The sequence below is a fragment of the Glycine soja genome, chromosome 13, assembly GCF_004193775.1.
Source record: "Glycine soja cultivar W05 chromosome 13, ASM419377v2, whole genome shotgun sequence".
Classification (NCBI taxonomy): Eukaryota; Viridiplantae; Streptophyta; class Magnoliopsida; order Fabales; family Fabaceae; genus Glycine; species Glycine soja.
Window position 1 is genome coordinate 11341127 of NC_041014.1, and position 67881 is coordinate 11409007.

Consider the following 67881-nt stretch of genomic DNA (forward strand, 5'->3'; position numbering starts at 1 on the left):
TGTCACAAATTCCAATGGTGAGAATTTTTGAAAATGCATTCTGAACCTTCTCAAATTTCACAATAATCCAATGGTTAACAAGTTCAAGATCATCATTTTGCTGAGACAGGTTTAGGTGTATGCGAAAAAAAAGTGGGTTTTGGAAGAAGAAGAAGGGAAAACGAAGTTGAGAGAATATTTGGTTTTCTCCCTTTCGACAACTCATATGGAGTTTTATTTAGAATCTTTTAATTGATGCTCTCTTTAGGATGTAGAGAGAATTGTATACAGCTTCTGCCCAAAAATATGTTTCAATGCCAATGTCTTTTAGAATTCTTTTGTCGCTAACGTGTAGCTAGGATACTCTAAGCCAATTATTTACTCTATTTTTTTATTATTTTATAAATAAGAACTCTATTTTATTTCCTATCAAATGAATAAATAAAATATATTTTTTTCTATTTTCCTTCAAACCATTATTTTAATTAATAGTTATTTCTCCTTATTTATTTAATTATAAAAACATCATCATTTTTCTAAAACTATTTATTTTTAAATAAAAAAATCATTTTTGATTTATTTTATGAAAAATTGGGTATTACATAGTGTCTCCTAAGAAGAACTTCCTAGCCATTCATGCTTCATGACATCAGAAGATGATCAATGAATCTGGCATAAGAAGGTAGGTCATGTCAATTTGAGAACTGTAGCTAAGTTAGTAAAGTTAGATCTGGTTGAAGGTTTGCCAAAAATAAAATTTGAAAAACATAAAATTTGTTAGGCATGTGTTAGAGGTAAACAAACCCAAACTTGTTTTCATAGTAAAAATGTAGTATCACACTAGACCACATGAGCTTTTGCATATGTATTTATTTGGTCTTACTAAGACTCTTAGCTCAGGAGGGAAGATATATGGTTTTGTGATAATGGATGATCACTCTAGATTTACACAGATTTTGTTTCTCTCTACAAACGATGAGGCATTGACGCCTTCATAAGCTTCTGTAGAAAGGTACAAAATGAAAAAATTTCTTTAATGAGCAAACGATGAGGCATTGATCACTCTAAATTTATGTTAGGAGTGACCATGGAGGAAAATTTGAAAATTCATCCTTCAAAGTTTTCTTTGATGAACAAGTTATTTCTCACGTCCTAGGACTCCACAATATAATCGGGTAGTAAAAAGAAAAATAGAACCTTAAAAAAGATCGACAAAACAATTCTAAAAGACATTGGCATTGAAACATATTTTTGGGCAGAAGCTATATACAATTCTCTCTACATCCTAAACAAAGCATCAATCAAAAGCATTCTAAATAAAACTCCATTATGAGTTGTGGAAAGGGAGAAAACCAAATATTTTTCATTTTCATGTCTTTGGATGTGAATGACTTATTCTAAACAATAAAAAAAATATTGGAAAATTTTGTTCAAAATTAGATAAAGCAATTTTTGTTGGTTATTCTCTTACTTCCAAAGCGTACAAAGTTTCTAATCTTAGAACTCAGGTTATGAAGGAAAGCATGCATGATGTGTTTAATGATAATAATTCTCTCAAGTTAAAGCAAGTAGTTGGTATAGATGATGAACTAGAAAGAATATATATTAGTAATAAGCATGCAGAAAAGAATGTGCTAGAAGCTAAATGACAGAATGTGACAAATGTCAAATTTACCGAATTTTCATATGCAATTTGTGATGTTTATTTAACATTTTAGTTAACTTTAGGTCTTGTTTTAAATTAAGGTGTTGTGTGTTGTGGTTTTGTGTTAAACTTCACCTCTCTCGGATGATTGTTGAGTAAATTTGGAAATTTGTATTGATTTTTGTAATAGTGATTATTCATGCTCATTCTGATCTAAAATTATTTTTGCTTGAATGAAATTGCAAACGATGCAATTTATTTCCCTGTGTGTTGATATATGGTGCATGGATGTTGTGTTTAGCAAGTTATGTATGATAATGACATGGACATTTAATTGAATAACTCATCGATTACTTCACTAAACTTTTATAGCAGTATATATGTCATTGCTTCATTGCATCTTGTCTCCATATGTTATAACTTAATTAATTAATTGAATAGCAATCCTTTTTATTTGTAACTTCAGTATATTTACTAAAAAAGTAAAATTATTGAGCTACTCTTTTTGTATATTCTGATGTTGTTCAGATTAATGAAAAATCAAGAAGGAATTTATTGGGGAAGTTCCTGGTTCAAAGGTAGTAGTTATTGTAACTTCAATATATTCAAATTAATATATTCAGTAACTTGTTATTTTGACACAGGCAGCGAATACTGCTAATGCTTTGTAGAAATGTGAAAACTTGAAGGAAGAAGGTTCAATTTCAAATTTTCTATCCACCTATTAGAATTTTTTGATTTAATTGTATTATATTTCAAAATTTTAAGCTACCTTGTTGGGATTGAATGTTAAATCTCTCTATTACTAAAATTATTCATGATAAGTTTTCTAACATTTTTTGTTCATAATTCATAAGAATGAGTTATAAAGTGAATCAAAGTTGTGTTATAGTGTTAACTTCTAAATGTAAAGCATGCATTTTGGGGATGTTTTGCTTATTATGTTTTATGTTAACTCTGGTTGCTTCCTAACACTTTCTTGATCATGTGTTTACCACCAAAGTTCCTGAGTGGACTTCAAATGTTTGTTATTACAATATGAGTAACTACTTAAGGGTCAAGCATGCAATTGATTTCAAGGTTTGTGGATCATTTTTCCAAAAAGCAACAACTTATTTTCATACGTTTAAGATAGTAGAGTTAAGCCATGTTGAAAACAAATCATGTGATCAATTGTTGTGAAGGGTTTGCAAGCCAGGAACCAAGAGCTAACCATTCATTGTTAATTGCAAGTAGGGAGCCTGTGAGGTGATAAAAGGAAGAGGTAGTCTAGTCGATATACTTTAACTTTGCATTGTTAGAGCACACAATTATAGGTATTAAAGCCAAAGCCAACAATTACAACAATCAACACAAATACTACCTACTTAAGATACAGGGTGTAAATCATAAGGTTTGTTTTTTTACCCAATGCTTTATCCGTCATTTTAATTGATCATGAATTCTCTAGTTTCCTATAAAATTTTACTTGATATCATTATCCTATTTGTGGTGTTAGTGTTTGTTTCTCATTATTAATGGTCATTTGATAATGCCTAATAATTATTTCTATTAAGCTTATAATTATTGTATAGAATAATGAGTTTCTAACTTTGTTCTCATGAATTTCTTGATTTCATTGTTTCTAACTTTGAAGGTTAAGACATTAATATACCTCTAGGTGGATGTATATTTCTCTGTGAGTAATTCATTTTTTGCCATATTATAAATTAAATTCTTTTTTCTCATTTTTTACTCACTTTTCTATTGCAGGTGCAGATAAGATTATTATCCATTATGGTGGCGACACTGCTCAAAGCCAACCACTAGGAACCTATATATGGTATACAAGTTATGCTCAAATTCATTGTGTTTTACTTTCATGGTTTTACTGCTCTTTCAGGATAATCACTAGACTTTTATTTTGCACCAGTGGTGGTTGAGAGATTTGACCAGAGGATTAGGTTGTGTTGTATGCTTGCACTCATTGTTGCTTTCTTTCTTTGTATAGTTTATGAATACTTGCTTATTCTATCTTTAATTGTTCATTCATCAAGTGAATGTGTTGAAGTGGTCAAGTTTTATGATGAATTCTATCTGCTAGTTGGTTGAAAATATTATAATGATATTAAGTTCTGCATGATGCTCCATTTGATCCAGTCTCGAGCTATTCCAGTAATAGTAGTACCACTCCAACCATATCACCCAATATGATGTAATATTTCATTTTGACATTTTGCTGGAAAAAAGCTTCTATCTGATCGCTTGTTCTTGATTTAAATGTGGGAAACTGCTTGTATGTATAAACTTTAAATGTGTGTACCCATATTGTAGTCCCATGGAACTTGTGTTGCATGCATATTTCATTTGCAACAAACATTGTCATATTAAATAGCTAATTTTGTTTCATATCTATCATCTGTTTTTCTAGTAGGATCGTGCATTTTCTATATGGGAAATAATCTTCATTTTTTAGAACAGTTAATGCTTTTCAACTATATGCTTGCCTATCATTTTTTTTCTATCTTGTTATTTTCTCATAAATTGGTCGTACTCGAATCAAATAAACATTAAAAATACAGTATCTAGGAAGTGATCTTAGGTCGTCTCCCAATGAGCAATGGTCAACCAAACATTCATAACAGATAGTATTAAAACAGTAACGAATTGGGGGGTTGTTTGTTTTTGTAATTTAAACAGCGAGCAAATTTTAATTAGAAAATAATAGAATTAAACATGTTGTTTCCCCTTGATTCACAAGCAAGTCTCTTATCCTAGGTTACGATAATTTATCCTTTATCAGTTCAACCACTTAATCCAACCCTAAATTAAATTACTAAGCGAAATTTAACATGAACGAAACTGATCATTAAGCATGAACGTAAATTAAGCGCAGAGACAATTAATCAAGCACTAAGCATGCATGGATTAATAGCAACAAATTCAGAGTAATTGGTGAAGAGGAAAAACTGATCAGAATTCAATAGTAATAATAAAACCTCAAAGAGAGTTGTGTTTGATCCTCAAGAGAAAACAACGTTGGAGACTTAGCCTTCCATTAATCAATAGAAAATGAAATTGCAGATTGAAGCAGAAAACGAATTTTATTGCTACGTGAATAGTACGCATGAACAGTAAAAACTGGAATCGCAAAACCTAAAATTATTCTCCTCTCCAAATGAAAAAAACTCCCTAAACTAAAACCTTGGTGCTGTTATATAGGTTCCCAGCCCCAAAGCTTACAAATCTGTTTTAAGTCCAAGCCCATAAATAAAATAAAATCTGGACAAGATAAGATAAGATTTGATAAAATAAAATCTAGATGAAATAAAATCTAAATAAGATAAGATAAGATAAAATCTAGATGAGATAAAAACTGGATAAGATAAGATTTGATAAAATAAAATTGTCTGTTTTCTTCAAGTCCAAGCTCAATTCCTTAAAATTCTCCTAAAATTAAATTAAAAACACAAAATTAGTCCAGTAGGCCCAAATGATAAAACTGCATAATTAATTTGACAATTAAGGCTAATCAGTAATTAAAATGGTGACAAAAAGGGTTAAGAAATAGGAGAAAATGATGACACATCACTCTCTCTCTCTCTCTCTCTCTCTCTTTATATATATATATATATATATATATATATATATATATATATATATATCAAATAGTTTACTAGTTTTGTAACTATATTTTGTCTCTCTAGTAAGGAACTTGAATCAGATGATATTCAATAACTCATTTTATTTAATACAAGCAGAGTTGCGACTGATGATGATGGTGTGCAGTTTGAGCTTTCAATTGAGTTTCAAGTCTTGAGATTTGTTTTGGAGGCTATGTGTACTTATTAGGAATCGAATGTGGCAGACCTTGAGAGAAATAATGTAATTATAGAAATAAGGAAGATCATGCATTATGTAATTATTGTATAATGCTTTAGTGGCCTATAGAGACCATTGTTTTCTTCATATTATATTAATTAGAGTTTTGTAATTCACATATTATATTTTTATATAAAACTCTCTTTGAAAATAATATAACTTTGAGTGAAATGTGCTAGACCCCATTGACTTTGATTTTCACATTTGTTCATGTGCTTTAGTTGTATGCATACATTTATACATTTATTTTCTTATTAGTAAATCCTTTATTTTACAAGTTTTAGAAGAAAAAAATATAATATGTTTTTTTCATTATACAATTTATTTTATGGTGTTAAAAGAAATTACCTCATATCTAATAAAAAAAGTATAAATCATGCATTTAAAATTATAAATTTTAAAATATTACAAAAAAAAAGACATTTTATTGTATTTTAAAAGAAAAAAAATTGTAACATTTTTTTAATGTTACAAAAGATACATATTAGCAACATTTTAAAAATGTTACTTTTGTATTGAAATATTTTTGCTAAAAACTTTTAACAACCACTACTAGAAAATAGACTTTTAACATCGATTATTTTTTACTTTCAACATTGGTTTTTAACCGATGTTTAAACCACCGATGCTACATTATCAATGTTAACATTGGTTTTCAAAAAATCAATGTTAACATACACTACACGACATCGATTATTTACGAAAACCGATGTCATATAATAAGAAATATACAAAAAAAAAACAAAAATAACATTGGTTTTTTATTAAAACTAATATTGTAAGGTACACAACATCGATTCTAAAAAAAACCAATGTTGAATTATGTATTCTAAAGTATTTTCTACATCAGTTCTTGAAAAACCAATGTAGAAAGTGTCTTTAAAGGAAACTTTCTACATTGGTTTTAGAGCAACCGATGTTGTTTTTTAAGATACTTTCTACATCGGTTTTATACCAACCAATGTTGTTTTTTGCAAAAAAAAAAATTAATATTTTGTTTATTTTTACAATGAACTAACCAGAACCTTCCATGATTTTCTCCAAAGAGAACCCTTTATGTATAGAAGATTTAAACAAAAGAATAAAAACATAGTTTTTAGATGTGCTTTCTTTTAATTGAACTTTTAAAAATTGCTTCATTATATAATAGAAGGGAGAAAAACAACAAGAAGTATAGCATTGAAATTCTAGCCAAAAATCATATTTTTAGGCAGTTAATCATTTACAAAAAAACTTGTTTTAGTTGAGTACAAAGAAAAGTCTAAAGTGAATCTCATTAGTACATTCAACTAATGGAGTAATATGTTACCTTAAACACATTACCAGAGACATGTTACTGACGTGCTAATGGAGTAATATATTTGTGCATGTATAAAAGGCCACATTTATACAAGTATAAAAGGTCATTCTAGAAGACACCAAACCATATCTAAGTTAACATTAAGTGTGTGAGATTTGGAGCTCACCATAACAACAACCCCAGTTTCACTAAAATTAGGAATACATATGAATCTCACCAACTGCCCTTCTGATCTTGTAATCAACATGCAAAATTGATTAAAATTTTAAGGAAGGGATATTATAGTAAATGCAAATCATAAATTAAGTAACTTCAATTACTGCAATGTAGATTTTAGAATGAAAATACCCTTTATGACACAAGTTTCAATTTTATCTTAATTTCCAACAAAGTAAACATGAAAACAAAGGATCATTATTAGAAGTAAAAATAAATAAATGTTCATTTTCTTAAGAAGTCTAGATTTCTTCATAAAAAGCAAGTAATCTAATTAATGTTCAAACTTCTAAAAAAATTGGTTGACCTAAGCAAAAAAATGATAGAATATTCAAAACCAAGGAAGTGTAAAAGCATTAAGGCATATATAATGTACATACCAAGAGTATTAGGTGCAGTGGGTGCCAAATGCCTCCATCTTAATGCCCTTTCCATGAATTCAAGTTTATCTTTTGCATCTGAATACTTCTCAAGATCATCTACATTTTGAACCAGTGTTCCAAGAAACCTAGAAGCAGTGTGGGGATCATGTTCAAGGTATAGTAGATTTAACATCAAAGAGAGTAATATTGAGAATAACCTACTTACCTGACATTATCAAGCTCAAAACAATGAGGATTTGTACAAGATCAAGTTACTCTTTGTCTACTACCCACGAAAAGTTTGAGTTTCCTTATGAGTTACATTTTGAGATCCACCTTTCTTTTTATAATCATAAAGAATAACATTAAAGTCATAAAGAATGACCCAAGGACCCCATTATTATGACTATATCTCTTCATAAAGTCTTAAACCATATGTTTAAGACCTGGATTTTGGTGTAATTTACTAACATTTTTTAAAGGAAATAGTAATATATTATTTGACACACTTTTTTAGCATACATTCATTATTATTATTATTATTATTGTTGTTGTTGTTGTTGTTGTTGTTGTTGTTGTTGTTGTTGTTGTTATTATTATTATTTTAAATCACATAATTTAAAACAAATTATACTAGCAGCATGATTTTATTTAAATTAAGCTACAGTATCTCATGTATCACATAAGAACATTGAATAAGGAGCCAATCACTCACAATTGTTTGTCGAATGCCAATTGATTTTCCAAGTAATTCATGCTCGTTCAAGAAGAGTTCTCCATGTATGGGTAGAAAATGTTGTGGCTTCACAATTCTTAGTACCTCCTCCTGTAGAAATACATTTGTCTTCAATAATATGTCATATCAAAGACAAAAACCATACACAAGGATACAAATAAAAAGATATCATCTTAGTACCTATCAACTTTTTTTATGATCCAGGTCCTCCTTAGTACCTATCACATGGGACTGAGTCATTGTAGTCAAATTTAATGGCCTTAGCACTTATTGTAGTGCCACTTATGTTCTAGTACATCACCTCGCTTATCTCCACTGTTGTTGTCTGAAAACATCATAAGAGTTCATGAGATCAATGTTAGAAGCGGTTGCTCTATCACCCCAAGCAATATTTTGTTGGATCAAGTGACCTCAGAATAATTAAGAATGGGGGGTTGAATTAATTATTAATGAACCTTTACTAATTAAAAATCTATCATTCTTAATGCTACTAAATTCAATTAGGCTTTTACTATAATGTTAAGAAGGTAAAGAACAGAAATAAAAACTTAACCAAAACTAAAAGCGATAATTAAAGTGCACAGTGGAAATTAAAGAGTGTAGGGAAGAAGAAGACAAAAACAAGAGTTTTATACTTGTTCAGCAACAACCCGTGCCTACATCTAGTCCCCAAGCGACCTGCAGTCCTTGAGATTTCTTTTCAGCCTTGTAAAAACCTTTACAAGCAAAGATCCACAAGGGATGTACCCTCCCTTGTTCTCTTTGAACAACCAAGTGGATGTACCCTCCACTTGAACTGATCCACAAGAGATGTACCCTCTCTTGTTCTCAGTTACAACAACCCAAGTAGATGTACCCTCTACTTGTACCACAAAGGATGTATCCTCCAATGTGTTAAGACAAGGTTCTCAGGCGGTTAGTCCTTTGAAACTTTGTGAAGAGGAAACAAAAGATATCTAGGCAGTTAGTCCTTTGAAATCTTTTGTTTAAGGGAAAGGGAAGAATCAAAAGAATTCTCAAACTGTGTCATTTTGAATTCTTTGAAAAGGGAGAAGGGAGACAAAAGAATTTAGGCGGTTAGTCCTTTGTTCTTGTGGAAAAGGGAGAAGAGAGACACAAAAAGAATTCAGGCAGTTAGTCCTTGGCGAATTCTTTTTGGCAAAGGGAGAAGAGAGACACAAAAGAATTCAGGCGGTTAGTCCTTCGTTCTTTTGGTAAAAGGGAGAAGAGAGACACAAAAAGAATTCAGGCAGTTAGTCCTTGGCGAATTCTTTTTGGCAAAAGGAGAAGGGAATGAAAAAGATGAATAGCACACTTTTGTTTTCTGTGAAAGAACAAAGTTTGGAAACCAGAAAACTCAGAAAGCTTTTGGCAAAGAAAGAAGAAGAAGTAGAAGTTCAAAGAGATGTTCAAAAGTTAATTGGAAAGGTTTTTTTAAAAACAAGTCAAGGTCTTGCTTTTATAGACTCTTCATGTCTGGTCAAGAAAACCATTGGAAGAGTTATGACCTTGAGAAAACCTGAAAACCATTGGAAGAGTTACATCTTTTGATTTTTATTCAAAACTTGTCACTGGTAATCGATTACCAAAACCATGTAATCGATTGCACAAAGCTTTTTATGAAAGGATATGACTCTTCACAATTGATTTTGAATTTCAACGTTCAGATATACTGGTAATCGATTACCAATATCTTGTAATTGATTACACCATTTTGAAATCAATTGGAACGTTGCAAATTCAGTTGAAAACTTTTGAAATCAAACTTTGCACTATTAATCAATTACGGGAAACTGGTAATCGATTACCAGAGAGTAAAAACTCTGGTAACTTAGAAAATTTTGAGAAAAACTCTTTTGAAAAACAAAACTGTGCTATGTTTGTTTTTTGAAAATTCTTTTCAATACTTCCCTTGTGAAGTCTTCTTGATTTCTTCTCTTGAATCTTGAATTCATCTTCTCTTGAATCTTGAAATCAAACTTCTCTTGAAACTTGAAATTAAACTTGATCTTAAACTTGTTGACTCAATCTTGAAATCATTCTTTGGACTTTTTGTCATCATCTTTGTCATTATCAAAACTTCTTGAATCAACTTAATTCATCATCATGAAGCTTGCTTCTACATATTTTAGACTTAAGATACTTATCAATGATTAATGGTTTTAAAATTAAAACATTATGGGTCTATGGCATTTAATTCATTAAATCTTTAAAATCTTCTATTAGTAGTTTATTAACTCATGACATTAAAGTTGTTTCAAGAAACAAAACAAAGTCGTGACATTAAAGTACTATGTAATTATCATAGTTATTGGTTCTCTGGTTAGTGTTTAAATGCAATAATCAGCTCCTTCATTTTCATTTTTTTTGTCTTGTTCAAAATACATCTTATACCAAGCACAATACTCTCATTGCATAATGTTAAAATCGTAGTATGTTTTAAATTTTAAATAAAATAAGACCAAAGTGTTTTGTGAAAAGTGCAAGAGTTTTGTGTTGTTTTTAGTTTCGCAAAATAATAAGTTCTCTCACTCTTAAATTTTATCAAACAAAACACCTAGTGTGTGTGGGAAATCCCCCAAATTTGATTCAAAGCTATCATTTAACACTTTTTAAGTCACCAAAAACTTTCAACAAAATGCTACAAAAAAATCCCAAAACAGAACCACAACATGCATCCATTTATATTCCTTTGGCATACAGATTAAAGCTTTATGGACTAAGAAATTTATCTTACCTCCATGCTTAACAAAAGCTTCTCATATTCATATTTTTGGTATAAAGATTAAAGCTTTTTGGACTAAGAGAGATTAAACTTTAAACCATACCATCCATGAAATTATGAACCATAAAAGCAAGAAAGCCAAAAGCAAGCCTAATACTAGAAGACTAAAATCGTAAAGGTTGAAACTTGGTACCCAAAACGCACATGGATCAAATGAAAAGGTAAGAGATAAAAGAAAAAGCTATTACGCCATTGTGAACACTTGGATGCAATGAAAACCTTCACTTACACTCCTACCTGGTTAAGCTTGCTTTGGTTTTGTGGAAAGTTCATGACCTTGATCTTCTCCATAGCGATTCGATGTTTTGTGAAGACTTTCTGTGGTCTAATTCTAATATATATAATAGCTCTTCCTTCTTTTTCTTGTGCCATCACGTCACAGTCAAAGTCACAGAGGGATTCAACAAGTGGTTGGCAAGTACGAGTGTGTACATGTTTTGGTTTAAAGGATTGAATGAGATTCGAGCTCGATGCTAGCAAGTAATGTGGTGGCGGTAGAGGAGGAGGAAGCGTTATCATATGCGATGAGATGCGCGAGGCGAAGAGTGCATGCATGCGCTATTTCAAAGGCGTGTGGGGCAGAGATTGTGGGAGTTCAAAGGATTTAGCGGCTTTGGTTGTGGTGCAAGATGAGAATGAGGATGTTGCAAAGAACCGCGGTGAAGGGGTTGGTTTTAAAAATTTTGGTTAACACCCAAGCAAAAGAGAGGTTTAGTATTCCAACATCGATTATTAAAAAGATGATGTTAATCAATTTTCTGGGTAATATTAACATCGATTTTTTTAAAAAGCCAATGTTAATCAATTTTTGTTAACATCATTTTTTAAAAAATTGATGTTATTATCGTAACGTTAACGTCGGTTTTTAAATAAGTGATGTTAACATCGTCATGTTAACATCAATTTTTTCAAAAACCAATATTAACAAAATCAGTTTGTTTACAAAAATACCACCATTTTTTTGTTAAAATCAATTTTATTAAAAATTGATATTAAAATAACGATGTTAAAAGTATTTTTTCTAGTAGTGAACATTTTTATAAATGTTGTTATTAGCATGATAAAATGTTGCTAAAAGTCTTTAACAACATTGGGTATACACAGCACTTAATAAAATGTTATAAAAATATATTAATAATATTTATCATGTTTTGACGATATTTTTTAAATGTTGCAAAAGACATATTTTATTGTAGTGATAGTACAAAACACAAGAGAAACTTTCTTCCAAGAGAAGCATAAAACACAAGATACTCTATACTGTGTAATTAGAGGCAATACTTCTCTCTTATGTACAAATTGACCTGAGGAGGGATCCTATTCAAAATCACCCTCCAAGAAAAAGGATATTTTTTTTAGAGGAATAGAGCTCCTCCAAAAACTTGAGCTTGAAGAAATTGTAAGTTGATTTAAGGCTTAAACTTCTTGCACTTCCGCCGTTGCTTCATACTGTGCCCTATTGTATATTAGAAAGTTCAATCCAAAATGCAATTGGATGCAACACGAAGAGTGCACGAAACAACATCCTAATTTAATTGTGGAGAGGCTTGAAGAGTCCTCCTTCCAAGCCCATTGGTCTGATGAACCTGTACAGAGAAAAAGAACCTAATATATATTTAGCCACATTCTAAAGAAAATTCATATAATAACCAAGTAACTGCATATTTTTTTTGCCCAAGTTAATTGTCCACTTCGAATAACACGGAGTAGGAAATAGTTGTTGCACGATTCGGCCTTTTCACATTGTTATACTAAGTCGACTTTTCCTGTTTCACATCTGAAATACCCGGAAAAAAAAAATAACAACGGTAGTGACTTGCACCTATTGAACAAACATTGTCTACCTGGGCGTTGATTGCTTATTCAAATTTGCATCTAACACTTCCAAAATTTCAAAGTAATTGTTACCCTGTCTAAAATAACTCTATATTAAAGAAATAATTCTATTGACTTGCAAAACTTGTACGGTTTTGTTACGTGTTGGAAAACCAATAACTCGATCCATTAACGCCCAAATTACTATATCGTTTACCTATTTTACGTTTCATTCTTTTATTATCGTTGTTGGGTGTAGATGGTGGAGATTGGGAGGTGGGGGTGAAATTTTGGGGATGTAGATATGCTCATTGACTTTGGGCTCGAAGTTGGATTTCAAATTAATGGGTTTGGATTTAGTTAGACTTGTTCTTTTATATATACTTTTCATTTTTTGTTATAAAATGTTTGGATGTTTTCTTCTCTCTCCCGCCATTATAGAATGCAATCTTATTCATATATTAAAATGTAGTTTATTAATTTGTGAAAAATTAACCCTTTCTACTAATTCTATTCCATGTAACCTATTACGGTCAGCCTAGTAGCTGAGAGCTTGAGAGTTTGGATAATATGTATAAATTTTGAGTTTTAACCTTAGCGTTGCTATTGTAAAAAAAAAAATGTTGGATAAAAAGGATTGAATTGATTGAATAATCTATATTACTTGTTTTAATTATTTAAAGTTCAAATATACTTTTTGTTCTTAAAAATATGATATTTTTTAATTTATTCTATTTTAAAAAAATTATTGCCTTTTAATTTCTCTATTTTTAAAATGTAGTAGTTCCTCAAATTTGGATGTTAAGATTACATAATTATTATACTTTTTCAGAATAAAAAACAAATAAATAACTATGGACTAGCTTGAGAGTTTCAATGTCTAAAAAGATATTTCAATCTTCATTTAATTGAATAAGATTTTTAGTTGCTACCATGGTTTCTCATGAGTCTTGGTCTAATATCCTCATGGTTTGTTTCATTTTTAACAAAATTAATATTGGCATGCTGCAGCGGAAGGATAGAGATGCCAATAGTAGGGATTCCACAACCCTATGTAAATGTTTTGCAAGTCAAAGTTTATATAAAAAAAGTCTCTAAAATATTTAATATTAAATTTATTATTATATAATAACCAAATTTATCACTGTTAGAGACAGAGGGAAAGGAAAAGTAGCGCGCCTTAGTTCGAGGTAAGGCTCCTCCTAGAAGAGAAATGGAATTCTGGAAATAGCTTTTTTTGCATGCATTTATTTACGTACATGCAACTTCTTATATACTGCATTCTTATTATATGTGTAACTGCTTAACTGCCTTAACAGAAATAACCAATTCTAACAGACTAACTAACACGCAACGGCTTAACTAACTACACGTGTGTATATTACACTTTGATGCCTCAAGCCATGCTATTTTAGGTTACGTAGTTTCGCAGGTATTTGGGTCTAGTGGTTACTCTTCTGGGCCTTTCTGTATTGGGTTCGAGTGTATTGCTAGGATTGCTATCATCACTCCCATCCCCAAGCACCACCTTGTCCTCAAGGTGGTAGGTGTCACGCAATTCCTACCATGGTTCTCAAGTTGTATCTTCTGGAGGTTGACCCATTGGGTAAGGACCAAACGGGTTGGAGGTGATGTAGAGTCATCGAACTTCGAGTCCAAGAAGCAAAAGGGTCGTGGTACGGGCTTTTGTTCAACGATTTGCAGTGGCCAGGTTTCGGATGTAGAGGGTGATGACCTGTGATGTGCACGCAAGAGGGAATAGTGAAATACTGGATGGATGTGCGCCATGTTTGGTAGATGGAGCCGATATGCGATCGGTGATCTGGAAAGGTCCAAAGAATCTCTTTGAAAGCTTTGGGTGAGTTAATCCGGCGACGGAACATTGACGAAATGGCCTGAGTTTAACATAAACCCACTGTCCAATGGTGAAAGTAACATCCTTACGCTTGGTATCAACATGCTTCTTCATTGCAGCCTGGGCCTTCGCCAATCTTCGTTGAAGTGTTTCATGAATTGTCTATCGAGAGGTGACCAATGATTCTACTGCTTCATTATTGGTCATTCCTAGGAGATAGTGGGGTAACGCCGGGGGTGGTTTGTCGTATACCACTTCAAAGGGTGTAAAACCCGAGCCAGAATGGAGGGATGTATTGTACGACTATTCAGCTAGCACAAGATAACGAAACCAACTAGCTGACTGTGAAAGGATGAACGACCGCAGGTACTGCTCCAATAGGCGATTCATCACCTCGGTTTGGCCATTGGTCTATGGGTGATATGTTGTACTCATGCATAAACGAGTGCCACTGAGTTAGAAAAGCTCACGCTAGAAGGAGCTTAAGAATATCGGATCCCTGTCGGAAACAATACTGCGGGGAAACCCGTGGTGTTTGCAGACTAAATCCAGGAACAGTGTTGCGACCTTGAAGGCGGAGTAGCTTGTGGGTAGGGCTCCAAAGTGTATGCCCTTGGAGTATCTATCCACAACGATGAGAATGACTGTAAATCCCTGGGACTGCGGAAGGTGGGTGATAAAATCCATAAACAAATCCTCCCATACCCCATTTGGGATCGATAACGGTTGCAGAAGTCTTGCCGGCCGACGAGTGCTTGACTACGTCTATTGGCAAATCTTGCATTCCCGGACAAATTGCTTAACATTTTGGCGTAGAGTGGGCCAAAAGAAGTTAGACTCAAGTCTGTGGGTGGTCTTTACGACGCCCAGATGACCGCCCAAGGGTGTACCGTGGAACTCAAATAAGAGAGTGGGAATATATGGGTTGTTCTTGTTCAACCATATACAGCCTTGGAATAATAGCAGGTCATTGTGGATGTTGTAGTCACGGTAATCAGAAGGGTTGGAGCAAACCTTGGATAATTGAGCTTGAAAGTCTGAGTTAGCATGCAACATGCGTCGTAGGTCATCGATGAAGTCGAAGTGGGGTATTGAGAGCAAGAGTAATTGCCCGTGCGACTTTGATGGCACGCGAGAGAGAGCGTCAACGATGATGTTAGAAGCACTGGGTTTATATTGAATTGTGTAGTCGAACCCTAACAATTTAGATAGGTAGTAGTATTGCTCTGGGGTCTGAATGACCTGTGACATTAGTTCTCGGAAGCTCTTGTGGTCGGTCAAGATGGTGAACGAACGTCTAAGGAGGTATTGGCGCCATTTCCTTACAGTAGTGACAATGGCGTGGAGCTCTCTTATGTAAGTTGAAGCATGAAGGAGACGAGGCCCAAAGGTTTTGCTAAAGAATGCTATGGGGTGACCTTGTTGTGCTAGGACCGCCCCCATGGTTATGCCTGAAGCGTCTGTTTCGACAATGAAAGGTTCTACAAAATTGGGTAGGGCTAAGATTAGTGCACTATTCATTGCTATTTTGAGCTGATCAAAGGCGGCCTGAGATGCTTCAATCCATACGAAAGCATCTTTGCACAGTAGTGTAGTAAGAGGGGCTGCGATGGAAGCATAGTTCTTAACGAACTTCTGATAAAACCCAATGAGTCCCAGGAACGCTCTAAGTTCCTTGGTAGAAGTTGGCGTAGGCCATTGCACTATGGCTCGAACCTTGGATGGTTCAGGCTCGACACCCTTGCCTGATACAACGTGGCCTAAGTATTCCACTTGACTTTGTGCAAATAAACATTTGGCTCGTTTGAGGTAGAATTGCCCTTGTAACAACGCTTGAAAGATTGCATCCAAATGTTTGATGTGAGATGATAAAGAATCACTATACACCAAAATATCATCGAAGAACACAACGGCAAACTGGCACAGGAACGGGGTTAAGAGGCTGTTCATGGCGGCCTGAAAGGTAGAGGGCACGTTGCACAGGTCGAATGGCATAACGCGGTATTGATAGTGTCCTTGATGTGTTATGAACGCCATCTTCTCTATGTCAGGTTCGTGCATAAGGATTTGGTGGAAACCCTGTCGAAGGTCCAACTTGGAGAACCACGAAGTGTGGCCTAACTCATCGAGCAACTCGTCGATCGTCGGAATCGGAAATAGGTCTCGAACAGTGACTGAGTTCAAGGCGCGATAATCCATGCACATTCTCCACGTACCGTCTTTCTTCTTCACTAAGAGAATCGGGGACGAGTAGGGGCTCGTACTTGGCCGTATAAGACCAGCGGAGATAAGATCGGAAATCTGCTTTTCTATTTCGGTTTTCTGGAAATGAAAATAGCGATACGGCCATACATTCACCGGGGCAGTTGAAGGTAAAAGGTTTATCCAGTGGACTACTCCTCGCGGAGGTGGTAGGTTGGTCGGAGTTTGGAAGAGGTGTTGGAACTGTTTGAGTAAAGCTTCGATGGCTGGGATCAGGTGAGGAAGACGATGTGGTGGGTCGAGTAGCTTTTCGGGCATAAGGCACAAATGGAATAAGGCTGAGGTTGACCCCGTCCGAATTAAGCGTTTTACTTGGGGTGTCGAGATTGGATTCGGCCCATTTACTACGTCTGCGTGAAGTTTGATTCATTGGCCCATATGACTGAACTTCATGATAAGGGAGGTGTAATCAGTCATTATCGGCACAAATTGCTTCAGCCATTCAATCCCCAAGACTGCATTGGCACCACTTATCGGAAGCAGATGGAAGGTGACCTTGGAGTGATAGAGAAGTGTTCAGACATAGTTGGTTGCAGTCAAGGACTAAGTTGTTGCCTACTAACACACAAAGGGGTAAGGAGGACTGAGTTGGGAGGTGGAGGAATTGTGCGATGCGAGGTTGAAGGAAATTGTGTGTGTTGTCACTATCTATGAGGATAGTGAGGCTTGCGTGGCTGATGACGCTGAAAAGGCGAAAGGTTTCAGTCAAAGGAAGGCCAGACAAAGCATGGAGGCTTATGTGAGGGTATTTGGTATCGGGTATGGGCTTAGGATCAATAGGGGGTTCAAGTTTTGTTGTGATTTCTGGGCTTGGATAATCGGTTTTCGAGACATGATTATCCACGATGAACAAGAGTACTCGACCCTTGCAGTGATGGCTAGCGTTCCACTTTTCATCGCAATTGTAGCAAAGGCCCTTCTCGCGGCGGAAGACCATCTCATCTGGAGTTCGTTGGACAAATGGTTGTTTTGGTTTTGGGTTTGGGTTGGTTGGGTGATTCGACGGTGATGGAAGGTTGGAAGAACGGTATGACGGAGGAAGTCGATCTTGCAACTTGTCCTCTTGAAGTTTTGTGAGAGTTGTTGCCTGCGGTAACGAGATTGGCTAGAGTGCTAATACTTCCCAGTGGATTTCCGGCGTCAAACCGGAAATGAAGCAACTTAGGAGGAACGGAGGAGGCAACCCTATCACATGATTTGCTAGTCGTTCAAACTCAGTCAAGTATTTGTTAACTGTTCCTGGTTGCGATAACTTGAAAAGAGCTCCCTTCGGGTCGTCGTAAAATGAAGGTGTGAATCGTGATTCGAGCGCTTGCCGAAAATCGGACCAAGAAGTGATGAACCCGTTGCGGAACATCCACTAGTACCAGCTTAAGGTGGCTCCATCGAGATAAAACGATGCCACATTGATTCATTCTTCCTCGGGTGTATTCTAATAGTCGAACAGCTACGATATTTTGAATATCCAACCTAAGGGATCGTGTCCATCGAATCTTGGGATGTCCAACATGACGGAGTTGCACTGGTGGACTTGGGTACTGGAATTGGGGTGATGATGATTAGGTGACCGTAGATGGAGGTGATTGAGGATGAAATCTACTTTGCCGGAGAGTTCAGAATATTTGTCGACGAGATCGGAATGTTTGTCGATAAGAGAAGCTTGGCTACTGGATAGACAAGTGATTGCATCTTTGCGCCTGTCGGTCGTAGTTTTACGGGTTGCATGGTCAACCATTGTGACTGCGGCAACGATAGCGGCGACAGGTTGGACCATTGTTAGAGACAGAGGGAAAGGAAAAGTAATGCGCCTTAGTTCGAGGTAAGGTTCCTCCTAGAAGAGAAATGGAATTCTGGAAATAGCTTTTTTTGCATGCATTTATTTACGTACATGCTACTTCTTATATACTGCATTCTTATTACAAGTGTAACTACGTAACTGCCTTAACAGACATAACCAACTCTAACAGACTAACTAACACGTAACAGCTCAACTAACTACACGTGCGTATATTACACTTTGGTGCCTCAAGCCATGCTATTTTAGGTTACGTAGTTTCGCAGGTATTCCGGTTTGGTGGTTACTTTTCTGGGCCTTTCTGTATTGGATTTAGGTGTATTGCTAGGATTGCTATCAATCACCAAATAATTTAAATTAATAAGAAATAATTTATTAATAATTTGTAAAGAAAATTGAGGTCTTAAATAATTAGAGTCCTAAGGACAATGCCTTAATGACCTATAGTGATTTATGTGATGTACATGTTATTAATTTGTTATTTTGGTACTCAACATATACTCTCTTTTTTATTGACTCAACATTTACTCTATTAACACCTGCAATTCTCACTTTATATCACCTCATATATCACTTTTTATGTATTCATATATCAAGTATTATATATATAAATATATATATTTTTAATATATATCATAAATATTTTTTTACCGAAAATAATCTTATTTAAACTAAACAAAATTAAAATTATTATAAGTAACAAAACTTTCACTTTAATTTTTTAACACAATCATATATTCATAACACATACTTCAATGAAGTACACATAAAAATGTCTCTGTTTTTTATACTTTCTCTTCTCTTTCGTATTAAGTAGATATTAGTGTCTAATAATATTTTTCCCTACCCAATCAGATTGAAACATCTACGGAAAATAATAAGAAATAAAACAACTAAGAAAGCAATATTTATTATTTTTTCTTTTTAATTCGTAGAAATCAAATAATGGAAAATATAAAAAAGAGAATACGTACAACACCTGCGCTAAATACGAAAAAAGGTGGGAAGGAGGATTGAATCGAATCTGGAATATAAAGGAAGCATGTACGAGTACGAAAGACCAAGCTCTCTGTCTTGGAGCTCCTCGTACTGTTCCCCCGACTTGGCATAATTTTTGCCGGCTGGTCGTTTGCCGGGAAAATGGTCTTTTCTTAGAATATCCTAAGAATATTATCTTGATACCTTCGACCGTTTTTCCCTCATCCAATGAAATCAAGAAAAAGAAGAAATAATAGTACTGTCATGCTGTAGCATCAGACACAAATTTTGATAGCGTATCATGAACCTTCTGTCTTGAAATCATTGGACATTCAGTCCCAATCCTGAATTATCAAATTATGTTACTCTTACGTTATTATGTACTTTTGTGCAACCCATGCTCTCTCAAATTCAATTCACCATACTTAAACGGCACGTACATTTCAAGGTGTGGAAGATATTGGAAGCAAATTGAAAGGGTTTTTTTTTCATGAATATGATTCGAAATTGAAATACCCTCTTGTGGGTTTGGCTTAGTTATGAGCATGGGAATTCCTCTCCCGTCTTACGTTGTAGTTGCATGTGATGCCACGAGAGCTCGCAATGAGCATGAGGTCAAGCTTGTGGTTGATCATCTTAGAAGCAGGGGTGACATTCTCTCTGAAAGTGATAGCTTGCTAGTGTTCTGTGCCTTGCACAAGGTTGCTCACCCTAGTAAGTATTCTGGAGCGTTGCACTTATAACTAGTTTGCAGACACTGAAACTCTCTTTTACTGATTTTACTTGTGTTAATTAGTACTTTCCTTTAGTTCTTTGTCAGAGAATTGCAATGCTACTGTTGTCTTTGCGTTGCATTTGTATACACACCGGATGAGTGTTTTCTAGAAATTCATTAAACGTTTTAATTAAAGAAAATGCTAACCAGAGTACTACTGATTAAGAAATGCCAACAAGGGTTGGCACAAGTACTAGCGGTCCCTTAATTAAGTAATTCAGGATTCGAATCTTGATTAATATATGAAATGAATTGTGTTGAAAGGAGAATAGTCACCTTATGTGCGCTCAAGGTCCTCGACAAAGATTTATCATTATTTTCGGCAAGGACAACGTTATACCAATACCATGGTTACGAAAAAAACAATACTGATTAAGAAATCAAAAGTGGAAAGTTTTTATTGTGATGCACTCTGATGTGATTTCCAATGTAATTCCAATACAATATTTAATAAAACTTTTTAAATATTAATTTCTTAATTAGTGTCTATAGAACACTTATTAGCGAGACTCTTTCATTAATGTTGCTTTTCTTCCCTTGGAATTGTCAGTGGGGTACCAGACATTAGCATGCCCGGAGTCCTTCGCTGGCACCAATATTCGTGCAATGGAGGAGGAAGTTAACAGAAAAGCTGCAGCATATAAAAGTGTGCTTCTGCCGACTTATGAAGAACGTGAAAATAAAGGGGTAACTTCTAATTTTCTTTTGAAAATACCGTGCCATGCACTTTGGCGTGCTCCTAAAATGAACACAATGCTTAATTATGCAGATGATAAAGATAGTAACTCTATATCTGCAGCTGCTATCGAATGACACATTGCCATTAATTACAGCATACACTTTAACTTATTTTTAATCTCATACTTGTACGATATTGTTTTCCAAATTGAGAATGTAGCATAGTGTTGTCATCTGAGACTAAGAAGGAAGCTCAATGAGTTATATTTTAATTTTGATTTGTGTTCTCTATCATTTCTTCTCATTAATGATGCAAAATCATTCTTGTACATTTATTTATTAGTTAAAGTTTTCAATTCACCATTTATAATAGTAGTAGTAGATTCTTGATACAGTATCAGTCTATAAATTCAACATATGCTGAACTATATATGAATATACTAATTGTGATATAGATATGCTCTTGTTTGTTTTTATGTATGTTATCATTGCTTTATCTGGTTAGCTAACGTTGTGGTGTCATTCTAAAGACAATATATTAATATCTTCACTTCAAGAATTCATAGGGCATGGTAGCCTCTTTGATGCTGCAAGAATTCTGCAGAAACTTAGAGCAGCCAGAATAGCTTTTGGAGCTTAACAAAACTCGTTTCTTCTTTGTTAACTATAGCAGTACATATACATGAATTTATAGATTAACTACTTAAGCTAATATTACTAGGAAGAAGGAGACAGCTAACGACTGGAATATATGTTTTCTTTAGTGTTTTCCATTTGTTTCTTACTGTGTTACAAGCCTCTCGTGAGATGGAATATATGTTTTCTTTTCAATTTTCGCTACATGCCACTTACACCATGTAGAGATTTGGGTTTTATTTGGCCATAAATCAATATAATTATATAAATCGAGTGATGGTTTTTTAAGAGTATCCGTTTTTTGTTAATCATTCTAATTAAAAATTTATGTCCAGGTAAAAATGGAGGTTAAAGTCACTGCAGGTTTTCCAATTAGACAGGTTATTTTACAACAGGTTACAAACTATAATGCATCTTGGGTTATCCTTGATAGGTAACTTTTTTATCACTTCTAAATGACCATTATCTTACATTTGTCTGATGTGGTATATGGATAGTACCAAAATTCAAAAGTGGCAAAAGCCAATAGTATAAATTAATCTGGCCAATACATTTTTTTGCCTTACTTGTATTTGATATGGAAAACTTTACCTTACAATAGCAGATAGAACAAATCATGCTAGTCTCTACATGTTAAATTGTTAATGAGTTTCCAAACAATGTTTTATTAGTTAATTTGTTTTGTCATTGAGAATAAAATATCTCAAAATGCATGGTTTAAGTTATCAATGACATGAAGAACTCTGATTTATTCTGTTTTGTCATTCATTTTGAGTCCACTTCATTTTATATAAGTAGTGCACATCACCTGGTCATTATTGGAAAGAAATCTATAGTTGCTCATCTTCCTATGGAAAGAAATCTACCCTCCCTCTATTGTCTTAAAGCTTGGACTATTCTCTACCTTACCTTACTAGTCAAGGATATGCCCATGTTTGATCTGTTGCATAATTTAAATACTTTTATGAAATCCAGCAATATCCTGCAAAACGATCAAAGAAAATTAAATTCTTCCTAAATGCTGCACCAAATTATTTTCACTTATTGGAAAATGAATATGCTCTAAAAGCTAAAACTTAAGTTTGTAGTTTGTACTACTTTTAAATGAAGAGTATAATATCACTTTTTCCTCAAGTTTTCTTATATTTTTCCTAGGATTTCTCACTGTAACGGCAAATTTTGAACAGGCATCTTCGGCAGGACATGAGATTCTACAGGAACAAGATATCATGTAAAATTGCACTGGTTAAAGATGACTTGTCGGTGGATATTTGGAGATCACATCATATACATGAAACAGATGTAACAGAACAAAAGCTTATCTATTCTTTGTCCAAGTGTGTTTCACTATCAGATTCTCATAGTATTGGAGATGAGGAGCAATCTGTTATCTTTTGCAAAAGCTATCCTCTTTCCATTGCTTCTGACACCTCTAATATGTCTAAGAGCAGTATGAAACATTCAAATGCTAACAAGTTAGGGGAGCATATTTCTTCAATAGATTTTGGATCTTCTTCAGGTAGAAACCTCTTTGAATTTTTTCTATACATACGAGTAATTCTATTCATACAATAATTCATAGGTAATAGTCTACGGGCACTTCTGAATAGCCAAGGTTCACAGCTTTAGATTAGTTAATTAGCAAATAATTTTTCCCTTTTTGTTCCTTTGATCTCCACTATGAATGAAAATTGTAAAATAAGTGATTAGACCTGAGAGGCTAATTAACTTAATTGTTGCATTTAAAAGTTAAAGGGGCAGTCCATTGAATGTCCAATAAAAGTCTACGGGCACCGTGATTAGCCCTCATTTTGTACTCTAATAAGTTATTTGTACTAAATAGGAGTGTCAAATATCTTTCAGGCAGAAGCATTCAAGTAGAATATAAGCATCCCATTAATTCTCAAATTTTGCAAAAGCAAAACAGATATGACTTCTTACCAAATTCTTCAGAGACTCCAATTCTTTGTGCTGGTTGCGGGACACAAACTGCATTATACACCAATGAGTTAAAGAGGTTCAGCTATTCTGAGATACAACTTGCAACAAATGATTTTTCAAAGGATAACTTATTAGGTGAAGGTGGATATGGTCACGTTTACAAGGGCATGCTTAAAGATGGACAACAAATTGCTGCTAAAGTAAGGAAAGAAGAAAGTAGACAAGGGTTTTCTGAATTCACTTCTGAGGTTTACGTCTTGAATTTCGCTCGGCACAAGAATATAGTAATGCTTTTGGGTTACTGTTTCAAAGATAGGCTAAACATTTTGGTATATGAGTATATTTGCAACAAGTCTCTTGATTGGCATTTAGTTGGTAAGTACTAAAGTTGTTTTTTTCTTTTTACTTGTTTTTGTTGAAATATAAATTTGATTTTGACCCTCATTTATCCAAACAGAAGATCAATTCTTAGAAACATATATAACCCAAAATCTAGGAGCATGATCTAGAGAAATCTCTATTAGAAGATAATTCTAAAGTAGCATATAGAATTAGTTAGAATATGTGAATAGGTTTGCATCAATGAAGAAAATTCTAGGAGGGTCAGTAGTATAAATCTGGATGATGTTTATGAAGAAAATTCTAGGAGGGTCAATAGATTAAATTTGTGTTCACAAAATCACACCCATTAGTTTAGGAAGAGTCGGTAGTATAAATCTGAGTGATGTCTTAGAATTTGTATTAAGCCAAATATAAAAAGTGATCAATATACAAGCAGCCCTCTTCCTCCAAAGCCTTGATCATTTCGGCTCTCCAAAAATATATTATTTCCACTGATTTATATTTTATGAATCTGGGGAAACATTTTTGTAGATAATAAAAATGCGGCTGTTCTTGAGTGGCATCAAAGATATGTCATTGCCATTGGAACTGCAAAAGGATTGCGTTTTCTACATGAGGAATGTCGTGGAGGTCCTATCATTCATCGTGACATGAGACCAAGCAATATACTCCTCACTCATGATTTTGTTCCCATGGTGAAATCTTCATTCTCTTTTGGCAATTGATGGGGATGTCATACCTATTCCTTTTACTTGGTCGTTATAAAAGATGGGTGTACGTTACTAATTGAATTATGCATACAAATGCAGCTAGGTGATTTTGGCCTTGCCAAATGGAAGACTAGTGATAATACTCTACACACAAGGATAATGGGCACATTAGGGTGAGGGTTTATTCAAGCATTTTAATATTTTCTTCCTAGAATCTATATTGTAAAAATAAAAAAAAAACTCTTTTATTATGTAGATACCTCGCCCCTGAGTATGCTGAAGATGGTATTGTTTCTGTGGGAGTGGATGTGTATGCTTTTGGCATTATTTTGTTACAATTAATAACTGGACGCAAGCCAACTTCTAGTCCAGAGCAACATCTTTCCCTTCGACAATGGGTATTTTCTAATTCTTAGCTTATTAAAGGACCTCACTAGGTTTCAATTTGACGAATTTTATGATATATTTCTAACGAAAATTTTAGGCTGAGCTCAAGATTGAGAAGTTGGCATTTGATGAACTTATAGATTCTCGTCTAGGGGATTCTTATAACTCAAATGAGTTATACACCATGGCCAAGGTAGCATACTACTGTGTGCAAAGAGATCATCAGAAGCGCCCCTCTATTGGAGAGGTAATTGGACAATTAACATTGTAGCCATTATAGTTGAATGGTACTGAATGCAATATGTAGACATATGGTTTACCAGATTATGTAACTTTCTTTGGTAATTTCTTATTAGGACAAAACTAGGGGTCTAAAACTGAACAGAAAAGTTTCAAAAGTGTGCCACGTGTAATCAACCTATTTTGTGAAAGAAATTGTTTTTTAGGACAAAAGTGGTCTAAAACTGAATAAAAATGAAACAGGTGTACTGATAAAACATATCTTAGGTGCGTCATTGCTACCTACTACTCAAATGATATAAACCTAGGTCAGACTTATGTAGACCCTTTAACTAAGTGGTTGTTCCATTAGTTTAGTCTAACTAAAGTTTTTCCTTTAGTGTTGTAGTTATATGTGGTCTTATTATTAAAATCGAGTTATAAAATTTACTTAATGATTGAACAGAAAATGAGAAAAGAAGAGATTATAAATTTAAAATTTTTTCATAAACAAAATTTAACAACTAACATTGATGGATAAAAAAAATTGATCTTACTATTCATCTTTAATTTTCTTATGAATTCATACTTTAAATTTTTATCTATTCTAAAGTGTATGATCATGTACAATGCATTAGCTACAATATTATAAATTTTTTTATTATTATAATAGTATCTGAAAATAAATATAACTCGTACATCATGGAAACGATACATAAATGTTATCAGATATAATTTAGTTCCTTTAATTTGTTAGTATATTTCAGTTGAACCAATCATAATAGATTGCTTGAAGGGATAAACTTCTTTAGAATAATTTTTAGGAGAAGCAAATAAATAAATGAATTTTTACATATAAAATTAACTTCTATCTCAACTAATTAATTTGTATAATTTCTTTCATATAAATTCTTTAAAAGATAAAAAAAATCTACAAATTAACTAATGTAGAGTTAATCTTCACTTATAGAAAGACTTATTTTGTTTTTTCTTATAATTTTTTTCTCCTAAAAGCCCTTGAAGCTTATCTAGGTTCTTAATTCAACATTCTTTTTATTGCACTTAACAGACTTCAAAAAACACATAAAATTATATTAACTCTTTTGAGTATGACCATGTTTTATGTCCTTTGTATTATGAAAATTCATAAATCACTATCGTTATGAGATCCTACTTGTATTACAAGTTTTTATTACAATATGCATCATAGAACTTTTTACCAACAAATAAATATATCATTATTAAAATTTGGGCTAACGGGTACTCTAACCCATATACAATGCAATTATAGGAGTTAACACTCCAGTTTGCAAAACAAAAAAATCACCCCCTCCCCACAAAATATCCTAGAATTGGCATTTAGTTTCCCACATCTTAATCATACTTATAGTGAACTTCATGTACTTAAAATTAAGAGATTTATTAACTCTTAATTAAAATTTGGATCTAATTTAACTCGAAAATCTAGCTTGAGTTATGAGGCCAGAGTTTGCTCACTATTTATTATATAAACTATTTTGGTTATATTATGAGTTAGTGTGGGATCTCTAACAACTATCTTAAGCTAAGGGCAGAACATAACATCTCAAAACTTTGTCACATCTTGTGCACTATTTTGTTTTCAAATAATAATAATATCTCTTTTCACTTATATATTAAACATCTCAAATGTGAAATTTGCATTGAAGAACTGGTTCATCACTAGAAGGGGGTTAAATTGTTAAACCAAAATTGATTTGACTATTTTTCGCACAAGCACATTTTGCTTTTGATTTTTCCTTTTAAGCTTGTTGCTTGGAAAGTAGAAGACTTATAGGAGTAATGTCTTTCCTTCACAAGTACTTGATAAAAAGAATATCTCAAGGTAACACATTCCAAGTAATCTTATATTTTACTGCTTCAAAATCTACTTTTAAAATCTCAAGTTCTGTTAAATAACAAATTATGGTTTTGACTTTTTGCTTAGAGTATAAACTTTAAGTATATAGTAACAAGGATAAACAAGGAGTTGTAAAGAATAAAACAATACACCAACGAATTATACATACTAGTGCACCCTAACCTAAGCTACGTTCAAAATACCTATAGGCTTTCTCCACTAAGACCAAGCACCTAATTGTGGTATTTTTTTTTCTTTCCTAAACCCTCTAGGGCTCCTACAATCAATATTATGTAAGTCTCTATAGGCTCCACTCAAGTATTACATTTGAAAAGCCTCTTCAAGTTACACCTAAGTATTCTTTCGCAAAACCTCTTTACTTTCTTCAAGTATTCTTTTAAAAATTTCTTCAGGCTTTACCACAGTATTCTCAAAGCCTCAACAAGCTCTATCCAATAATTCGTTAAAAAAGTCACTCTAGGTTTCACACCTTCAATAGCAACTAGTATTGGATTCACACAACACGTGGTATTTTGTTCACACTAAACTTCAAAAGCAACAATTATTTGTCTACTCTTCTTAGTTCTTTCCCTCTAATTCTAGGGGATTGACTCTACATCTTTTGGGTTGCCTTCTATTGAGACTCCTCTTATGAAGGTGTTTACACTCTTTTGGATTTGGCTCAACTGCCACCACCTAGAGTGTTTGGCTAAGGAAGTTCCTAGGGGTTAGCTCACCTGACATTATCCTCTCTTTTTGGCACTCCTTCCTTACAAGTTATTCCATTGAATTCAATCAATTTATAGAGTGATTTGGAGCTAGTTGTTGCTATGGCCATTGAAGGTTGAATTCAACTTTCAAAAATATGCATGAGTTGTCCAAGTTCTTGCAACTAGTCATTTTGTACACATTCAACCTCTTTTTACAACTCATTGAGTTGTTTCCTTCATCTCTACTCTTCTCCGTCAACTTGCACTCTTTGAATTTCAGATTGTATCTGTTGGGTGCTAGCTATTGGTCTTAGTGGAATTTGCACATAATTTTAAATTTCAAATAATGAGAAAGTGTTCTAAAGATTATTTTTGCAGCATGTCTTTTAGAACACTTAAAACAACTATTAATAACTAAGTTTAATCACTTGTGATTTTGGTTCATAGTGAATGTCATCATTAAAAAATAATTTCTAGAAAAACTTTGTCTCAGCATGCACAACTTAAAGTGCTCTAGTAATGACTTCATAATAGTACGCTCAATAAGTCTAGCAACAACTTTGATAGATTCTCATGTTTTCTAAGAATTTGGAATTTGGGCCTAATAAGTTCAAAAGCTAATAATGAGGTGAATTTTATAATCATATATTCTTCAGTGAGAAATTTAGACATATGAGAAATAACAAGGTAGAAAGGACCTTGGTTTTATTTGTGTGTAACTTTTCTTCATATAGGTATTCAACACTCACAAAAATTAAAGAGGTAAAACAAAAGTAACCTAATAAAAACTTCAACTACAAATAAAGTGAAGGAAAACAATCTAACTTCATCCAACCACTCATCTGCAAAACACTAAACACGAAATGAAGTGCTGTTTGAAAGCTTGATTTAACCAGCTTTTTAAATTTTGTTTAAAAACATTTGTTTTAGCCTGGTTCTCAGGTATGTATTTAAAAATCTCGCCGCTGTGTCAGTATATTTTACATGTGAATACGTAAGATATTGGAAAAATGAAATTGACGAATATATGGCTTTAGTTGCATATAATTTCTTGCTATTGGAGCATTCTAATATGTGTAGTTGCATATAATGGAAACACGTCAACGTCAAAATGTTATTGAAGTTAAATTCTAAGGGTATGTTTGAATAAATTTTTCTTTAAACACTTTTAAGAAGAAGAAAATGATCAGACTTTTTCACGTCATAAGTTAAAATTAATTTTTCATAAACTAATTTATAAAAAAATTAGTTTCTTTAAAAGATATTTTTAACATATAATAAGCTATTTTTTTCTTATAGAGAAATTATTTTATTTTTTTCCTAAAAATACTTGTAGAGAAATTTATTCAAATAGATCCTAAATACAGAAAGATTTGGACAAGTTATATAATAAGCAACAAACAGTTAGGTGCAATTATACGAGAGTCGCATTCTCAGCAAAGGATGAACCAAAGATTAAACTATGGATTTACAAGGCAATTGTGAGGGATTCCTGATTCTAACAATGATCAAATGGTTTTCTAATTAATATATCTATGATACTAAAGAGATTATTTTTCTTTCAATTCCTTTTTTTTTATCTCACCGCATTGATAGAAATTGTAGCACTATTGATATTGCATTTTATACCTTCAGCTTGTTTCTGTCCAATGCTTAATTTCAATTAATAACTTGTAATTTTAGGTTGTTCGCCTTCTTGAGGGACAAAATGACCTCTTTTGTTCCATTAACGCAGACCAATTCGTATCAAAATATAATATGTGAAGAAGAGGTGGGACTTGCATCTGCTTATTACGTTTGTATTTCTTTAATCGATCAATATCCATTAGTCATAACATGTAACTCTTGATTGTTTATTGTAGGATTTTCGCTCCAAATTCTCGCAATTTTGGTAGTTTGCCTATTGTTATTTTCACGTGGTACCTTGCAAATATATTGTAAAACTACTTTGACCCGGAAGTAATAGTTTATATTATGCACTAAAATTGTTCGCTCACATACGTAGCACACATACACATTTTATATATGGATAATTATAATTTAATATTATGTGACACCTTAAAAAAAATAGAAGCTGACTCTTCCGGGAGTGCACCTATTTTTTGTTTGTTGTTAGGAATATCTCATCCATATAAATTTGTTGCATATCTCATCAAATTTTGTGTGTAAAATGATAATTCTGAGATTAGATTAAATTAGAGATGGCTTCTAGCGTGCGAATGCTTACTAGGTCCTGCACGATGCAAAAATTTATCGCCCATCGGATCCATATATCTATTCCTCAGTGCGAGATGTAGGCTCTCTTCTCCTATATCACACCATATCACAATCTGCCTTTATTTAAATTAATTTGAAACACCACGTGAAGTTAAGCTAGAACAGTCACAGCCCCATCTGCGCATACGAGTCATGGGCTAAACAATGCGAATATGTATTTTAATATGGATTTGCATTATTTCAATCCTTTTTTTGTGTTCTCGTTATATCCTTCTATTGGTTCAATTAATTTAATTTTGAAAGTATAATCAATCAATTGTTAGACATGAGCAGTATTTTGAAATAGTTCACATTGTTAGAAAAAAATGAATAAAAATAAATAATAAGAATATATAATAGGCTTAAATAATAATTTGGTGCCTAAATTATTTAAAATACGTCAATTGAATCCTCAAAATTTTAAATGCTCTAATTTGGTCTTAAAATTTTTTTAAATACCTCAATTAGATCTCTTTCGTCCATGAACAGGTCCAAAAGTGTACTAAAGAGGACCAAGTTTTTTTTAGACAATTATTGAAATAATTATTTAATAAATAATAAGTTTAACAAAAATTATCCATGAAACAAATTCCCTCTTATTTTATAATTTTGAGTTACTACATTACAAGGATTACTATTTAAAATGTTATATTTTCTCATATTTAACTAATTATATGCAATTTATGAAATTATATTTAAAATGTAATTGAAATTTAAGTTTTTCATCACAAAGATAAAGAAGGATATTTTAATTTATTTTAATAAATTTAATAAAAAAAATATTTATGAGACTTACAACAATTCATGCACCCTTATTCAACCAACTTAGCTTAGACTCCATTGACAATATATATTTTATTTGCGTTAAATATATTTATAATTAAATTTATATAATTGTGTGTTTATATTTATTTTGCTATATATATTATCATTAAATGTATTTAATTATAAAGAATAAGTTTATATTTTAAATTAATTTAACTATTTTTTAATTATTGTTGTGATAATTTTGAATTATATATTTGTAATTAAATATATTTACTTATAAATTATAAAGAAATAATTAATTTAAGTTAATTTATGTAGTATAACAGTAGAAATTTGTGATTACTTTAAGTTGAATAAGGTTTCAGTTGAGGAAATCATGAGAAGAAAGTTTGGTGACTGACACTTCACCCACAACTTTGCATCTCATAATACTGGCAGAATTCTTATCCTCTAGAAGCAGGATAAGATTCATTTTTCTGTTTTTGAGTCAAATGCCAAATTGATTCATTGTGCTATTGATTGTAAAACCACTGCCAAGCGCTTTCAGGTTTCATTCATCTACGGTCTTCACTCCATTGTGGCAAGAAAATCTCTTTGGATAAATATGAATAGTATCAATGCTAATATGAACTGCCTCTGGCTCCTCATTGGTGACTTCAACTCCATTTTGTCTCCCACCGATCGTTTCAATGGAGCTGAGCCCAATGCTTATGAGTTGCAAGATTTTGTTGATTGTTGTTCTGACCTGGGGCTGGGGAGCATCAACACTCATGGCCCCTTGTACACGTGGACTAATGGCAGGGTGTGGAGCAAACTGGACAGAGCTTTATGTAATCAGGTCTGGTTCAATTCCTTTGGAAATTCTGCTTGTGAAGTTATGGAGTTTATTTCTATTTCAGATCATACTCCTCTAGTTGTCACCACTAAGTTGGTAGTGCCTAGAGGTAATTCTCCATTTAAATTCAACAATGCTATTGTGGATCATCCAAATTTCTCAAGAATTGTTGCAGATGGCTGGAAGCAAAATATTCATGGCTGTAGCATGTTCAAGGTCTGTAAGAAATTGAAAGTTCTTAAAGCTTCCTTGAAGAATCTTTTTAAGCAGGAGTTCAGCAACATCTCCAACCGAGTGGAGCTAGCTGAGGTTGAATATAACAGTGTGCTTAATTCTCTAAAGCAAAATCCTCAGGACCATTCCCTTCTTGCTCTAGCAAACCGCACTAGAGGGCAGACCATTATGTTTAGAAAAGTGGAGTCTATGAAGTTCGCTCAGCTCATCAAAAATAGATATCTCCTACAGGTTGATATATGCTCCAAATTTTTTCATGCTTTAATCAAGCGCAACAGACACAGTCGGTTTATTGCTGCCATAAGGCTAGAGGATGGGCATAACACTTCCTCCCAAGATGAAATTGCCCTTGCTTTTGTGAATCACTTTAGGAATTTGTTTAGTGCTCATGAGCTGACCCAAACTCCTTCCATTTCGATCTGCAACAGGGGTCTTAAGGTTCCCACCGATTGCTTTGCGACCATACTTTGTCCTACTTCTAAGCAAGAAGTTTGGAACGTTATTTTTGTGATGGATAACAATAAAGCTCCAGGGCCAAATGGTTTCAATGCTTTATTCTTCAAGAAGGCTTGGAATATCATTGGTGATGATATCTTTGAGGCGGTTAATGAATTCTTTACAACTAGAAAAATTTTAAAGCAGATCAACCATGCTATTATTGCACTTATTCCTAAGCATGATTAGGCCTCCCAGGTTAACCATTTTAGACCCATATCTTATTGTAATTTGTTATACAAGATTATGTCTAAAATTTTGGTCAACCGCATAGCCCCAGTGCTTGAGACTATTATTGGGGAAACTCAAACTGCCTTCATTAAGAACAGAAAGATGATGGACAACATCTTCCTAGTTCAAGAGATTTTGCGCAAATATGCACGGAAAAGATCCTCTCCGAGATGCCTCCTGAAAATTGACTTACATAAAGCTTATGATTCCATTTCCTGGGAATTCTTGGATTGGATGCTTAAGTCCATTGGCTTCCCAGCCCAGTTCTGTACTTGGATCATGGAATGTGTTTCTTCCACTTCCTTTAGTGTGACAGTCAATGGATCCATTTATGGCCACTTCAAAGGGCAGCAGGGTCTTAGACAAGGGAATCCTCTCTCCCCTTATTTGTTTGTGTTTTGTTTGGAGTACTTTTCCAGAGATATGAGCAGCCTCAAGGATGATGCCAATTTTAAATTTCATCCCAATTGTGCATGAATTCAGCTATTTCATTTGGCTTTTGCAGATGATATTATGCTTCTATCTAGAGGAGATATCCCTTTTGTGTCAACTATATTTGCCAAGCTTTAGCACTTTTGTAGGGTTTTAGGGCTTTCCATCAGGTTTGATAAATCTTCCATATACTCAGCCAGTATTAAGCCTCATGAGCTTTCTCATATTCAGCAGCTTACTGGATTTAGCTTGGGTGGTTTCCCTTTTAGATACTTGGGTGTTCCCCTTTTATCATCTAGATTAAATGTATGACACTATGCTCCCTTGCTTTCCAAGATTACTGGGCTGATTCAGGGATGGAACAAGAAGTCTTTATCTTATGCAGGTAAGCTAGAGTTGATCAGAGCAGTTATTCAAGGAATTGTGAATTTCTGGATGGGGATTTTTCCTTTGCCTCAATCTGTTCTGGACCGGATCAACGCTTCATATTGTAATTTTCTATGGGGCAAAGCGGATATTGGCAAAAACAAGCTCTTGGTTGCTTGGTCAGTAGTTTGTTCTCCGAAAAAAAAAAGGGGTTTAGGTCTTTTTAATCTCAAGGACTGGAACCTTGCGCTTCTTTCCCGTATCCTGTGGAACTTTCATTGTAAGAAAGATTCTCTATGGGTTCGATGGGTTCACCATTACTATTTCAGAAGGAGCGATTTGTGGAATTACAATACTTCTTCATCAGATTCAGTTTTGATAAAGAAAATCATTCAAATAAGGAACTTTATTATCTCCAAAGAGCTAAGTACGGAAGAGGCCAAAAAGAGGATTCAATCTTGGAACACCAATGAACAATTGCTTGTTGGCAAAGTCTATGAATACATTAGAGGTGTCAAGCCTACTGTTAGTTGGTGTTCCGTTATATGGAACCCAGCAATCCCCCCTAAGATGTCTTTCATTTTATGGCTTGATAAAAGGAACTGGCTGCTTACTCTTGACAAAACTATTTTTTTGAACAAGGGTTTCCTATGCCCTTTATGTTCACATGAGGCTGAGTCAAATGCTCATTTGTTCTTTTCTTGCAGGAAATCTCTCCAAGTTTGGACTCACATTCGTGATTTGGCTCCTTTTCGCAAGTCTTTCACTTCTTTGCAGCGCATTACTGACTCTTTAATTAGGGGCAGAGCCACATCAGGTGTTCGAGGAAAATTTCGTTGTTTGGCTATAGCAATTACAGTCTACTGTAATAAAGGTTATTAGCAAGATTAAGTTTCTTATGTATAGACACGTGCATTTGTTGCATTTGTTTTAACATCTTGATATAGGTCTTCTTGTATTAGGGAGACTTTTGATTTTCTCTAACTGCGAGATATGTCCCGTTTATTGTTGAATCATTTTGGGTTTAATATAATTTACATTTTTTTTAAAAAAATATATATAATTAAAAAGAACCAATCCGGTTGATTCATAAGTCGTCACGATATTATAGTCCATGGCTTTGGCTCCTTGCGCGGGTGATCACAAAATGACAAAGCATCCAGCGTAATAAATATATAGCCCATGGCACATAATCCTATGCATGGGTGAAATACAGTGCGGCAATGAATAAGAGAGTCTACACCTAATGTTAAGTATCAGATGGATCCGATGGGCGATAAAAATTTCCCACCTACACTAGAAGCCGTCTTAGATTAGAACCTAAAACCTATGCAAATTACCTAAATTTTCACCGTTAGATTGAACCTAGTGGGATTGTTAGATAAACTTGTATATACATATAATTGATCATGTATTTGTTTTCAATCAATCAAATACAATATATTCTTCAAAGCAAACACATCCGTATGTTATTTTATCTTTAAAGCATAAAACATTAATATGCAATTTTATTATAAAGATAAACAATTTTATTATAAAATTTATTTAATGTGCTAAATCCTTGATATACATTTAATTATTTTTCTTAAAAAAAGTACAAACTAATTAATGGAATAGAAAGTATTCCCTAAAGTGGGAGAAAGAATAGCAAAACATATGGGAGAACCGCAGGCTAGAAAGTATTCCATGATTGCTGCATGTCATTATATGCGTTTGAATTAATGCGTAGGACGTACCATAATATCTCTTTTTCAAAAAAAAAGAAGGACGCACCATAATATCTAGCATTCTAAATGGTTGTACTAAATTGGTTCATTAGTCCCCTCATTATTCATTTCACCAATGTAAATCAATCAGATCAATACAATTAATATTAACAAAGTTTCTTAAAAATGAGGAGGTGCCATTTTCGTGGGCGAGAATTTTTATTCTTCAGACTAATTAATATAATAATTGTCTATGCTATGGAATCTTGATTCAGTAGACCAAAACCGAAAGAAGTAAGAAGGGAAAGAGAACAACTTGATGCATGCCATATATCTAAATTCATTTGTACATAATTCATTTGAATGGAATGCATAAAATACATCGTTGTAATTGCCCAAGTTAATCATTAGTGGACTACAAGAGGCAGCCAATATTCTTATAGCCAGAATAATCGCAAGAACTTCAAAGCATGCCATATATATATAGAGAGAGAGAGAGAGTAGATTCCTTTGATAAAGTAAAAGCTATAGAAACTGTTATGTATGTTCAGTTTATTTTATGATGATTATGTTTAAATATTTTATATTAAAAGAAGTAAAAAAAAAAAAAAGAGTTTAATATCTTCTCGATCAATACAAAACTTTTTATACTGTAAAAGAACAAAAAAAATATCTTTACAATGATTTTTAATATAATTATTCTAAAACTTAACTAAAATATCATAAATAATACTTTGTAACTAAATATCAATGTAAAAAAATAGAAACATAACAATACTAAATTTCCATACATATAGCTAATACAATCTCTCAATTTCACGTACATGAACACGAAATCATATATATCCACAATCACTAACAATATTTATACAAATGATGTAATGTAAAGTTCTACTAACTCTACTCCATGTGTCATGTGGCATCAATTATAACTCTTGAAATTTTATACTTTCAAATTGAATTAAAAATTCACCCTTAAATAATGTAAATATATATAATCTTAAATCATTCAAACATAGCATTAAAAAATCCAAATATAACCTTAAAATGCATATTGTGTATGATTAATATATGAATAATTAGTTGCATAGAGGTTAGTTGCATATATGGACAATTAATTTGTTTTTTTATTAATAAAACCATATTTACACTACACGTCTATATAAGTGGTACCGTATGTTTTTTTTTATTAATTAAACCTTATTACGATGCAATTGCGATGCAATTGCAAGAATTATTTAATTTCTCACATTGTCCGTTTTCTTTTTTTTTATTATGTCTCTTAAAAGGAAAAAGGTGAAAGTATCTAGCTCTATAGCTTTTACAAATAAGATTAATGATAATTAAAAATAACAAAGTTAGTGATTTCAAACCTCATATACAAATAGGAATAGTGTTTAATATTATGTTTTAGCAATTAGATTCATTCTTCTAAAAAAAGTAATTAGATTGATAATATATATATATATATATATATATATATATATATATATATATATATATATATATATATATATATATATATATATAAAAGTATGTCTAACTTAGCAAATGTTTTGTGGAGTTTATTAATATATACACAATTGTTTCTTAATTGAAGTACGATAACAAGTTATTACTAGAGATTTTCTTATACTACTCCAATTGCATAGCTTACTAACTTATTCTAATTAAAAAAATAAGTTGGTGTAAATTAAGAAATCACACACACGCATCCTTAAATATATTTTTAGTTTATAATTTACTTTTTTATTTTAGTCCTTGTAATTATTATTAAAAAGATCCATAGAATTCTTTTTTTATTTGTCCTTAGTTCCAATCATTCAAAATTTGTAATGGTACATTGTTGACGAGAGCAACAATTGCTAATATAAGTAAATATCATGTGAACAAAAAAATGATATCATAAAAGTCATATCATCAAAAAAATTTACATCATTCAGAGTCTATGGTAAGGACTAAATAAATAAGAATAATTTATAGAGAATAAAAAAACATAAGTTATAAGAATTAAAAGTAAAATAATGACATATTTGCAAGAAGAAAAAAAATTAAATCTTTAATTAAATATTAATATAAAATAAATACTTAAATATATTGTTGACTTATCTCAAAACTTTAATGTGAAATAAGAATTTAGGAGCAAAAGTAGCTATGTTTTGATATGTTTAAGTCTATATCCATTCAAAATTACAAAAAGTTGACTTGGTTTATTTTCTTGTTACAAGCTAATTTTGAAGGCTTTATTTGTCATGTTTGAAAATCTGACCTATTTTAGAGGATTTTACATGAACACTCATCAACACACATTTTAAAGAATTACATTGTTAGATCATAGTTGCAATGACAAGGAGAAACTAATTTAAAGGTTTAATTTGATCTAATTATTTAGAAGCCTACTTACATGAGTTGGTCAATTTGAAGGTTTTATGACGATTACATCATGAATTTTTTGTTTCTCCAAATTTTCATTGTAGGGTTAATCCATGGTTCTATATATCCTTAAATCACCATCGATCATACCATCATCTATGACGATCACCTAAAAATCATAATACCGAGATTCTTTCGTCGAGCTAAGCAGATTTTTAGACTAATTAGATTTTCAAACAAGTTAAGTCAAGCCTTAAAAATTAGTTTATACACATGTAAATAAATTAGACTCAGATTTGTAATTATAGAACATATACTATACTCAACTTTCATAATAATTTTTTTTTAGATAGAATTATTTCATATTTAAGCATTTATTATATATTAATATTTAATGTAAGACTTAAATGCACACTTAAATGCATTTTTTGTCCATGTCACTTATTTTTTTTTAGTTCCTATGAATTATTTTCTTTTATTTTTAGTCTTTATAATTAAAATTTTTTTAGTCCCTATAAATTATATCAATTTTGTTTTTAATTAATTTTTATTTTTTATAGTCACTTGATTATATGACATGAAATATTTTATTAGACATGTTAAAAATATATTTTTGTAACATACTCCTTCAAATACACTTTATCATTAGTTTAAATTTATTGAAAATAATAAAATTTGGTGAGTCTTACATCATATTTGATGTGAGACTTAACAAATTTTAACAAATTAGGGAAAAATATATTCAAGGAGTTTGTTCTTAGAACTTCTCATTAATATTTTATCAATGGGATACTTGTTTAGGTCGTCATTTGCTTACGTTAGTAACCGTTAACCACGTTATCAATTTTCAACGGCAAGGATTAACAAAAAAATAAAAATATGTTTTTGTCCATGTAAGTTAGTGTTTTTTATTTTTGATTTATGTAAGTTCATTTTTCTAATTTAAATTTAAGTCCCTATAAATTGATGTTTTTCCAATTTTGGTCGGTATAAGTTTTTTATTCGTTTTTGTAATTTTGTGTTTTTTTAATTTTAGTCATTTAAGATTATAATTTTTTTATTTATAGTCCTCATAAATTCACACTTACAAAAACTAAAATTAAAAAATAAAAATGTATTGAAACCAAAAATAACAAAATATGTTGACCAAAATTTAAAAAAATACAAACTTATAAAAATTAAAAATAAAGAAAGTTTTTACATTGACCAAAATTAAGACAAACTTACAACGATTAAAAATAAAAATTTAAAGGGACTAACAATAAATAAAGTTTTTTTAGAAATTAAAATTAAAAAAATACAAACTCACCGGTATAAAAGACATATTTAAAAAAAAAATAATAATGCCAGAAGCCTTTATAAAAAAAATTACAAAGACTATATAAGGCGTTCCCCTGCTCTTGGCTACGCCAAGTCGCCAACGCTTTTGCTTTGCTGATACCATTATTTGTTGTTCCAAAATCACCAGCAGAACAGAAACACGAAGGTTTCTCCAAAAGTGCACTGTTGTTGTCTTTTTTTTCTCTCATTTTTCTCTTTCTAATTTCTATAGATAGATATCTCAGAATCGGTATCACTCTGCGTTGCGCTGTGGAGGAGGATGTGGAGAAATTGAGAGTCGTCATTTAAGTTTGTGTCGTTGGAGTTGGAGTCTTTGCAGGAACTTTGTTCTTCGGGATAAGAGGTATGTACTTTTTCTCTGCAACTTGTTTGTGAATTTGTGATTGTTGAATGTTGAATTAAGCTGGTTGGGTTCTCTCACGCCAATTATCTTATCACCATAGTTATTATCTTGCAAATCAATTCAAATAAAATATAATATAGGAGTTCTATTTGTTGTCTCTTGAAGTTGAAGGAATACATGACTTAAACCCTTAAAACTCATTAGCCAGTCCGGGTTAAAAAAGGGGAAAATGATGCTTGAACACCCAAAGGGTGTAGATACCTTGAGAGAGATTAGGAAGAGAGGAGAAATAAGTAATTCATAATATTGATGATATGATGTAATAGGAAGAGAAAGATAAAGAGAACTGAAAGATATTGGTGAGATACTTGTAAATTAAGAGTGTCTAAATATTATTACTGTAAAACAAGTGTTAAATGTTTATGCAGCCAACTTTCTCTCTAATTTCAACCTTATAATCCCTTCAACATCTTATATTTAGTTTGATATAGGCTTCAAACTCAAGGGTTATAAGTTTGGCCTAATGAAGGAATAAGGAAGGAAGGAAAGGTTATGAATTTGAATCTACTTTACCAATAAAAAATTAATTAACATTTGTCAATAAAAAAATATTTCTAACTCATTATTAAAGGATGAGCAAACATCAATTTAATCTTCAAGGGACTTATTAGGTTAACTTGATTGAAAAAGGAAGAGAAAAAGTAATTGAGTTCTAAACAATAATACAATCGCTAACTTTTATTTTTTAAAATATAAAAACTATAATGAGATAAAAATATATTTAACGAATTATTTATATATGTTTATTTTTATTTTGTAGAAAAAATATATTTTAAAATAAGTATAGTTTCTTTTGAATTTTTTTATTAATTTTAAATTCTTACTAATATGGCATTCCTTATATTAGATCAAGTCAATGAAATTTTATATAATTTAATTTGATATTTTATTACTCTACTTCTATTTTAATATGTAAGATGCTATTTAAACCATAAGTAAATAACTACCACCACTGAATTACGTATCTATAAATATTTAAATTGTGAAAAATTATATATATATATATATATATATATATATATATATATTGTATCACGTGAATCAACAATATATAAAAAAGAATATATCGAATGAGAAGACTTTTTTTTTTATATATAAAGTGACCATAGGAGTGAGAATAAATATTAACTATTAACTATCCTGCAATATAAACGATCATGATTAAAACTTATAAGTAGGAATGACAACGAGTTGTAGCGGATACAGTAGTAATTCTCCGTAACTCACTCTACCAAATGAAAATTTGTCATGTACCCATATAGGTATCCATTTAAAGAGTATTAACATTTATATATAGAGATGATACATGACAGGAGTGGAAGATATTTTACATGAGAGATAATTAAATCTAATCTGTATAATTAAATATAATCTGTATGATTAAAATAAAATAACTTTTTAAAACAAATATATATTTCAAATATTTTACAAAATATCCAAAAATAATATTTACTCGTGCCTGACAAGAGTCACAACAATCTAGTATATATATATAAAGTAAACTTCACTTCAACAAATATTAATCAATGATGAAAGATTCAATTTTATAATAGCCGATAATAGATTTTTTTTTTGTCTCTAACAATTTTATTTAATGAAAAATTAAATTGCCTACATTAATGTTGTTAAACATACAATTTCGATAATTAAAAATTAATTTTTATATTTTTTTATATTAAGTAACATATTATTTATTATATAATTTCAATAATTAAATATTAAATTTAATAACTTTGATATTACATAGTAAAATTATAATTATATTGGTGCCTATAAACATTTTTTAAATTAATTACTTTGATATATATTTTAAAAAATAAAATAATAATTTTAAAATATGTAGTTAAATTTAATATAATTCCTAATATGTAATAACTAAGGGTATAAATATTAATAAATAGGTTTTGATGTTTAATGATCAATATAATTTATTTTAAATTTAGTTATTAAAATAAATTTTGTGAACAATAACAATTAAAAGTTGTGATTTAAAGCTAATATGAGTAGTTGATGGATACTTAATTTTCACAATATTTAGTCGTTGATATAATCTGATCAAATTTCAAATTTAACTAACCTAATTATCATCAACAATGTAATTATGTAAACAAATACATAATCACTAACCTAATAAGATGTAACGAAGATATATAATAATGGAGACTTCAATAAATATTTTTCATTGATTGAAACTTCTACTTTATAATATCATATTTATTCTTTTAAGAATTGTATTTGATGAAAAATTAAGTTGCTTACATTAATTCTATTTAATATAGAATTTTGATAATTAAAAAATAATTTGATAGTTTTAATAATTAAGTAATACAATGCTATTTATTATACAATTTTAACATGATATATATTATAAAAATTACTAAATATAAATATAAAAATTATATAATTTAGTCGAATCCGTAAAGCGCACGGTTTTAAAATTTAATGTTTATGGATATTCATGTGTCTTTGAGTATTCATGGATATTTTTTAAACTATAATTGTTAAAAACATAAGTAAAAAAAAAAAAATTAAAAATAACTTTCTAACAAATATTTATGATAGAATAAATAATTCTAAAACATATAATTATCTTTGAAGTCATTGTCATACGCATACTTCAATAATCATATTGTATCTGTACAAATATATATTTGTACTCACTACGCGTTTGGGTACTCATGGGTACGTATGAACAATAAACATTTTAAAAAAAGTTGAGTACTTAATTAATTTGAATTCATATGATATTATATATGGGTATTGTTTGTGTACATATGTGAGCTGAAGATTTATTTTTTATATATACAAATCTTCATCTCTTATCGAGAAAGAATAAGAATTATAATCGGACTAAAAAAAATGTAAAATATTGGTGGAGATTAATAACATTCATTTGAAGGCATTGATATTCTTAAAGTTACTACTGTTTCTTTTGATAAATCAGATATAGAGAGAATAGTTTTCACGGATAATAGACAAGAAAATTATGAGATGGAAACGGTTAAATTAAAGTCTGATTTTTAGTCATGCCTATGTGTTATAATATTAATTTTTAAACATTTATATATTATAGCTTTTTATTATGAGATTTTTTATGTTGAAAAATTTAATCTCATTTTTTATATAAATTATATTTTTCTGTGTTTTATATCATTTATATAAATTCTTTTTTAAAATGTATTTTTTTAACAATTTATATTAATGTATCCATATGATATGCTAGACTTTTGAAAAATCTCAAATCTCGTGCCTGTGTCCATATATACTAGATATAGATCCGTACCATAACTATATTCATGCAATAATACAGATATTTATACTAAAAAATAAATTAAATTAAAACAATTTACATTATATATAATTAAGAATATTCAATTAATTTTAAATAGTGAGTACTTGTGCGAGTACCTTGCCACCTGCCCTAATAATAAGTGGACAGAAAAAAATAATAATTTATTTAACCACGGTCCACTGATATCTATGGATATGATTTTTTTGTCATCCATATATATAAGTTATGCAAAAAATTAAAAAGCTCACACAACTTATTTAAGTGGTTACATAATTCAGATTGATTTCTCTCACTTTCACATAAAAACTATAAAAATATTAGTAGATATGCCATGTGTGAGTATAAAATCATTATAAAGGAATATTTTTTCAGAAACCTACAGAAAAGGGTGTTAGTTAAATCATCAGATTGAACGGTGGTAACTTAAGATCTTTTCTATATTATGGAATATAGTAGATGATACGGTGATCGCAATTTGGCGCGGTTGTACCTTCTGTGATGGTTAAATTCACAAATATATAAAGGGAAACAAAACAAGTATTCCTATTAAAGTTGGAATCAGATGTCACATTCAAGTCATTTTGGTCGGACTTCTAAGATTCCATTCAAGTGTTTGCTGCTATGTTACGAGGTACAAATTCGTGACGAAGCTTCATTTTCATTCATTTGGGTATGATATGCATGGGCTTGTAAAGCCTAAGAATGTCTCATCACCACGTGGAATTTTAAGTAAATAAAAGGTTTATTTGGTGTCTGTGATGAATGGAAAAGGAAAGAGAAAAAATATTATAAGTTTAAAATTTTTTACTTATAAAAACTAACAATTATCATTTTCCGATTAAAAAAACACGTAAAATTTTATATTTGCTTTATGGCGTGTTTAGAACAGTGTCGACATGGATCGGACGTAGAAATTACAATATCATGTAGCATAAAAATGAGCGTGCTAGCTAGTTGCTACCAACTCAGGTTGACGTGTAAGGATTCTCGACTCTTAAACAATAGATTAAGAATTTAATTCTCAATTATTGTGAATGAAGTAAACTTAGTTGAGAGGGATCTATTCTTTACCTTCAATGCCCCGGAGGTTGTCCTATCATCATTGAGAGACACTCATTGTAAAAGAAAAAAAAAAAAAAAAAAGAATACTGGAATGGAACTGTTGACTAAAGTCGCATGTTCATTTACCAACATGCCCGAGCGGGGTTTTAGGTGAAAATTAGTCATAAAAAAGAAGTTAGTGACAAAATAATATTATTAAAAGAGAATATCATATTAAAAGTGGTCATGTAGTTTTTTTTTTATGAAACCTTATAAAAAAAAATTGTTATCAATAATTAGTTTTTTTTATGAAACCTTATAAAAAAATTGTCATCAATAATTAGTTTTCATTTTATAAAATCAATGAAATATCAAATATTTTTTCATTAAATAGCCTTAGTGGGAGTAGTTGTTGGAATACTAGACAATTCAGATAAAAAATATGATAATTAATTAGAGATAAATGATATATTAGAATGTCACTCTCTCCATCTTAAAGTAATAGTTGTCCTAAGTTGTTTTACACAAATTAAGAAAAAATAATAAATAAATGGATAAGAATAATAATTTTATAAAATTAATATTATATCATTATTAATTTATTTATAAATTTTATTGTCCACCATTAATATTATAAGAGATATAAGTAAAAAAAATTAATTAATGTTACATTGAAATACTAAATTCATAATTATTTTGAGATAATTTTTTTTCTTATACGACAATAATGATATTTTTATGAAATTCAAGATTTTAATTAGATTTCTTAATACTTGACCAAACGTTAAATGTCATATAATATGAAATAAAGGGATTTTTCTTTTTTAGGAAAAACAACGGGAGTTTAAGATTACTTTATTCATAAAAATATGCTTATCTATTTATATATAGAAATTTTAATAATCATGCACAGTTTAAAACAATTTTTATGATTAGAGATCAATGTAAAATTATAGATATTCTGTTTTCTTATTAAATAAAAAATATGCATATTAAAGTAAGTACCAAAATTTATTTAAAGTATGAGCGATCTCACCATATATATTGTCAACCAAGCATTACATGAAAGATGGTGGCTTGAAGGTGATTCTAGCAAGAAAGAGATCGATATACCACACAATATTCAGAAAATAATCACTATAATATGCAGACATTGGAACTCAGAAAAAAGTTGCATGAACAACTCTCAACCAGAGGAACCAAGTTGCTTTCTGTGATCCAACCCAAATAATTGTGGATTTTGTTACTCTATTTGTAAAGTAAAATGCTTTATTGCGTGGTCAAAAGAAAGTAAAAGGTAATAGCATTTTATATTTCCACTATGGCATTAATATAAACTCCTCTGGATTCTTCAATGTACCCATCCAGGTTTTGCACCGAAAATGTCTCCTTTTACTGATTCCATGATTCTCTTGTCATCTTCTTTATTCTTCTCTCTCTCTCTCTCTTGCATTTCATAATCTATTGGACAAGGAACTTCAGTGCTTAACTTGTGATTATTCCTAAAGTCATGTTCAAAGGTCAGGAAATGAAGCACGAGGATTCTTTTACATATGCTTGGAAGAATGTGTGCCTACAGCATTGCATTAAGTAGTGCTCTATCACCCTCCCTACTGATGACATCATGGTTTTATAATATGGTTTTGACTGTGCTATGATTTTCTTCAAAATTGTGAAAATTACAGGTATATATATGGCATATGTGGATATGCACTACATAGTTCATAGAACTATTATGCACCACAACATATAATAGCACTCAAGATGGGGTCTTTTTTAGGAACTGCACAATTCATTTGATTGATTCCTTTTATTGTATGTTTTCATTAGTTACTTGTGACCTGTTTTGCACTATGTGGATATAAGTATTATATTGTATAATGCAGATTGGAATCTGCTGAAGAAAGTAACGGTTCTGTTTCCTCCTCTGACTAGACTTTTTTTCACTTTGTTAAAGGGAAAACGAAGCAAGGGGTTTGACTGGGGAAGTTTATTGAATGACAAAAGTTTGTTGGCCATATTTTGATCCGGAGTATGAGAACTTCAGCAACAGAATCAACCCTCCAAGGTTCACTGTTATCTCCCCTTGTATTACAACTTTGGTTTTCCTTTTTTTTCCCAATGGTATGCAAATTATGTAGATTCTCTTGGCATTTGTGGAAATTTAGGCCTCTTTGGGATTTTCCTGTGTAGCTTAATTTTGCTTTAATACCATCTTAAAGTAAAAAGAAAAAAGAAAACAGCACCACAAAAAATTAAAAGCTTCAGTAATTCCTAACTTAACTAGTCATATGTTATATACGGAAAATGTCATCAATTTAATCCTCACTTGAGTCAAGTTAAAACTCCCTATGAACTTGGGTTTGTGGTGGGAATTTCTAATACCCGGAAGAAGTGACTCTTTTATGGTAACTCTGTTTCCACTTCGCAGGGTCTCTGTGGACAACGATAGTTGCCATGATTGTACACTGATCAAGGTATAATTTCTCAAAATGATTAATTATGATAATGATATTTATCATGGCCTCTTTGTGAGTCCATGATTTGGCAGCTCAGCATCTTAGGGAACCTACCTAGCCCACGTGGATTTTTAAAGTTACTTTATTAACCCACCTATTGCCCTATTTTTTTTTTCAAACTACATTGAATTTTCCTTTATTCTTATTCTTATGTGCCAAATGAGACTTTGTTGTCCCCCATTCAATCCTCTGACCTAAGTCAAAAACTTTAGCCAAATTTCATTTTACAAGAAGATCATTCTCATTCTACCCACAAGTGTACCACTTATTTGATTGCCTTTGATTAGAAACTCATGTGAAGCAGTATTTTCTTCTTTGATCTACTTTGACTGTTTAAACAGAAAAAGTTGAAAATTTGAATTGAAAAACTTATTGAACAGATAAAAGTTCTGTTAAAACCCCATTAAGTCGATTGCTAAAAGGTTAAGTTATGAAAAACATTAGGCTACCCCAAGTGGATATCATTACCAGATCATTTTTTTTCCATAGTTGTTGAAAAAATCATTAACATGGAGATAAGTTCATGCAATATCTAATGGATTCTTTTTACTTCTTTATTTCCAAAAATAATACGCAGTTTGATAGTATTAACAAACCTGGAATTCTGCTGGAAGTGGTGCAAATCCTGACAGACCTTGACTTCATAATTACCAAAGCTTACATATCGTCTGATGGTGGATGGTTTATGGATGGTATGTTCGTGATTGAAACTTGAATCGGTAACGCATTGACTACAAAGATTTGTCTTGTCATTGCTTGTTGTTAGCCTAATTAAAAGCTGGTAATTACTGGGAACACTGGTTGCTATCAAGATGCTCTATATTTTGTTTTCTCTTGACTTTGTATGAATATGTCCATGAAGTATTTCTCGCTGTCTGTGTATTTGAGCCAGAAAGAAGGAAAATTCATTGTTTAGTAGACTAAGTACTTGAACAGAAAACAGCACACATGTAGTTCTTATGGACATATTTACTAAAACGTTGTCTTGTAAAAAAAAATGAGATGAATTTAACATGTTTACCCAATGGAATAAACAGTATTTCATGTCACGGATCAGCAAGGAAAGAAGATAACAGACAGCAAAACGATTGACTTCATTGAAAAGGTACTCATCTTTTCCTCTATATCTGATATATTCTTATAGTAAGATATAATTTGATAGCAATCTAACAACCAAGTAAAAAGATTCAAATTGTTGATGTAATAGATTAAAATAGCACAACATATTTTGAGAGTTGCTTAAATGGAGCATTATGTATACAATTAGCTTATATGTCTTAGGAAAGGAACCATACATGATTACCAATTCTTATTTTGTTCTTTCAAAAAGCATCAATAGTTGTATAAGCCAAATACTTGGTTCACGCCATACTCAATCAAGATATCTGTACCCTATCTCATTTTTGAGTCACCAATGCACTTTCAAACTTGGAGAGAAATTCTGCACTCACCTAGGAACTTTCCCACTCTCTAGGAAATCCCCTAGTAATATTGTCCATAACTCAAATCTTGAGAAACAATTGACCAGGTTCATGTTAGTAGTTACCTCCCCTTCCATATCCATAACTACATATAGCAGAATTGCATCCTTGGAGAGACACAAGTAGATTAACACACAGCAAATGCTGAGAGCTATTTGTTAACATTACAACAGACTCTAGGACCAAAAGGCCAGAGCACAGAAGGGGTGAAGAGTTGGAAAGGCAAAAGGGTTGGAGTGCACTCAATTGGTGATCACACAGTAATTGAGCTCATCGGTAGAGACCGCCCTGGTCTTTTGTCTGAGATATCAGCAGTCCTTGCCAGCCTCCAATTCAATGTCATTGCAGCTGAAGTTTGGACTCATAACAGGAGAATAGCTTGTGTCCTTTATGTCAATGATGCTACAAACCAAGCCATGGATGACTCAAAAAGACTGTCTATTATAGAGGAGCAACTCAACCACATCCTACGCGGGTGTGAGGATGATGAGAAAGTGGCTAGGACCAGTTTCTCAATGGGTATCACCCACATGGATCGGAGGCTCCACCAAATGCTGTTTGCTGATAGGGACTATGAAAGTGCTGGAGTAACAACAACAGATGTTGATTGTCCCCCTTGTTTTAGGCCAAATATTAGAATAGAACGTATTGTGGAAAAAGGTTACTCAGTGGTTAGTGTGAAATGCAAAGATCGGGCAAAATTGATGTTTGACATTGTTTGCACTCTCACTGACATGGAATATGTTGTTTTCCATGCTACAATCTCTTCCGAAGGGCAATATGCATCCCAGGTACACATCATGTATTAACAATAATTTATTCTGTACTTTGATTAACCAATCACAGATAAGTACACTTTGTCATCTAACTTTTTTCTTTGCTCAATTGATTCGCTAACCCAAATCTTAATGGTGCAAATGTAATGATAGTTTGTGAGAAACTGCAAAGTTGAATAATTCATACATGTAATTGAGAAAAGAGTTTAATTTCTATGCAATTTCGTTGTAAAAACTTTTGCACTGTCTGTAAACAAATTAGAAATCATGGTAGGTATGAATATGATTTTCAATGTAGTTATTATAAAAGTCAACAAGCATACCATGTATGACAATTTGTGCTTAAATAACAATGTAAAATCATTTGTACTGTTACTGTCTAGACTATTTACTCTTGAGAAAATTAGAATTAGAATGACCTAACTGAGAAATGTGTACTAAAGAAGTGTTATGTGGCAATGTTAGGAGTACTTTATCCGGCACATGGACGGATGCACACTTGATACTGAAGGAGAGAAAGAAAGGGCCATCAAATGCATTGAAGCTGCCATACAAAGAAGAGTTAGCGAGGTAATGTGCCGTTTAAAATTCATTTCTGTATGCTTCTTTAACTCATACCAAAAAATGAAGACGGGTTCTCAAGTTAGTAAGTCCTTTGGTTTCATGAGTTAGTTTTCTAATAATGTTTGTTTTAACTATTCAGTTAATTTTATGTTGACCCCTCTTCTAAGTCACCATCTACTGCTATTCTTTTCTGCTCATTTCTTTCTTTCTCTGCATAAGAAAGTTTTCTGAGTTTAACCCAATTAATACATTTTGCACCTGCAGCCATCTACTTGTATTGTTGCGAATGGTACAGCAGATAAATGAGGCTAAGTCCACTATGATTGTATGTGACCATCATATCCACCTAATGAATCGGTGACAATGATGATCTTTTGTCTTCAATAGAGCATTAGAGCTTAAGAACCTATATGCTCCACGTAATATCATCTCATCCACATTCCTACTCGAGAAATTATTACATGATATAGAATACTATGCATGATCCCAACTAATCTTTAGGTGACATATAACTAAGTTTTGTTATTTTTTTCGTTAATTAAATATCTTAGTCATATGTTTCTATTATATGAAGATTAGTAAGGACCATGGATCCTAGACACGTGTTGTCCCAGATTATGTAATAATTTTTCGTATGACCCTAAAATAAAAATTAAAAAAAAAATAAAGGGAAAAGTTTGTTTTGCTTTGTTTCATCATATGAAAATTGAGTTTATGTGACAAAGGTATGTCATTATCAGCCATATGCAGGAACAACATACAATTATGTGACATTGCCATTATTTGTTATTTACGAAACACGAACACTTCTCTTGTTTGAAGTGTCGCTGCGTCAGACACATCTACGACACCAACACATCCAAACACTTGTTCAACACTTTTTATTAGGTGTCTGATTCAACTTGAAAAAATAGAAGTTGGTTTAAAAAGATGAATATACCATTATTTAAATATTTTGTTACATGTTTCTCATACTTTATTTAATTAGAATCTCTTAGTTTGTGTGTATATGTGGTGTCCCCATATCCTATATTTTAGCCATTAACCATGTATAAGTGTTTGTGTCATGTCTGGTGACTGATGTATGTGTCAGAGTTCGTGCTTCATAAGTCACTATTCCTATCTGACATTTATGCATGCAATTGTTATCATCATCATCATCATGTTGTTAGCATTGATTTTGTGGATGGTGGTGGACACAGGGTGTGAGTCTTGAGCTTTGTGCAAAGGACAGAGTGGGGTTGCTATCTGAAGTGACAAGGATTCTAAGAGAGAATGGCTTAACAGTTAGTAGGGCAGGTGTGTCAACTGTAGGGGAGAAAGGCCTCAATGTGTTCTATGTGAGAGATGCATCTGGGAACCCAGTGGACATGAAGATCATCGAAGCACTACACAAGGAAATTGGACAGACAGTGATGGTCAATGTGAAGAGGATACCAGCTGCCTATGCCAAAGCACCAGTTGAAACCCGAGGTTGGGCTAGAACAAGCTTCTTCTTTGGGAACTTGTTGGAAAGATTCTTGACTTGATAATGAAATTAACTTGAGGATCTTGCAAGTGATTCTAGGTTCTTGGTAAAGGATACATCAAAATGTATATATATTTAAGGATAAGAATAAAGTTGTTGCGTGTCAGACTTTGGTAGGGGTTGTTGGACTTGGTCCCTTTGTTTCAAACCACTTCTTTATATGGTGTAACTTATCAATAGACTTTCCTTTTGCATGCCCAGCTCTCAATGGTGTCCTATTTTCACTCTATTGTTTCTTTTGAACCTTTTTCTTACCAATTAAATCAACAAAATTAATCACCAATCGACATAAGTGGTAGTGACTTCTATCTCTTAATCAAGTGATCTAGGTTTTGAATTCTGATTGACTTTTGTGTATGGAATAAATCATGTTGGGAGAGGAATACCCACCATATATGCCCTCACAGTCCCTGACGAAGATTAATCACTGTTTTCAGCGAGAATTACTACTTCGTATCAATACTATGATCATTAAAAAAAGTAACAAAGGTTGAATATCAATGAATCCTATCACTAAGATCGGTCTAAAATTGGCGATGAATATTGATTGTTATATTATATTACAAATGTTTAAGTGATTATATAATGTTATTAATATTAAACATAAAAAATATCTTTCTTAAGTTTTTTTTAAGCAAGAGGGTTATGGCAAAAGTTGCTGGTTGTTTTAATTCCTACCAAGCCAGCACCAAAGCAACCCCCAACAAAACCTGCAACACCCCTATCTTTCTCAAGTGATAATATAATCTTATCTATATTTTGATATATTATAAAGTTGACTCATAAATTAGCAAGTTGGATCCACAACCCACATGTAGACACTTTGTTTCAAATTGATGCTTTATAAGGTGTAACTTATATGCAAACTTTTCTTTTGTATACTTATCTCTCAATGTTATCCTATTTTTAACTTTAATGTACCTTCTAGACCTTTTTCTTACCAATCAAAGCAACAAAGGTTGATGCCAATGAATCATGTCACCATGGTCAGACTACAATTGGGGATTGATTATTAGATTATATTATAAATGTTTAATATTAAACATAAAAAAATATTTCTTAAGTGTTCATATAATGATATCTATATTTTGATGTAGTGTAAAGTTGACTCACAAAAAGTTAATAATTTTTGGGGACTTATGTTCTACACCTCCCTAATCGCATCCTGCACCTCCCATTTTTAAAGAAAACCCCAACATACCCCTTCTATCTTCTTCCTCTTCTTTCTCCTGCAGACCCTTTCGTTTGTTCTTCTCTCTTTCCCACACCACACCTGCTTTCTAGTTCTTCTCTTCTTCTCAAACTCTTCCTCACCAAATTGTCTTCTCCAACTGAAGTCTTCTTCCAACTCTCAATGCCAAAAGTTCTAGCACAGAAATTCCTTTCCTCCTCCAACTCTCAACACCAAGTACAACATGATTCCAAAACTGGCTTTTCGAAATATTTTTTTTGTTTTCGGAATGACTGATATGGAAAAATGATTTCCAGAACACCTCTTTCGGAATCAAATCCTTTTCAGAAAGCTTGTTATGGATTTTTTTTTTGCTTTTGGAAAGGCCTGTCCATAACACCTTTTCGGAAACCAAAAAACAATTCTAGAAAGCCTGTTCCATAGTGCACTTATTTCTTATAGAGTGGGCTTTCTGTAAGCCCAATAATACTTTCTAGAACACCCTTTCCAGAAATATCATTCCTAAATTTTTTGCTTCCAGAATGACCATTCCCAAAAAAGGTTTTTGAGAACACCTTTTCAGAAAGCCTGTTTCAAAATTTACTTGTTGCTTCCAGAAAGGCCTTTCCAGAACACCTTTTCCTACTTTTCAAAATACTATTCCGAAAGCATTTTTTGGTTACAAAATGGTCCTTTCGGAAGTTGTTAAACAGATAATTAAATTTTATACTGTTATTTTACAATTTTAGTAAATTTGTTATTTTATAGTTTTAGTTTTAGTTGTCTGGATGATGATTACTTCAATAAGATGTCTGACATGGATATGGATGATACCGTTAAAAATGAAGATTGTCGCATATTTTTTACAACTATGAAAGTGATAATATCATCATTATAATTAATAGATGATGTAGCTCCATTGGAGCTTGTAGGCCTTGGATCTTCTTCATCAATGGAGTCTTTTGCTTCTTGAATTTTAATGGTAGCGGAATGGAAAAGAAGAAGTGTTGAGAGGAGACACCACTTCAAGGAGAAGATGAGTCAAGAAGAATCGCACCACTATAGGAAGCCATGGATAAGAGCTTAAAGGTAGGAGAAGATGAGTAAAGGGAGAAGGAGAAAAGGAGCACGAAATTTTGTGCCTCAAAAGAGGTATGAACTTTGAAGTGTAATTCTCAAATGATCAAAGTTGAAAAAAATGCACACACATGACCTCTATTTATAGCCTAAGTGTCATACAAAATTGGAGGGAAATTTGAATTTTCTATTCAAATTTCACTTGGATTTGAAATTGAATTTTTGGAGCCAAATTTTGGAGCCAAAATTTTACTAATTATGATTAGTGAATTTTAGTTATGGTTCAGCCCACTAATCCATGATCAAGTCCAAGATTTTCCACTAAGTGTGCTTAGGTGTCATGTGGCATGTAAAGCATAAAGGACATGCACAAAGTATGACTATATGATGTGGAAATGGAATGTAACAAGCAAATGCTCACCTCCCCCTCTAAAATTTAATTGGATTGGGCTTCTCCAAATTCAATTAAATTTATTTCCCAACACACACATCAAATATTCACTTAATGCATGTGAAATTACAAAACTACTCCTAATAGAAAATCTAGTCTAGGTGCCCTAAAATACAAAGGCTAAAAAAACCTACATTTCTAGGGTACCCTACCTACATTATGGAGTCCTAAATACAAGGCCCAAAAATAATGAAACCTTAATCTAATATGTACAAAGATAAGTGGGCTTATACTTAGCCCATGGGCCCGAAATCTACCTTAAGACTCATGAGAACCCTAGGGCATTCTCTTACATCTCTGGCCCAATCTACTTGGAGTCTTCTATCTAATGCCCTTGTGGGGTAGGATTGCATCAATAGGTCTATTGTGTTAGTCATTGTCATCATCACCATGAAAGCTAACTCTTTTTGTACACGCCATTTGAACATTAAATTTTAGTCATTAGATTCTACAATCAAATAGTTTAAAAGCATTGTAAAAATTAGTATTATTTCACACTTACTGAATGTCAAAAACTCATAAAATGTTATCATATATGAATATAAATTCATATAGACTGAGAGAAATTCTCTTAGGCAGTTCCAAGTATTCTGAATAATTCAACTGAAAATTAAATTATGGAATTTTTCCAACTACTCATAAAATGTTTTTGTCATTGTTATCAAATATCAATAAGATAAACAACACATACCAGTATGATTCAACCAAATGTAGAGCAAGTTTTCAAGTTGATCATACAAAATATATTTTCTAATTTTTACACTAACAATAATAAAGTAGAATAGGCAATGTTATTTTCTAAAGTAGTTATGCTAATCTTTGATCATTTTTAATCATATGAATTCAGTTGTGATAATGTAATGATTATTAGTTTTAACATGACTATAATTCAACAACTCAAATTCATTTTCAAACAAGATTTAAATAACTTGTTTAGTTAGCATTCTGGAATGCTATTCCGAAATAGCCATTCCAGAATGCTATTCAGAAATACTTGTTCCGGAAACCAGTTCTGGAACCTACCGCCACCCCCATCCAAATCGGAACCCACCCTTATCCCCATCCAAACTAGAAACCAAACCCACACCCACTAGAAAGGAATGAAAGAGGAAGTAGGGGCTTACCTTACAAGACAAACGAGGAAGGCAATGAAAGAGGAAGAAGGGGGAGGTGCACTGCTGGGGGAGAGAGGTGGTGTGCCATCGGGGGGAGGGAGGTGATTGGCTTCTAAGGGAGGGAGACGTTAGGGTTGGGGAAGGAGCACTATTTCATTAAGGGTATTATGATAATTTCAAGTGGAAGAAGGAGGTGTATGATACAAACAAGGAGATCTAGGAATCAATTCTCTAATGTTTGTTTGCAAGCTGGATCCACAACCCACATATAGACATTGACCTAAATCCAATTAAAGGGGGAGACTGTTATTGCCACTACCAACTTTGCTATTGGCACTACCAAATTGTTCTTATCCACCTTAATAAATTGTACTTATCCATTTCCTTACCCACACCCAAACAACACCAACACACGACCATCAACCCTCGCTTGCAAAATTACCTAAATTAGGGTCGCGTCAACTATGGGGTTTGGTTGGTGGTGTCATGCATTTGTTATAGTGACGATGTTAGCATCGCATATGTGAATCATACAGGTTTTGATGATGCCAAAAAAAAATTACTTGATAATGGTTGTCATCATAAAAAAGGGGAGAACGTAAATGTATGAATACAGGTTTTGATGATGCCAAAGTATAATCAAACAAGATTGCTTCAAGAAACATTCAAGGTTAAGCAAAGAGAGATTGCTTCAAAATTAATTCAAGGTTAAGCAAACAAGATCAAGAAAAAGATAAGACCTTAGTTTATTTGTTAAAAGAATCTTATTGGTTAATCAGTTTTGGCCTCAAACAAATTATTTTCAACAACTCAAGGCACTGGTAATCGATTACCAAACATCGTAATAGATTACTAGAGACAGATTGCAAAAGGGCTTTTCAAAAAGGGTTTTGAAATTATAATTTTGAATCTTGTAATCGATTACCAGATGCTCGTAATCGATTACCAAAAATGACACTTTAGAAAACACTTTGAAAAGTCATGACCCTTCAAAATATAACTCTGTAATCGATTACCAGAATCATGTAATCGATTACCAGTGAGAAAATTTCAGAAAAGCTTTTTGAAAAGACACATCTCTTAAAATCATTTTGAAAAGGCACAATGGGCCTATATATATGTGTGTCTGACTTCAAAAAGAAAAAGAGATGTTCTAAATGAACATAATTGTCAAATGCTCTCTAAACAACTATTGGCCAAACACTTGCAAATCTATTGAGAATTCTTTTAAGATCTTCAATTTGTATCATCTACTCTAAAGGAGAGAAATCTTTCTATTCATCTCATAAACTCAGTGGTAATCAAGAGACTGGTTGTCTCTTGGATTGTGAGAATATTGAACACAAGGGTGACAGTTCCCAAGGTGTGTTCAAAGTTTATAAATGATTTATAGAGAGAGTAAAAAATCTCAAGTGGGTTGCTTGAGGACTGGACGTAGGCACGGGAAGTGGCCGAACCAGTATAAATTGAGTTTGTATTTCTTTCTTCCCTTATCTTAGTTATTTTATTACAGATTACTTTTTCTTGCACATTTAAAAGAACATTATTAAATTGATTGTTTCTTCTTCTGTATTCTGAACCTATCATATATCATTTAAAAGAAGGTTAAAAATTTTTAGTGGGAAATTTGTAAGACTTAATTCACCCCCTCTCTTAAGTTATTGAGGCCACTTGTCCAACAAGTAGTATCAAAGCGGGATTCTTGTCGAAAATATAAAAACTTCAAGAATAATTATGGCCTCATCTAACTTTCCATTTCCTGAGGGAAATTTTATTAATAGGCCTCTTATTTTCAATAGTGAGGGTTATCACTATTGGAAAACCCGTATGCAGATCTTTATAGAAGCCGCAGATTTAAATATATGGGAAACCATTGAAATTTGTCCCTTCATTCCTACAATGGTAGTGGGAAAAACCTAGAGAACAATGAGATGAAGATGAAAGAAGAAGGGTTCAATATAATTTAAAAGCCAAGAATATAATTACTTCTGCATTGGGCATGGATGAGTATTTTAGAGTTTGAAATTGTAAAAATGAAAAAGAAATGTGAGATACATTACAAGTTACACATGAAGGCACAATTGATGATAAGAGATCTAGAACAAACACTCTCACACATGAATATGAACTGTTTAGAATGAATCAAAATGAGACCATACAAGATATGCAAAAGAGATTTACATATATAGTTAATCATCTTGCATCATTAGGAAAAATATTTCCTAATGAAGATCTTATTAACAAAGTATTGAGATGTTTAGGCAGGCAATGACAACCAAAAGTAACAGCAATTGTAGAATCAAAAGATCTCACCAACATGTCTCTTGCCACTCTCTTTGAGAAACTTCAAGAACATGAAATGGAACTTATGAGACTCTATCAACACGAAGAAAATGACAAAAAAAAAGGAAAGGAATTGCACTCAAAGCCTCATCTTCTTCTATTCATGAGGAAAATGACAAAGAAGACTCAAATGAAAAGAACTTAGAAGAAGATGATGATTTTAGTCTCTTTGTGAAGAGATTCAATAAATTTATGAGAAATAAAGGAAATCAAAAGAGATCAAACTTCAATCCAAAGAAAAAAGGAGAAGATTTTTCCTTAGTTCCAAAATGCTATGAATACAATCAACTTGAGCACTTGAGAAAAGGAAATTTTGAAATTAAATGTAGAGTTAGAAAATCTTAAATTTGAAGTTAAAATTTTAAAATCAGTAGATAAAAACCAATCTTCTACAAAATGCTTAATACAAGAAAACAATAAAGCATCTCATTCATGTGAATGTTGTGATAAATTCAAAGAATAAATTGTAGATTTAAAAATTGTTCTTGCCAAATTTACTCTTGGTAAAAATAATTTAGATATTATATTAGGCAAACAAAGATGTGTTTTGATAAGGCTGGATTAGGATATAATCTTGAAAATCAATAAAATATCTATAAAAATTTCTTTGCCTCCACTCAAAAGACTAGTTCTCCCTTCTTAACTTGCTTTTACTGTGGTAAGAAAGGTCATAGTGCATCAACATGTTATAGTAGAAAGAATGGTAGTAGCATTGGAAAAATGGTATGGGTTCTAAAAGGATCTTTAGTCAAAACCAACATTCAAGGACCCAAGAAAATTTGGATACCAAAATCAAAATATGATTATATGAATGATGGAATCCTTGAAGCAAAGTTGGTACATTGATAGCGGTTGCTCCAAACACATGGCGGGAGATGCATAAAAGTTTATTCATATTTCTCCCAAAAATAGTGAACATGTGACCTATGGAGACAACAACAAAGGTAAAACTATTGGAGTTAAAAAATAGGTATGAATCCCTTTACCTCCATAGAATTATTTTTTTTACTTGTTGATGGTCTTAAGCATAGTTTATTAAGTATTCATCAATTATGTGATAAAGGCTTTTTGGTACCATTTGATTCTCATAATATTTTTTATGAAGACTAACTCTATTAGGCCAAGAAATGGTACTTTGAACGGTATGTCATGCTTTACTCTATTAATTCATTATAAATTGCGGAATGCTTTTCTTCTATCTGCTCATGATTTGTTTTTTATGTTGACAAAGGGGGAGAGATAGATAAAAGATAAGATAGTAAGAGGAATTATCTATTTTTTTGAGACAGTTTTATATATATATGAAATCTATGAAATCCTCAATTGTTTCATATAAGCAATCATTGCAAAATCAAGGGGGAGTGAATGACACAAATAGATATTCTTTTTACTCCTAACCTACAGATGGTTGTCATCATCAAAAAGGGGGAAAATGTGAATCATGCAGGTTTTGATGATGCCAAAAAGAATTTACTTGATAATGGTTGTCATCATCAAAAAGGGGAAGAATGTGAATAATGCAGGTTTTGATGATGCTAGAAAGAATTTACTTGATAATGGTTGTCATCATAAAAAAAGGGGAGAATGTAAATGTATGAATACAGGTTTTGATGATGCCAAAGTATAATTAAATAAGATTGCTTCAAGAAACATTCAAGGTTAAGCAAAGAGAGATTGCTTCAAGATTAATTCAAGGTCAAGCAAACAAGATCAAGAAAAAGATAAGGCCTTAGTTTATTTGTTAAAAGAATCTCACTGGTTGATCAGTTTTGGCCTTAAACAAATTATTTTCAACAACTCAAGGCATTCGTAATTGATTACAATGACTTAAATCGATTACCAGAAATAGATTGCAAATGGGCTTTTCAGAAAGGGTTTTGAAATTTGAATTTGAATCTTGTAATCGATTACCAGATGTTTGTAATCGATTACTATCATACCCTAATTTTGTTCAGGGACTATCATTTTTTGATCTTTTGATCCTTGTTAGTTGACTTACTGTGTAGAATGCCAATTACAGTGCGAAACAGATTATCATTCAGTGTTTTGATCAAGAATGCGAAAAATACCAAAGATGAGGGGCAAAAAGGTCTTTTTGTTGAGTTTCCTGGACCCTAGCTTGCCCAGGCTAGCCTCTGGCTCGCCTGAGCCCCCAAATGGCTTTAGGGTGAAGAAACCAGCTCGCCTGGGCAAGCCAATTACTTCAGGAGTAAGTCTCAGCTCGCTTGGGCGAGCTGCCATGGTCCTAAGTGCCCTTTTTTCTATAAATAGGTGTAAAAGGGAGGCTGAGGAAGGGTTCCAAGGGTCAAAAGGTGAGGGAATTGAGAGAAGAGACAAAGAAGAAGAAGAAAGAAGAGGAAATAAGGTCAAGGCGCTACCGAATTACGACCATGATCATCCTCTACATCGTTCCTTGTTAGGTGTTCTTCGTGCGATCGTCGGTTAGTTTTGTTGTTTTTAAGATTTGAATGTGATCTATGTACCCTTAGGGGTCCCCCTTGTCATTATGTGCACATCCATATTCTCCATCTATCATCGGCGATCACATTTTTCTTTGTAAAGTTCAATCTTAACCGATCACTAGTGTTGTCAAGTTATCTGTAAAGAGATTGAAAGTTAATCAACAAAACCAAGATAAAACCAACTCATAACTAACTTCTTTTTATCAAAATATCACTTGAGATAATTTTAAGGTCCAACACCTTAATGATTCTCTCCGTTTTTCAAATTTTAAATGATCATTTCAAGGTCCAACGCCTTAACGATTCTCTCCGCTTTTCAAAATTTAAAACATCGTTTCAAAGTCCAACGCCTTAAACGAATTTTTGTTCGCAATTAAAATGAATTTTTCAAAAACATAAAAATCAATTTAGCACACAAAAATTTAGACTTAAAAAACTACGTAGATCTGAACTCCTCATCGCACCTGAGGATACGTAGGAGCAAGAGCAACACCCTTGTCGACCCCCCAAAAAAAATGTAAAAAGGGAAAAGTAAATAATTCTGAAGTCACGTTGCGCATACTCGATTAAAGGCTATCATCCCTTGTGACAGACACGAGGGGTGTTAATACCTTCCCCATGCGTAAATAACTCCTAAACCCTTATTTTTAAAATTCGCAGACCCTTTTTTGGTTTTTCTATTATTTTCCTCGAATAAACGTTGGTGGTGAATCCTGCGCGTTTTCCTTTTTAGAATACACACCTTTGGATTTTCGCCTCACCCTCTCGTTGAAGGGTAGGTTGCAAAAATTACCAATACCGACACTTTAGAAAACACTTTGAAAAGTCATTACCCTTCAAAATATAATTGTGTAATCGATTACCAGTGAGAAAATTTTAGAATAGCTTTTTGAAAAAACACATCTCCTCAAACCATTTTGAAAAGGCACAATGGGCCTATATATATGTGTGTCTGACTTCAAAAAGAAAGAGAGAGATGTTCTAAAAGAACTTAATTGTCAAATGCTCTCTAAACAACTATTGGCCAAACACTTGCAAATCTATTGAGAATTCTTTTAAGATGTTAAATTTGTATCATCTACTCTAAAGGAGAAAAATCTTTCTATTAATCTCATAAACTCAATTGTAATCTTTCTATTCATCCCAAGGTGTGTTCAAAGTCTGTAAAGGATTTATAGAGATAGTGGAAAATCTCAAGTGGGTTGCTTGAAGACTGGACGTAGACACAGGAAGTGTTGAACTAGTATAAATTGAGTTTGCATTTCTCTCTTCGCTTATCTCAGTTATTTTATTATAGATTACTTTGTCTTGTGCATTTAAAAGAACATTACTAAATTGATTTCTTATTCATCTTCTGCATTCTGAGCCTATCGTATATCGTTTAAAAGGGGGTTAAAATTTGTTAGTGAGAAATTTGTATGACTTAATTCACCCTCCCCCCTCTTAAGTTATTGAGGCCACTTGTCCAACAACATAGATTTGGCTTTGTTGTTGTTGTGGTTGAAGACGAGATTAGGGCAGATCTAGGTGTGGTCTTTGAGGAATGGTTTACTCATATTTGCATGTTGGTTCTAGTGAAGGCACGTTGGCGATGAGGTGAAGCCACAAAGGTATCACATGCAGATCTATTTGGGCCGCAAGGTGTTGTTTGGGCCGCATATATGTTGCTATAGTGGTGATGGCGGTGCGGTGTGGCGCGACACGATGTTAGGATGGTGGTGACGGCGCATACATGTTGGTGATGTTTGGGTCGCAGAGGCAAGAGGATGAAGCTTAATGTGATTTCGTTGTTTAACAATTTAGCAACGGAATCGTATTTCGGTTTTCACTAAAGGGATGGAAAAAAAATACCCAATAGAAATACGATTTCTTTGTATAGTGTACAATGGAATTGCATTTTTGTTTCACACATGGGGTGAAGAAAAAAATAGAAATGTGATTCTGTTGTACAATGTACAATAGAACTATATTTCCATCATTTTATTTTTTTCACCCCCACCTCCATAACAGAAACACAATTTCATCACTTATATGAGGGTAAAAAAATAATAATGGAAACATGATTCTATTTCACCCGAAGTTTCTATCATTATTTGTTCTTTCACCCTTCATATAGGCAACAGTAACACGATGATGTTGTGTTTTCTCCAAAATTACCCACATGGGTGGTGTTAATAGCAATTGTGGTGGTGCCTAAAGCAACTCCCCAAAAAGGGCCATCAAGTAGCCCACTTGGTTCAAACATTATGTCAACTTATATCTTTAGTTTTTAAGCATTGCTACATGGTAGTTGCTATTGGCCCAAACCACTTTGTTGTTGGCTCCTACCATCATTCAAAAATTCTAACATTAATCTTCCCTAAAATACACAACGGAATCATGATTCCACAACACTAGAGGAGGTTCAAAATAAACGATTTCATTATGCAATGTACAACAGAATCGTGATTCTATTGTATTAATTTTGCACCCCTACTAGTGCAATGAAATCGCAATTTTTTTGTGCATCTGGGTTTGTGGACAAAGTATACAACAAAATCACGATTTCATTGTGTATCTGGGTTTGTGGACAAAGTACACAACAAAATCATGATTTTTTGTGCAGAAGGGGGGGGAGTAAACACAACATTTACAAAGAAATTATGTTTTCTTTGCACAACGTACAACGAAATCACACTTTCTTTGTGCATTTTTTTTCCTTAAAATGTACATTGGAACTAAGATTGTGTTGTATAGTATGCAATAGAGTCCAACTTCCGTTGCACAATTTTTTGTACTTTTTTATGTACATAAGGGGTGAATTTGTATCAGAATCACAATTTTTTTGTGTAACCAAAACCCCAAAAAAACATAGAATCAATATTTCTTTATGCAATTTTTGCACAACATAATCTTGATTCCATTATGTTTACCAAAAAGAAAAAATTACCTCAACAACGGAGACCTAAGTGAGTGAAGAGAGGGACGAGAGAGAATGAGGAAATGAATAAATGAAGAAAGAAACAAAAAGAGGGAAGGGTAAAAGAAATGAAGGGAAGAAGGGGGTATTTTGGTTAGGGTAGGGAAAGGAATTTTAGTATTTGCTCTTGGCTAGTAGGGGTCAAGAGCAATTTTGTAAGGGTCAATAGTAGTCCCTTTGGTACATTTCAAGTATTATTGGTAGGGGAGGAAGTAGGTTGCACTGCCTGTTGAGAGCCTATGGCTCGATCTGTTTAAGGTTTGATCTGGCTTGGCTCATTTAGCAAAAATGTCAAGCTCAAACTTTTTTAAAAGCCTATTTAGTTAAATAGTTCCGATGATAGGCCTTAAAAAACTTATTAAGCCTAAAGGACCGGCTTGGTTAACAATAATATTTTATAATAAAAATATTATTATTCATATGATATATAATATTATAGTTATTTTATTTAAATTAAAAAATATTTTAGTAGTTTGATGATTTGAATAATTTTAATTAATTTTGAAATATTTTAATTTATATAAGCACAAATGGGTAGTAAGAATATGAACTATTTTCCTTTGGTAAGACTTAAAAGACTTTGGTAAAATGTCACATGTAATGTTTGTAGACATATTTTGTCTATATCTTATAATTTAAAGTTATCTTATTGTTTTCAATGAAAATATTTGGTTTTATTTTAAAATATTTTTTATTCTTCTTAATATAAATCAGACCTTTAAATGGGTTGATGGACTTATGCAAAGGTTGGGCTTAGGCCTAAAAATAGGTTCGTGATGGATAGCATACCTAGACTTGAATTATAAAATTTAAAACAAATTAGGCCAAGCTTAGCTAGGGCCTAATCCAACCCAACCCATTTTCACTCCTAATTATTGGTTTTTTAAATTTCCCCCCTAAAATGATTGGATATGATCATAACCCACTTGGATGACTCTGATTTTATTTTACAATTATAATGTAACATGGTCATTGTGGGACGTGTTAATTTATGCTTTTTTTAATCGGTGAGTTAATTTATGTTTGATGAAGACTTTTTTTAATAATTTTTTTTTTCGTGAACTTAAATTTGACCCAATTCAGATATGACAATATTTGGGACATCACTAGATTAATCTAACTTGTTGACACAATATATTAATCTTAATATTATATGTAGCTAAATCTTAGAGTTAAAAAAATATACAACAAGAATAAAAAATATTTTATGATATTTTAAGATAAATGGTATCAATTAAAATATAATATTATGTTACACAAAATATTATTTATTAAGATAAGAAGTTGTATTAATAATAAATAATTATTAAAAAATTATATCTTTTAAAAGAATATATAACATTAGATTGGGTTGGGATGACCCGGCCCAATGTATAATCCATACATGTCCTTAAAATACATCAGGTTTAATTTTTTAAATCGAATGTTTCAAAAGTCCCTTCAGACTTAGTTGGGTTGGTAGGACAAGGACATACTAGGTCATTAACATCACTAAACACTATAATGAGAAATCTAACATAAAATATAATTTTATCTTGGCTTAAATAATTTTTTGGTCTTTATAAAATAGAGTTTTTTAAGTTCTTTAAAGATTTTTGTTTGGGCCCATACTGTCAAGTAATAGTGTAAAATGATGATGTAATACCGACATTGGCAACCCATTGACTTGCCACATCATCAAGAAGCCTAACATAACAATCACGTGAATTTTTTATAGAAGGCCACAAAGGCCACAAAGGCGCCAAATTTTTTATAGAAGATAGGATTCATACCATCCGAACTTGGAGATTTATTTGAATCCATATTGAAGATAGTTGATTTGAACTCTTTCATTGAAAATGGTGCAAGCAAAATGTTATTATCCTCTATATAAATGGTGCGCCTAATATAGTCCAAATTTCTAGCACTATCATTTGTCCCTCCTTTCAAGAGGCCATAAAAAAAATTACTGCAGAACAAAGATCGTGGTGCCTTACGAGATGGAACCATCATCATTCACCAAGGAAGAAATCATATTAATTTTCTTACATGTTTTGACTGAAGAATGGAAAAACTTGGAATTTATATCTCCATCTTTGAGCCATAACACCTTGGCTATTTGCTTCCAGCAAGGTTTTTTCCTGTGCAATTCATTTCGAGAGTTTTTCGTTTGCTTCATTGTATTTTTGCAGTAGAGGTTTCATTTGTCCTAGGCCTTACCATCTCCATATTGTGCTTGCAACAATCAATGTGATACCAAAATTTCATTCTTGGTTGTTTGACCCAATTATTCATATTTTCATAAACATATTTGATCTTAGTGCGGAAACCATCAAAGGAGGAATTAGTCCAGTTGTTTTCCACAATCTCATTAAAATTAGGTTCTAGTAGCCAAGAGTTTTCAAATTTAAATTGTTTTTCAAATCTCCTTGCAACATCATCCTGGAGGCACAACAAGATTGTCAAGTGATCAGACTTGGAAGAAACAACATTTACAAGATTAAAATTAGGGAAAAGATCAATCCATTCATGTGTGGCTAGAACTCTATCATGTTGTTCTTCGATGCTATCTGGTTTGCCCTTCCTATGAGCCCAAGTGTATTAATTGGAACCTTCAATAGGAAGATCACGAAGGTTACAATAAGAAATTGCATCATGAAAGCCATGGATGAGCCAATTAGGGTGGTCATTAGTGCCAAGCTTATCGTCATTGGAAAGAGATCATTAAAATCACCAAATATGCACCAAGCACCAATAGAGGAATGAGCTAAAGATCACAAAAGATTCCATGAACCTTTTCTCTTATCTCTCTTTTGGAATCCATAGTAAACTATTAACTTCGAGACAATTTTGACAAGATGGATTTTCATGTTGATAAAATTAAAATAGTAGTTTAAGAGACAACAATTAAAGGGGGTTTTCCAAAACATAGTCAGCCCACCACTCCGGCCTTTAGCATCAACAAAAAAAAAAGCATAAATCAAAACCAATTTGAATACAAATATCATCAATATGCTAAGAGTAAACACGAGTTTCACATAATAAAATGATATTCCAATGAGATCTTTTAGGGTAGGAATTGTGCTCGGGTTGCCCAAGCCCTGACAGTTTCAACTTTGAAACTAATCTTCCCTGAAAGGCCTCTTTGCCAAGGCAAGCCAATTGAAAAGAACTAACATTGGAAAGGTTATATTAAGGAGAGGTTTTAGTCTTTGAGGTTGTCATGTCTGGTTGGCTATGGTTAGGGTTTGTATTTCTTAGGGTAGGATTAGGGTTAGGACTAAGGTTCAAGGAAGACAAATTGGGTTTAGGTTCAATTGGATGAGAATTATTTGGGTTGTTTGTGTGAGGTGTTGTGTTTACATGAGACATATTGAATGGCTGGTTTGGATAGGCAGTGGATAAGGAAGTGTTTGGATGGGTTGAATGGTGAGGATGGCAAAACGATCCCGTTGGTGAAAGTTATTGGAGTGCCACTAATGAACGCAATGCGACGTATGAAGTCAAAGATAAGATGGGGGAATCATATCCGCATATTTTCCAAGGTTATTAATTTTGGGGACGAAATTTCTTAAAGGGTAGAAGAGTTATAACAACCTAACAAAAATTACTTCTCAGGCTGACAGAGGAAAGTGTGTTGTGTCTTTGGTGCTTGTGTGTAGTTAATTGCAGGGAACATATGCTTCTAATTATTTATTATCGTTCTATATATATTATTATTTAGTGTAAATAATTTGTTTGGTCTAGCTTGGTAGAGACATGGAAACTGCCTAAGCAAAAATTCCATTTGTAACAAAATTGTGTTGTACATTGAGTGTCAGTGTAATTTAGCTCTGTGTGAGAGTTACCTCGGTGTGCAGTTCACTCTAGTTATAGATAATCCTAGAGAGATTAACACAATAATCAAGGCATTTAGGATAGAATTTACTAGTTTTGGTATAAAGCAATAATACTTATTTTTGGAAAAACTCTACTTTAGCCTTTTTAAGTAAAAATTTCAAAATTGAAGCACACCACATTTGGTAGTTGATGTACACCATTTTCATAGTCGAGCTAGGGTCATTCATGAGTAAAAATTGAGTGATTAAGGTAAGCCAACACCTTAATCCAATGGACCATGCTCTAAGCTTCTTCTACAAGTTCATATAAACTCCCAAGAACTCACAAAAACTTGGTCATTCTTCCTCTCTTTTAGGAGCTGGTCATGAGGAAAGGAGACACCATTTTCATTATTATTCCAAGCTTTCCCAAGTGTTCTTGAGCTCTTCTTCTATCAAACTTAGGTAAATGACCTCCATTTTCAATTCTAAGCTTGATTTTCACTTCATTTTCTTGCTTTATTCTTACTTGTAGTTTCAAAATCTTATTTTTGCACTCTTGAAGGTTGGAAACTAGAATCTAAACTCCCTCATTCTTCCTTCTAAATTTTGTGGAGCATCATCAAGGTAAGGGGGGTCTCTCCAATCTTTGAATCCAAGATGTGATGCATGGAAACTTAGCTTAAAAAATGTAGTTGTGTTGTTCTTAAAATTTTGATGCTTGATTCCCTTTCTTGGAGCTATATGTTAGGTTGTTTATCTTGAAATTTTGATGCCAAAAATGAGTTCTTTGGATTTTAAAACCTAGGGTTAGACTTAAGGTGTGTCTAAAATGGAATCTTCCAGAGAAAGTGACCACCAAAACAAGTTAAAGAGATTTTTAGGAAGCCACAATTTGAGCATGAATTTGACCTGGTTGGTATTGTTGTGTTGTTTGTTTTCTAGAATTGTTAACCTCAAAAAAGATTTTGTTAGGTATGAAAATGTAGGCTAATGTAACGACCTCCCTCGTCACTACGATATCATTAACTCTAAAACGCGTAATTTCAATTTTTAAATAAAATCTCCATTAATTTAATTATGAAAATGAGAGTAAATTTTTCCCGATATACATTCACCAAACAACGCAAAAACACTTAAATAAACACATATATATGTATATCTTAAACTATTATATACCATTCACATGACAGAAAACAATTTAGTTTTTTACATGTATCTAAATTTGAGATTTACATGCCCAAATCAAACAAAATCATGGAGCCACTACAGAGGAGTTGATAACTAAACACAACTCTCTCCCAAAATAATCTCAACGTCATAGTGTTGACTTGGCGGTTCCCACAAAAAGAATCTCCCTCCTCGTCATCTATTGATGTTCATCTGCTCTCACGAACAAAGGTTTGCGATCATCACAGGTACCAACCAAACGGTAAAAATTGCAAGGGTGAGTTTATTATAAAAGAAACCAACAATTATCAAATGAAAATAATTAGCAAGAGAAACAATAACAAGTACCATGATCATACACAATTATCCATCAATTCAACATCCAATCAATCATGCTTAGTATGATGTATGCACTTGACCTCAACTCTCAAATGCAATGTGGTATCATTTGTCAGGAAATAGCCTGAGCGTGTTCACGCAACACTCACACTCAGGAAAACTAGGCAACAAGTGTTGAGATTACCCTAAACTCCCCCCCCCCAAATGGTGATCGGCTTGAGTCACAAGGGAGTTCCAAATCGAGTGACATGCCCTCAAGTACAAGTATTTTCCATCATGAAAAACTACATGCACTTACTGACAAAGTTTATACTATTTCCATGCAGTATGAAGTATGACACATGGGTACCATCAATGCACTGACCGTGAGTAATTAAAGATTCTAAGCCACCCCTTCACTCTAGAGATGCTTAAAACTCTTTAACCATTCTATTTCACCCACAAGGGATATCCAACTTGGTCATTGCACCCCCCATGTACGTACACAACA

General features: G+C 32.4%; 2 protein-coding genes across 9 annotated transcripts; both read left to right on the forward strand.

The window, feature by feature from the left end:
- The first annotated feature begins 19734 nt into the window (after positions 1-19734).
- LOC114382027 (probable receptor-like serine/threonine-protein kinase At4g34500) lies at positions 19735-29851 on the forward strand. Of its 2 annotated transcripts, none has more exons than XM_028341257.1 (11): positions 19735-20303; positions 20915-21051; positions 22014-22111; positions 22866-23197; positions 23542-23994; positions 24493-24656; positions 24771-24844; positions 24928-25069; positions 25156-25305; positions 29550-29637; positions 29729-29851. In XM_028341257.1, the coding sequence occupies exons 1-10, from the start codon at positions 20129-20131 to the stop codon at positions 29628-29630; spliced, it is 1806 nt and encodes a 601-aa protein (XP_028197058.1). In that variant the 5' UTR covers positions 19735-20128; the 3' UTR covers positions 29631-29637; positions 29729-29851. The 2 variants fall into 2 exon arrangements, with proteins under 2 accessions (XP_028197058.1, XP_028197059.1); XM_028341258.1 differs by having other exon boundaries at positions 23632-23994.
- A 9105-nt stretch (positions 29852-38956) lies between these two features.
- Positions 38957-50707, forward strand: LOC114380962 (ACT domain-containing protein ACR3-like). 7 transcript variants are annotated; one of them, XM_028340108.1, is made up of 9 exons: positions 38957-39048; positions 39119-39246; positions 45597-45707; positions 46071-46116; positions 46736-46850; positions 47196-47263; positions 47813-48430; positions 48881-48985; positions 50182-50707. In XM_028340108.1, the coding sequence occupies exons 3-9, from the start codon at positions 45637-45639 to the stop codon at positions 50506-50508; spliced, it is 1350 nt and encodes a 449-aa protein (XP_028195909.1). In that variant the 5' UTR covers positions 38957-39048; positions 39119-39246; positions 45597-45636; the 3' UTR covers positions 50509-50707. The 7 variants fall into 7 exon arrangements, with proteins under 7 accessions (XP_028195909.1, XP_028195910.1, XP_028195911.1 ...); XM_028340109.1 differs by having other exon boundaries at positions 38971-39048; positions 39128-39246; XM_028340110.1 differs by lacking the exons at positions 38957-39048; positions 39119-39246 and adding an exon at positions 44985-45324.
- Positions 50708-67881: the final 17174 nt, after the last annotated feature.

Excerpts from the sequence above, each read along its gene's own strand:
- LOC114380962 (XM_028340108.1), top strand. The coding sequence starts at position 45,637 with ATGACAAAAGTTTGTTGGCCATATTTTGATCCGGAGTATGAGAACTTC. Across the intron at positions 46,117-46,735 it reads ATGATTGTACACTGATCAAG|TTTGATAGTATTAACAAACC; the intron begins GTATAATTTCTC and ends AATAATACGCAG. Across the intron at positions 48,431-48,880 it reads AAGGGCAATATGCATCCCAG|GAGTACTTTATCCGGCACAT; the intron begins GTACACATCATG and ends TGGCAATGTTAG.
- LOC114382027 (XM_028341257.1), top strand. The coding sequence starts at position 20,129 with ATGAGCATGGGAATTCCTCTCCCGTCTTACGTTGTAGTTGCATGTGAT. Across the intron at positions 23,995-24,492 it reads TCTTGATTGGCATTTAGTTG|ATAATAAAAATGCGGCTGTT; the intron begins GTAAGTACTAAA and ends ACATTTTTGTAG. Across the intron at positions 24,657-24,770 it reads CTCATGATTTTGTTCCCATG|CTAGGTGATTTTGGCCTTGC; the intron begins GTGAAATCTTCA and ends ATACAAATGCAG.